Source organism: Megascapheus bottae, chromosome X (assembly GCF_031878675.1).
Source record: "Megascapheus bottae isolate mThoBot1 chromosome X, mThoBot2.hap1, whole genome shotgun sequence".
Classification (NCBI taxonomy): domain Eukaryota; kingdom Metazoa; phylum Chordata; class Mammalia; order Rodentia; family Geomyidae; genus Megascapheus; species Megascapheus bottae.
In genome coordinates this window covers 33,529,454-33,601,542 of record NC_143547.1, presented here as the reverse complement: position 1 = coordinate 33,601,542, position 72,089 = coordinate 33,529,454, and the positions used below count along the sequence as shown (strand labels likewise).

Genomic DNA, 72,089 nt, shown 5'->3' with positions numbered 1-72,089 from the left:
CTAGGCTAGATCTCAGTTCTTCTATTTTTCTCTGAATTCTCACAGAGACAACAGCCTGACTTGCCTCATTTTAGAGATTCAGAAGACAAAGAACCTGAGACTGAGAGAAGTTAATTATCTTGTCTAGTTTATTCATCAGTTCAGCAGCAGATGCAGGACTGAGACTGAGATCTGGCTCCAGAGCTCCCACGGACGGCGCCAGCTCCAAATAGGCTGAATGTCACCCTGTCCCAATGGACTCCAGTGCAGCCTCCTTTGTTCTCACACAGGAGGGTCTCTTGTGCTCTTAAACAAGGCCTCAGAATAATAAGTCCAGACACTGAAGTGTGGGTGAGTTCTTTTCCCAAGATTGGCAAGATTGCAGTCAAATCCAAGTAAAGGACTAACCATTGCATGTATTGTGTGCAGAGATTTAATGAGAGAACCTTACTATATACTGGGACTTAGGGAGTTACTGGGTATAGATATGACTTTGATTATGTTCAACATAATCAAAGCCTGAGGCCCAGTGGAACATTTTGCTGACCACTCAGACCCAAGAGCAATGTAGACATTCTGATCCTGCAGTCTGCAATGTGGCACAGACCAAGGACTACTGTGACCCTAGGTTCTTGTGCCCAGCGCACAGGAGATGTTTCCAAGTTTTGTCTCTTTGAGTGCTCATGGAACTCAAGATAAGCTGCACTTATCCTTGAAGAAACGAAAACACAATGATAAGAGATTCAATAAGGCCATAAGCTGGAAAGACACTAAGCTGAGATTAAAAAAACAACAGCAAAAAAAAAAAAAAACAACCAGACCCTGCTCTTCCTTGCTCCTCAGCACAATTGTCCCAGGTAGATTCACCTGTCTGAAACACAGCTCTAAATTTCATCTCTTTACCTCTTTACTTCCTGTTGCTTGTACTTCCCTCCCCTTCCTTACTTTCCTCACATTAGTAGGGTCCAGATCTCCATCTTCAGGGACACTTTTTTCATATATTTTTTATTGTAATTAATAACAGGGTTACATTATATTCACCAGATAGAAGATGCATTAATTCACAAACATTGATACCCTTTCTCATATCGTGGTCCCCATTTCCCTCCCCACACCCCTGACATTCATCTTATTTCTCCCCTTCCCTATCCTATTTCAAATAATGAAATAAGCATATATACAACATATCAGATAACAAGGTAACAAACTGTAAAAATATGAGATAACCAAGGGACAGCCAAAGAAATGAGAGATAACATAGAACATTAAGGACAACAATCACTCATTATATGACTTTTGTTTCTATATCCTGGAGGTCATTTCATTTACTGCCATACTATATGGCCTTAGGTTTCTAGGTTTTGCTCTATTGTAAGTCTCTGCTAGGAGAGCCCAAGGTTTCTACTGATTATAACAAATGAGGGAAACCATTGAGCCTATGTTCCTTTGAGTCTGGCTTACTTTACTTACTATGATTTTTTCTAAGTCTTTCCATTTCCTTACAAATGGGGCGATGTCGTTCTTTCTGACAGCAGCATAGAAATTCATTGTTTATAAGCATCACATCTTGTTGATCCACTCATCCACTGAGGGGCATCTGGGTTGGTTCCATATCTTTGCTATGGTAAATAGTGCTGCAATGAACATCGTTGTGCTAGTGTCTTTAGTATGTCTTTGTTTCTGGACGATTGGTAAATGCCAAGTAGTACAATTGCTGGGTCATAGGGGAGCTCTATGTTTAGTCTTTTGAGGAACCACATACTGCTTTCCATAGTAGTTGAATGTGTTTGCACTTTCAGGGACACTTCTTAACTAGGCTTGGCACACTCAAAATTTTGCTGTCCCTAAAAAGAACTTTTCACATGCTATTCCTTCCCTGAAGGTCCGACTCATTTCCCCTTCCTCTAGGAGATTCCTGGGATGAACTTTTCACCCAGAGGTATTTTCTCCTCCCCTCTCCAGTGGTGACCCTAAGGGCATGGACTGGCACATATCAGCAGAAGACCCTGGATTCTCAATGGATTAAATGTGATCAGGGCAAATGAGTATTTGTGGCAGGGTAGAGTTTACAGTACATTATGTTCCTCACCTCTCTGAGAGGAGGTGAGTGCAGTGGTGGAGTATGCTGTGGACAAGGCTGCACTCAGGCATAGGAGATACAGCTGTACAGTTCTCCCCACAACCCTGTGACTTTTATGGCAGCAAGAGAGCAGGAGGTCTAGCAGACAAGTGGGTCTAGCAGTGCTCAAGGTCACACAAATGTCATGAGGCAGAGGTGGGAGGAGCTAGTGTCATCTCAGTTCTGCTCCATCTGAAATGCTGAACCTGGATCTGGAACTGGGAGGACCCCCAAATCTTCTCAAACTTGAGAAACCTGAGCCTTCCTAACAGCACTGGAGAGTTTGTGTTGTCTTTGTGCCTACAAATGGTATTCCTGGTTGAGGCTCAAACTCAGCCATCCTAATCGGGCATTGCCCACGCACCTGCAGGCAGTCACACAGTAGTTTTAACCTTCTAACAGTAACCACACCTCAGGTCCTGTCACTGCCAGCACTCAAGCGTTTAAACTCATTGCAGGTCAAACTGATCATGCATATAAATCCCCAGAAGACGGCACTCCTTATTTGAAAACTAGACCATGAGCCCTAGCCTGCACTTTTACTCTAAAAGGCCAAAAGAAAAAAAAAACCTGGAAAAGTGAGTAAAGGAAAGAGGAGAAACCTGAGGCACAATGACTATGTGCATATGATCATACAACATGATATTCGTCAAAATTAACTAGAGGAAATGGAGGAACAAATGGACAATGCAGCAGTGGTACTCACTGGACACTATGCTGAAAATGAACTGTATAACCTATGATTTGGAAAGGGGGGAAACTAAGAGAGAGGAAGGTATAGGGTGATGCTGTCTAAAAAGAATTGTACTCATTATCATACTTATTTTTGTTGTTCAAATATTTGAATGTACAATCTGAACAATCTGAAAGTGCTAGAGGTAAACGGATAAAATGCTGTAAGATACGGGCATAAGTGACAAATTTTTGAATATGTGAAAATAACTAAGAAAATCATAGCAAGCACAAAATCAAAAAGCTTTTGCACAGTGAAGGAAACAATTACAGAATGGCGAGGCACCTGACAGAATATGAGGAAATCTGTTCAACAAGGGCTTATCATCTGGCATGTATAAATATATGAAAACATAAACATCAAAAGAAAAAAATAATCAATAAAGGGGCAAATTGAATAGATAACTTAAAAGGAGTATAAATTGCCAACATGAAAAAAATTTTAAATGCAAACCAAAATTGCGATCTGATTCCCTCTTACACAGAATGATTATCTTTTTATAAATTTAGTATTCTAATGTATAGAAGGGTTACAGTTTTAATTGCCAGATAGTAGGTGCATTACTTCTCACACATTGATACCCTTCTCATGTTTTTGTCCCCATTTCCCTCCCTCTACCCCTTCCCAATCATCTTGTTTTCCTCCCTTCCCTTTTCTACTTCAAATAAACAAATAAATGTATTTACAATATACTAGGTAACAAAGTCAGACAGTAACAATGTGAATTTAACCAAAGGGCACCAAAGAGAAGACAAATAACATAGTACATTAAGAACAGTAGTCACACAAGATAAGCTCTTGTTTTCATATCCTGGACATCCTTTCATTTAGCCTTATCCTATATGGCCTCATGTATCTAGATTTGGCACTATAGTAATCCTCTGCTAGGAGAGTCCTAGATGCATACTAATTATGAAAATGGGGCAAACCATTGAGCCTATGTTCCTTTGGATCTGGCTTACTTCACTTAATATGATATTTTCCAAGATTTTCCATTTCCTTACAAATTCATTACCGTACTCATGTAACTGTAACCCTTCTGTGTCTTACCTTTATAATAACTATAAAATACTTTTTAAAAGACCAATTAACAGTAAAGTAGAGCAATAAGGAGAACTGAGAACCTATTGTATAACTTAAAGCTAATATTAAAGTAGTGACTAAAAAATAAAATTTAGGGAGACGCCGGTGGCTCATGCCTGTGATCCTAGCTACTCAGGAGGATGAAATCTGAGGATCATGGTTCAAAGCCAGCTCAGGCACAAAAGTCTGTGAGACACTTATCTCCGTGTAAACACCAGAAAACCAAAGTGGTATAGTGAGAGCTTTGAGCTGAAGAGCTTAAAGAGCACCCAGGCTCAGAGTTTGTGACCTAAGACCAACAACAAAACAATAAATAAATATGATACAATAAGCCAAAATGACACTTGATGAGAGCAAAAACAATCTAGAGCCTAGGAAGGCAGACCTGTATCATTTGCTTTCTGCATCGGAAATCTAGGTTTCTCATTTCCTGTCTCATTCATTCCTCATTCAGTCTTGCACTGACTATCCCCACCATTGCCTTATTCATTCACTTATTTCAATCTTCATTCTCTTTTTCACTCAATACACTCCAATTCATTCACACGGGGGTCCAAAATTCACCCTTCTTTCTTTTCTCCATTTATTCTCTCATTCATTTGAAGGAAGCACCCAGACCAAGAATAATTTTTATAAAGCATCTGCAAGGCCACAACACACAGGGGTCCCCACTTGGGGCATGACCAAGGTCTCTCCTAATTCTTTCTTCAGGATCACCATCAGAAGATGCAAACACCAGGCAAAGGCGAGAACACAGGGAGCACAGGCTGCCAGCCCTGCAGTTCCACAGTCCAGGGAGCTGGGCTCCCCGAAACACTGCCAGGCAGAATACCTCCCATCATCAAGGGAAATTCTAGAAACAGGTGACATTCCTGTACTGCCCTAATCCATTACCACACACACCCAGTACAAAGACCACACGCTCTAACTAACACAGACTCTGCCCCACAGCCACACACAGACTCTCTGACTCCCACACTTACACACAAAATGCACAATCTCATATACACCTAACACACTCAGACACATACACACATGTACAATTCTCACACAGATACAGGAAAAAACACAAAACACACTCAAAGAATTACACTTGTTCAACATAAAGCCACAGAGATACATCACACATACACACACAATCACATACACTCTCAAATACAAAAGAGAGCACAATAAAGACATAGACATCTAAAAAGGAAATATATATATATATATATGAACAGCCACATGACACATTGACAAACATATTCATATTCACAAACATATTCATATTCACAATCACATATATATACAACATTCACTCAACACAAACAGAATATCCAGGCTCATCCATGCACACATAATGACAACACACCAACACATCAGCATCCCTTCACACAACCAAACAAATGCAGCGCCTGCATCCTGGTCTGCAGAGAAGGATTTGTGATCCCACAGAGTAACTGACTCCAGGTATTTCCAACAATTTTCCTGAGGCCTGGAAACTTCTGCCTTGTGCCTCCTCCCCATGTCAGCCCTGATGGTGGACAACGAGAGTGTGCCACCCTAAGTCCTCATCGGCTCAGGACTATTGTCAGCAGTTTCCTACATCACATCTCCCATAACAAGTTCTAGGTTTTTGGCTTTGGGGGGGGCATCCTCCCTGGTCTGGCTTGGGTGTACCCACTTTCTTCTGTCAAGAACAAGATCAAATTAGCAGCAAGACAGTAGAGTAGACAGGACAGTTGCCTGAGGCTGGAGTGAGGCTCTCCTCACACAGACTGGAACCCGGCACCTGACCACCAGAGCAGGCACACTCACCCACCTGGGGCATTTGATTCTCCCTCCTCTCCCATTTTCTTCAGAGCAACCAAGCCACACCACAGCTCCTCCAGTTGAGGAGGAATGACTGCCGTTGACCCCAGTGACATGACACACAGCTTGCTCTGGCCTGGTCAGCTGGGAATGCACACATCTGAACCTCACTTTATCTCTGTCACAAAGCATTCTGTGCACTGGGTCAGCAACTCCTCCAGGATTGCAAACAATAACCAGTGCCAACTTCTTGGTGATTAGTTGCTGTTACAAAACAGGTAATTCAGTGTAATCTTTCTACAGGAGAATCTGAGGCACTGAAAAGTGAAGAGATTCACTGAGGTAAATATCCACTTTAGGGATTTAGATACGGATTCTCTAACACCAAATCACCAGGTAAAAGGCTGTCCACTTCAGGCTGCAGTCAACCTCTTGCCATTCTACTACAAGCTTCCCTGGCAGAAGAATGCAATGTCATGTATTTGCTTTCAGTGGTTCATATAAATTACTGCCAAGTGAGATTGTTCTTGAATCTCCATCAGTGTATTTGAACATCTTTCAGGCCAGTACCTGAGATCCCCAGGTAATCAGCACACCCGGAGGAAGTAACAGCCCCTTTCCTGATGTTAGCCAGGGAATGTAATCCCCATACCTTTCATGGGACCATGGGCTGTGAAGTCACATTCACATGCAATTTGACCACACCTCCCCCTTCTTCTGAGACCAGGATCTAAACTTCTTACCTGACCTCTAGCTCACTGGCTGGCTCTCTATCAACTGAGTCTCTTCCAGCCCTTTTCACTGTTATTGCTTGAACACTTACTATGCCAAGAACATACTCCAGCCAGGAAAAAGCCAAGTCTGCACATGCTGGGCTTGTGCTCATGGTGATTAGGGAATGTACAATCATAATAGTATATGTACATTTGTGAAGTTGAAACTAGATAACGTGAGGGATTGTAGAGTTGAAATGGGCTGGGGAAAATGATAGAAGGGATCATACTCATGAATGGGTAATAGAATTGAAATCACCTTTTTAAAAACATTTAAAACTAATGAGATATGCATTTGAAAATAAGAGAGTTAATAGCACCTTCACTCTCCCCACCGCTCTGTCTCATGTTGCAGAATGTGTCCCAGAAACTGAGTGAAGAAGTGCAGTAGGAAATGGGTACCCAAACAGTCTCCACAACTGTGTAAGTCCATGGGGTGGTCTGAGTTTGCTCTCTCCATCACATTACTAGGATCCTTCTGTACCCATCCACCACTTCTCAGGAGAGAATCATTAGGGATTCCACTCCTCCTCCACTGCCCCACTTACCTGAGGCCCCTAGCCTTCATTCAAACAATGAACAAAGTTTCATGTAATTACATTGTTAATTCTTCCCTAAGGAGCTGGATTCTGGAAATGCTCAACTTCTGCCTCAGTCACAAAGTCACTGACATTATATATAAAACTGATATATGTCTTTCAGATGAGAGCTTCAATCCACAGCTCATTGTATCTCTGGACCTATGAAAGAGTGAGTGAATAAGTGACTGAATGAGCAGTGAGAGAATGAGTGACTTAGTGAATGGATGAATGAATGAGATCTATAGAAAACATTAGAATCTAGACTCTTATATAGGACATCTGAAGTTGGGTTTCATATAGAACTCAGGGAATACTACCAGAGAAAATAAATTATGCTATCTTGATGGGAAAGACTATCACAGAGCAGGAGCTGATTGCTACTTCATAATTCCTGTGGATAGGAGGATGACATATTGTTGTGGAAGTAGGCCCTAAGAGACTTGCTTTCCTGTAGACAGAGAACAAAGTCAGGTAGTCCTCTGTTAGGTCTGCCCTGAAGAAGAGCCCCGCCCCTCATCCTCTTCACATGTTGACAACCAGTAATCAACTGACTATTAATCACCTAACTGTGAGTCAGCAAAGGATCTCAGGCTCTGAGATCACTTCATCTGCTCAGGTCTTCCTGATCCACCTTAGTCACAACTCAGTGATAGGTTGTCTAGGCTGTAAGATCACTTGGGATCTGGTCCTGTCTCCCAACATTCTCTATATAATCCGGTTCAACCTGAGTTCCCCTCTCTTCCTTTTTTTCCCTTTCTCCTCTCCCTCTGTTTCCACGGATCTCAGTCCTGTGGGGACCAGTTTCCTCTTTTCCCCCAATAAATTCCTTTCTGCCTGAACCATATGAATTTTTTCCTTTCCTTTTCATCAAACCTGACAGTCCCACCTATAAAAGTCCACCTCATGAAGTCAGAATGCAAACATTCATTAAACACAACACTCAAAGTTGTTATAAACAACAAAATTATAAGAGCAACCATCCTAGATTTCCAGGTATAGCTTTTCTGGAAGAGAGTCACACATGGTCTTTTCCGTGTTACATATAGACTGAGCTATAGTTACATTCACACATACTGTACACCAAATGTTCAGGGTAAAAGACACTGTTGTCAACCCAGACTACAACTTGGTTTTATTCATGAATTTGGACATATGGCTTTGTGTACATGGTTCTGTCCCAGAACAAAATGGATTCCAATATCTGCATCAAGCAATTCCCCTTCCGCAGCCTCCTGAAGGGACTGGAATTATTGGCAGTGATCTTGCAACTCAGCATGGACCTTTAACCACACTCAAATGAAGACTTTCTCTATGCCCGGGTTTCAGTGTGCTCAGCTCCAAGTCACTTACTGTGGGGGCTCCTAGCTGATGGCTTACAAGCCTAGGTTGCTCTCTGTTCTTCCGTGACCCTGTACTGTCAGGCAAGTACACCCCTGGGAACCCCTGGTGACCCTGTGCCTTCAGGCATGTACACCAGTGGGATCACCCAGTGAGGTGGGCAGTCTGGATCCTGAGGGAACTTCTGCTGAAACACTGAAAACTCCTGGAAAGGGCGGGTGTCTCAGGACACCATTGGCTGACAGTTGCAATAGGAAGGCTTATTTGCTGCTGGCTGCCATTTGATGATGTGCTATAAGTGACCACAGGGTTTTTTTTTTTTTTGTGTGTGTGTGTGTGTGTGTGTGTGTGTGTGTGTGTGTGTGTGTGTGTGTGTGCCAGTCTAGGGGCTCGAACTCAGAGTCTGAGAACTGTCCTTGGGCTTTTTCCTCAAAGCTAGCACTCTGCCACTTGAGCCACAGCACCACTTCTAGCTTGTTTTTTCTATGTATGTGGTACTGAGGAATCGAACCCGGGTCTTTGTGTATGCTAGGCAAGCACTCTACCACTATGTCAAACTCCTGGCCCCTTGACCACATTTTTTAATAAAGTTAGATCTGCACCTTGAGTCTGGTCTCCCAAGTCTTTGTTCTTGGAATTATTTGTGGGCTCCATTGCCACTTCACCCCCCATCCCAAATGTCCAAAAAGGATGCCAACGATGACAACTTACGATCTTCTCAAACTTTATATGGTGCTGTGGCTCAAGTGGTAGAGCGCTAGCCTTGAGAAAGTCCAAGGACAGTGCCTATGCCCTGAGTTCAAGCCCTGGACTGGCAAAAATAAATAAAATGTGACAAAATCCTCAACTCCTATAATAAAGTGACTAGTCTTGTTCATATGTCTTTATTGAGATCTTAGCAGCAACAGAATGAGGAGGAAAACAGAGGGGGGTGAAGAAATTAATGATTCTATGTATATCCTACAAAATTAGGAAAGAAAGGGGTATTTTTGGAGGGATGAGTGAGAATATTGCTGTGGGGGATATTAATCACAATGAATCATAATTCAATGAATCACTGCATTCATATGTTCAAGATGCTCTGTTTTTGCCAGTCCTGGGGCTTAACCTCAGGGCCTGAGCACTGTCTTTGGGCTTTCTCAAGGCTAGAGCTCTTCCACTTGAGCAACAGCACCACTTCCAGCTTTTCCTGTGTATCTGGTACCGTGGAATCAAACCTAGGTCTTTGTGCATGCTAGGCAAGTACTCTACCACTAGGCCAAACTGTCCACCCTGTCTAAGATATTCTTAATAGGGGATCCAATAACCCAAATGCATAGTGTATAGAACCATATACACTGAAGTGGATGAACACGAATTCCAACATAGGGAAAGGAGAAGTTCTCATTTTCTTTCTTTCTTTCTTTCTTTCTTTCTTTCTTTCTTTCTTTCTTTCTTTCTTTCTTTCTTTCGTTTTTCTCTTAGTTTTTTGTATCTTGTGTCCTGTATAGTAGATTTATTCATTGTGTGAAAGGGAAAGTGAATCACAGAAATAGCAGATCAAAGGATGAACCAATGCTACATTGATACTCACTTGACTTTATGTTGCATGTGAACCTTACAACTTGGGAGGCCAGAATATTGAGGCTTTAGTAGGAGAAAACGAGGGATGGAATAACAATGAACAAAACCAAATGTATTTACTGCCCTAACTGTGTAACTTTAACCCCCATGCTTATCACCTTTTCAACAGAAGTAAAATAAATAATAAGAAGAGTTGAGCACGTAAAGGTGTTCTCCTAGGAGACGTGATGAAGGGTGTACACAATTGCACATATGCTAACCTACCTGGTGACAACAGGTCATTTCTCCTTCCAAAAAACTTTTTCATAAAATCTGTGCTCCAAGACAACAACTCTAGTTTTGTGGGAAGAACCTAAATCAGATTTTGTCTGATTGATATAGTAGGAAATCTCTTCAGATGGGCAATAGTCACTCAGTCTTGTAATCAAAGCTACAAAGGAGGGTGAGATCTGTGTATCACATTTCCAAGCTAGCTTTGGTAACTATATCCATTAGATTTTCATCAACAATTAACCACCAGAAAAACACAAGTAGCACTGTGGCTCAAAGTGACAGTGCACTACTATTTAGTGAAAAACTTCTCTGACAAATTTCAGCCCTGAGTTTCAGCCCCATGCCCAGCCCCCCCCAAAAAAAAGCAGAGAAAGAGAGGAAGAAAGTAAATAGAAAGAGACAAAAAAAGGAAAGAAGGGAGAAAGGAAGGAAGGAAGGAAGGAAAGAAGGGAGGGAGTCGGGGAGAGAGTGGGGAGGGACATCCCAAGCAAGCAGGTGAAGGGCAGTGTCTATTCCCGGATTTATCCTTCCTCAGATCTGAATGAGGGCCTGTCAGTGCCCAGCATGCATCAAGGTCAGTCCTTCTGCCTGCTTGGTGGCAGGGTGCTTCCCCTTTCCTTCCTCTGGGGCAAAGCTTTGCATTGCTCCTTGTCTCCTTGGGACCCAGCACAGATGTGTAGACAAACCAACCAATGGACTTACTGAGTCACTGGAGAAAACAGAGCCACTCCAGCCACACATAGTGGGAAATGACCCAGGGGCTCCTGTGCTGCACACTCAGTCCAGGGCACCGCCCAATGCACATTTTGGATGCCCCACAGATTCTCAGGTTTACATAATTGACTCCTGCTTGTGCACTGACAGGTGTGGCAGATATGGAGAGTGTCCACCCCAGGGCCACTGACCAGCCAGTACCGATGTGACCCTCAGAGACTGGGAAGACCTAAAAACTGGAACCAGCTCTCCTCTGGCAGTCTTCAAGTTCCCCAACCAGCCCCAAACCTAAGCTTTCTGCAGTGCTATTGTCTCACAGGCCAATGTGGACCCTTCCACTAACTCACTTCTCACCACTGAAGTGCCAATTATTCACATGGAATCTCCATCCCACACTGTCCCCTTCCCCAGTGCAGTGTCACAGAACCCAGGATGCCTGTGGGACATACCTGATCGACCAGGAACAGCTGTACCTACAGGATGGCCCGAGGTCCTGGACTTCCTGGACCTGGATCCACGACGCTCAGGAGCAGCCCTCCTAAGCAGCTTGCTGGCAGCCAGTACCCGACAGACCGTACCAGAAAGCCTGAACCGTGCAGTCTATCAGCCGGTCCACAACTGCCTGGGTAGCCACAGAATTCCATCCCTCTCCCATTGGACAGCGTTGTAAACACCCGATGGTCTCTTCCACGTGGCCTCAAGACACTGTTCCTGGATTGGCTGGTCCATGTGGCCCAGGCGCTTGCTCATTGGCTGGTCTTATAAACATGGTTTGGGCATCCTCGTGGCCTGGTTATCTATAGTTCCCTGGGGAACTGGAAGGCGTGGGGTCACGTGCTCCAGGTTGCTAGGCTGGCCTCGTTCTCCTGCTACGGCCCAGCCCCAAAGCCTAGCGACACCACTGTGGGTCGTAAGTGGCCCAGGCCGGGAGGGCACCTCCATGAATGCTCTGTGTGGTACCCAGAAAGATGACCCGCCAACGCGGTCTGGATAGACCACACTACCTGCTGGTTGGCTCATGAAGCAATGGCTTCATGCTAATAATATTCCTGTCTTCTTCATATTTTAAAATCAAGCCCTTGGGCTAGAAAGCCTCTACTGGGCAATGATGGTTAACACAGGGGGAGCCTGCTTAGCCTGTTGGCGGTCAGTCTCGGCAGGTAGACTCTTACTGAGCTGAGTTGTAAAGGGGCTTGCATGCATCTGACCCCATAAACACTGAAATGGGGTGGAAATCAGGCAACACAATAGTTATTAATAAAGGGAGGATGCAGATAAAAGAAATGGGGAAAAACAAGATGATTGTGAGTGGGTGGGGAGGGAAATGGGGACAAAAGCATGAGAAGAGTTATCAATCTGTGAGAAGTTATGCACCTACTACCTGATGAATGTAACTGTAACACCTCTATACATTGCCTTGATTATAAAAAAAATGTAATAAAGGATTAAAAAACCAATAATGCTCAAAAATCTCCAGAATCTGCCACTCTTTATTTGTCCTCCTTACCTTGGTAAAAACCATGTTCTCTGCTAACTCTTTTCTCATGATCACTGTCAAAAGATATTGACAAATGTCCATTAAAGTAGACACATGAGCTCCCATCCTGAGTTAAATAGGTTTTGTTAGTAAAGCATATTTCTCTAAATGTGTCATGCATAGTGCTGCGCTTACCTAGCTCTGGTACCTGATGCACAGAACTAAAGCAACCTGAAATTACTGGAACACAGCTAGGGATTAGCTGAACAAATATGACTATTGTCCCTGCCCCTGTGCCCAGAGAACCCTTCCTCACCCTGGTGTGGGCCAAACCCTAGTCCAGCTTAGCTTTATAGTTGGACACAGCTGAGGCAGAGACTGTAATACAAGACAGCCTCAGCACCTCAGTGACTTCTCAGAGTTCCCAGGCTTTGTGTCCCTTCCAAAATGTGGATTTAAAAAGCCTGGAAATGTGGGTCAAGGAAGACAGTGCTGTCTGAGGCCTTGAAATAGACTGCCAGTTACTACCTGGAGCAAAGTTTGCTTTTCCTATTGAAAAGACTCAGAGATTCAGCCCAAGGGATGGAGAGGCTGATATGATAGGAGGAGCACACTTGGGGATAACACAGCCCAGAGTTTCCAGCTCAGACAGCCACAGTGACTGAACAATGGCAACCCAAGGAAATACAATTCAATTTCCTTCCTCCCTTCTGGGCCTTCTCTTCTGTGCTGCCTCCTTCCCTTTACTCATGAAAGTCTGGGGTCTAGATAGTGACCACAGTGTGGGCCAGAAAGAAGCAGTTTACTAAAATCTGTGAAGAATATCTGAATTCCTTGTCACCTGCTCATTCAGACGGTTGAGAGACTGTGCAGAATCACCTGAATCCACAGGTAATTCTTCCCAATTGAACTCGGAAGCCTGTATTGCATTTTCTGTTCATTACAACCAGTTTCAACAGATTTTTCAATGTTGCAACCCACGATTGGACTTTGGCTGGCCAAGTTCTCTAGCTTGTCAATTTAGGAGCAATACTGGAAGCAACAGTCTCTAATGAAAACTGCACAGGGCAAAATCACTTCTAAAGACAGGACAGCTTTTCATTTGGAAAGAGATAATGTAGACATAATGGCTCATGACTTTAATCCCATGACAAGACTCTATGAAGAAGTAAAATCAATACACGAACAAATAGTTTAAAATAAAGAGAAGAATCTCAGAAAAAGTAGAAAATCATTTCTGGCAGTTTGTGGCTTCTCCATCTCACCATTTTAGGTCACTGTAAGGACAGGAATGGACTATTTTGAGACAGTGTCTCCTATAGAATCAGAAATGAATCAATACATCTCAGAGGCCTACAGCTCTACAGGCCACTCTTACTTAGGGGAAATTACTTAAGAACCTGAGTATTTAGTGTCCCTTTCTTATAAATACCATGCGATTTCTCAATCAGGCTGTCTTGTGCACCCCAAGTTAGCACTACAGTGTTTTCCCAATGCTGACTGTAGAGATGAATCTTTACACTGATGGGAAGATTTCTAGGATCCTCAAGGGTGTATCAATACCAAAATATCCTGCTCCTCTCTGGCTTTCAGAACACAGTCTCAGTACCTGGAAACAGTAGGAACCAAGGAAGGCAGAGCTCAAGGCAAATTCCAGGTCTTCTCCAGGAAATGGGTATGTGGACAAGAAGACGAAGAGTGACCCTGTCAGTCCAGGACCACCGCATGATTTCTACACACAGCAGGAAGATCAGGAGCAAAATAGAATAAGTGGTATAAGGGCAATGGAATACTAAGACTGACACGTGGCACTATACCCACATCCTGTCATAGGAGCACATCCTCTCATAGGTTCAGTTGTCTTCACATCCATATGCAGCCATATTTTCATATGCACAACTATCACCATGATTGTGCACACAACCCTATGTGCATTCATTCATACACCTCCATGTGACCTAAACTCTAACATGCACAACCTCTCCATGCATATATATATATATATATATATATATATATATATATATACACATGTTTCCACACGCACACAAACTCTACCCACACACAATTTTACCAGTGTAAATCCTACATATAATCTATCATGGATACTCCACAATGTTTCCTAAAGTTATGGTTCCCTGTTCATCACTTGCAGTGACCAAGAAAATTTTTGAAAACTACGTGGAGGGAGCCTGCTGCCCAAACACCATGACCAGGTCCCAGGGCTGTGTGCTTTGTGGCAGGAGTATGACACAATCAAATGTATCTGCCTCCCATGGGAGGTCTCTGCCTTCGCAGGGACATAAACAGAGAAAGCCCTAAAGTTGTAGCCCTGCTGTGTACTCTCAGTGATTCACCCACTCAGTTGACCATGTCAGAGGACTGATGTCTTCAGTGCTTGGACTTCGCCCAGGGATCCTTCCTTCAGCCCATGCTGCTGTCACATGTATTACCAAAGCCCTCTGTGTCCACCTCTCTCCCAAACTACTGCTAGGGGTATTACTGCAAAACTATCCTGTTAAACTCTTGTGTTTCCCATCTTCCTCAGGCACACAAGGCCCTTCACATCACTCTCTGGTCTAAATACCCTGAAAATCTGATCTGTACTTTTTGTGACCTTTCAAGATCACTCCAGCCTTACACTTCCTGTGGCTCCCTAGGCCTACACCTTTTGTCTATACTCTCACTTCAAATGACACTGCCCTTCTCTGTCCACAAAACCTTGCTCATGCTTAACGGTTCCCTGCAGATTCCCCTGGAGTCCTCAAAGCTTCTTTTCACCAATGTTGACCTGGTCCAATGCTATAGCTATAGACTCAAATTACTATACTGTCCCATGTCCAGGCCCTCCAAAGGGAGCAAGGGTGATTTCACACCCCACACTCAATGCATGTCAACACAACGTGTCTACTGAGAAAATTTAGCAGCTCTCCTTCTCTGTGGAGAAAAGGACTAGAAGAAGTCTTTGCAAGAATAGATAGAGACAAGGATAAGCATTTGTCTTGGAGGCAGGACATGTGGATTTATATTTCTACCCTGAGAATCTAAGGATCCAATGGTGTCAACTATTCAGTATAAACTAGGGTAGCCTGATGCTGTAGATGAAGCCTTAGTGTTGCATTCACCCACTCTGTCTCCTTCCAAGTGTGACTTACTCCCACCTTCCTGTTCACCACTGGCACAGCTTTATCAATTGTGATGAAGTCTCAAGATGTTTCAGCCCAGACTTGCCTCAAAATGCCATCTTTTAATCCCAGATTCCTTAATAGGTAGGATTAGAAACTTGAGTTACAGTGCCTGGCCAATGTTCAATACATATTACAGTGGCACAAGTGGACTGACATAGCCAGGTTTCCCCACAGGAATTCTACAAGTCCTGGAGGTTAGGAGTTAATTATCCCAATTCACTGATAAAAAACTGACCATTGTGAAAGTTCTGGGGAATCAAGGGAAAATGCTTCCAATCGGCCACCAAGTTGAGGGATGTGCTATGAAAACAGACAGTGAACAGGTGGGTGTTAGGGGAACTCCAGAGACCCAGGGAAAAAGAGATACTGGAGCTTCTCCCTAAACACACTACTCAGATTCTCTGTTCCTATGACTTAATTTCTCACAGAACTAACCAATATATACAAGATGAACCCTGGACTTCAAAGTAGCAATGCAGAACTCCTCTGCTGTGAGTGTTTATTATCTTCTTGATGTCTGTCCTCATGAAGGGAGTTCTGTAAATCCAGGTCAGTCCTGTCACTATGGCAGGTGGGATGGGTTTCTTGAGTATTAGATTGTGGGGAGTGGTATGTTCTGTGTTTTTTAGGGAAATATTCCTTTTAATAGTTTCATCTCAGAATTTGTGGGCTGGATGTATTCTTTAAGCTTTAAGGATCAAACCATGTGAAATATCTTAATCTGTGACACCCCTTTCTATTGCTAGTTTGTTGTGTTCTTGGCTATTGATGGCTTAATCTCCAATATATAACTGGAACCTTTAAGTTATCCACATATAATTCAAAGCCTCCTTGTTTCAAAATTCGAAATGGGTTGAGCAACCCTTACATTTTGTGAAATGAAGACATCAATGAGAGCATTAAACATGTAACAGAATCAAGAAAATCCAACACGCAAGAATTCCTTCATTTCAAGAACTCTTCTGGACTCGGGAGAAAGCAGGAAATGAATTCCATGTTCACAACCCCCTTATTACTATATCAGTTGCAAAAGATGGGGAGAAATCCCACCTGCTTGGTATGGCCTTGATTACCCAGAACCTCTGAAATGGATTCAAGGATGAGCTCAAGCCTCACACCATCCAATCCAAGCTGACAGACTAAATTTCAGTTTTAGATCCTGTGATGGAAGGGAGTCTGTGGGAACAATGATGATGGACTCAAGTCCATCCTAAGTGGGCATATAGATCAATCTGTTATGTCCAAGACAAATCAGATTAGAACTCAGTAATAGAGGCCATCATAGGAATTCTTAAATGGAGTCTTTGCTGTCCCACCCAGAGAACACACACATACCCATAGAGGAAAGAGACTGTCTCCACAGCCTTGTGGAAGCAATCCCAATATTTACCTCTCACACCTAACCTGGTTCTGCTGACAGCCTCGGTCCTCTATGAACATTTTTTAGTTGATATTTGACTTTAGATGTCTCAATCGTGCACAGCCACTTCCTATCCAGCCCAATAGAACTACACAACACTGCATTTAGACAGCTTAATTGTACCAAGCTCAGTGTTTTTTGTCTTTCATGTCTCTCCAGGGGACTATGCTCCTCATTAAATTGGAGTATGCAAAACAGGAGGAATCTTGGGAACAAATGGATTTTCTTTGGTTCATATTTGCCATAGACATGTCTTTTTCATCCTACATTTTGGACCTCAATGCAAGTCAGGGCACCAAAGCTTTGTCAGATGCTTTTAGATTATAAAATAAAGACTGGCTGACACCTCAAGGATGTCAGCCTTCAAGGTACAGAAATATGGGCGAGGGCAGAAATGTGAGTACTCAGCCAACAGTGATATTCCTATTTGATCACAACCCTGAATGACTCCAAAGGGGATTCACTTTTCCTTTAATATAAGAGCTAGGAAGGGAAAAACACAAACAACTTACCCTTGTCTAAATAATTTATTGAGGTCCTAACACAGTCTCTGGATGGAAGGTCCCTGCACATCTTCTTCCTGGTGAGGTTTGCACACCTGGGAGTTGTGATCTCATCTATAACTTTCTCTGAGGATGGTTTGCTGCTGTGACGATGAAGGCAGTGGTATTCACAATATGTGTCCCCAGACAAGTGCATCAGGACACTCTGGGCGCTGGATTAAATGCAGGTTACCAGATCGTGTCTTAACTGCTGCACATAGATCACAGAGTGGAGCCCTAGGATTTATTTTTTCCGCCCCCCCCCCGCCCCGGACAAACTTTTTTCATATATTTCTTATTGTAATTAATAGAAGGGTTACATTATATTTGCCAGATAGAAGGTGCATTCATTCACATACATTGATACCCTTTCTCATGTCTGGGTCCCCATTTCCCTACCCCCCAATATTGGATATATTTGTATTTGGTTATTTGAAATTGGATAGAGAAGGGGGGAAAACCCAGGATTTATTTTTACGGAGTGGTATGAACATTTGAACTCAAAGTCTCATAAATGCTAGGGGTTTATCATCTACCAAATAGACCATATTGTAGCCTGATCTGTCTCTGATGGAGACAGATCCTTTTGAGATTTATTTTACTTTCTGTCCCTTCTATTTTGCTGGTTCTTGGCCAGCACCTGACCATAGTGCTTTGTCTACTTTCTTCAAAGCTAGAACTCTACCAGTTAGCCAGATTTACTTCTGGCTCTTTCTGAGTAGTTTGTTCAAGATAGGACTTTTACAGTGCTGGGAGTTTGGCATGGTGGTAAAGTGCTAGAGTGCCTGCCTAGCGTGCACAAAGACCCAGGTTCGATTCCTTGGTACCACATGCATAGAAAATGCCAGGAGTGGTGCAAAAAACAGAATCTTATTGCTAGGCACCAGTGGCTCAGGTCTGTAATCCTAGCGATTCACGATGCTGAGATCTGAGCATCACAGTTCAAGGTCATTCCAGGCAGAAAGTTCCTGTGCAATTATTACCTACAATTAACCACACAAAAACCAGAGGTGCAGCTGTGCCTCAAAATGGTACAATGCTAGCCTTGAGTAAAAAGATCCCATGCCCTGATGTCTAGTCACAAGACAGAACTACCACCACCACCACTACCACCCACACATTCACTCTCCCATACATTCCCCTTCTTTTTTTAACCAGTCCTGGGCCTTGAACTCAGGGCCTGGGCACTGTCCTTGAACACTTTTTGCTCAAGGCTATCGCTCTGTCACTTGAGCCACAGCACCATTTCTGCCTCTTTCTATGTATGTGGTACCAAGGAATTGAGTCTAGCACTTTGTGCATGGTAGGCAACCACTGTATTACTAGGCTACACTCCCAGCCCCTACGCTCCCTTTCTTTACCCAATAAATCTCACAATTTTGTCTTCCTGATTAGGCTGCCTTGTAACCTTGCTCCTCAGGTCTCAGTATACTGAGCTGCTGGGACTACAGTTACCTGCCTTCATTGCCTGTCTCCTTTTCCTTTTGAAACAGGTCACTCCTTTGCCCAGGCTGGGGTGAGGGTCAATAAATGACTTGTTATTTCTATGAAAGATTATGTCTGATAACTACTACCTACCAAGCCATGGCAATAAGGAATCCAGGAAGATCTCTATGACTCTGAGGTACCAAACCTATCCTGGACTTTTGAGCCCATCTCCAGGGCAAAGAACCTGAAGGTCACCAAATACCAGGCAGGCCAAATGAAGATGATAGTCAAAGACAGTGTAAGTGTTGGAGAATTGAGAATTCAGAATCACATATCAAGAACTGGAAAAGACTGAAAAGTCCTTCTTTGAGGGAGGTGAGAAGCTCATAGCTCTAGTTTACAGCAATCATATCACAGATGAGAAAACCAAGGCTCAGAAAGGAAAATAAACTTACACAGTGACAAGGAACTTTTCCTGCTGGAGATTTTTTGCCTGTATTGAGGCTTAAACTCAGTGCTTGTGTACTATCCTTGAGCTTTCTCAAAGGTAGTGCCCTACCTCTTGAGCCACAGCACCACTTCTGATGCTGTGTATGTGGTACCTAGGAATAGAACCCAGGACTTAGTGCAGGCTAGGCAAGCACTCTATTACTAGACCATGCTCTAAGCCTTGTGCAGGAGTTTTTGAGCATGATATTTTCCCAAATCATCTTAATAATTGTTGTGCACTAGGCTAGACTTTGGTTTTTCATTTTTCCCTGAATTCTCACAGAGACAACGGCCTGACTTGCCTAATTTTAGAGATTCAGAAGAAAAAGAACCTGAGACCAGGAGAGGTTAAGCATCTTGTCCAGTTTACTCATCAGGTGAGCAGCAGATGCAGGCCTGAGACAGAGATCTGGCTCCAGAGCTCCCATGGAAGGAGCCAGCTCCAAATAGGCCGAATGTCACTCTGTCCAGATGGGCTCCAGTGCTGCCTCCTTTGCTCTCACAGGAGGCTCTCGTGCTCCTAAACAAGGCCTCTGAAGAATAAGTCCAGATACTGAGGGGTGAGTGGGTTCTTTTCCTGTATCAGCAAGATTGGAGTCAAATCCAAGTAAATGACTGGTGTATTTTATGGAGAGATTTAATGCCAGTACATCATGTGCCTCCACTGTAATCAGCTTCCTCCATCACTCCTGTGGTGACAATTTCTAGTTGATTCGCTTTTGGGGGCATCTTCCCTGGTCTTGCCTAGGGATGCCCAATTTCCTCTGCCAAGGACATGATGACATTAACAGCGACAGTGGAGTGGAGTAGTCAGGACACTTGCCTCAGGCTAGAGGTGGAGCCTCCCCTCACACACGCTGAAACCCTGCACCTGCCCAGCAGAGCAGGCACACTGACTCACCTGGGCATTTGATTTTTCCCTCCCCTCCCATCTTCTTCAGAGCAACCAAGCCACACCACAGCTCCTCCAGCTGAGGAGAAATGAGTGCCGTTGACCCCAGAGACATGACACACAGCTTGCTCTGGCCTGTTCAGCTGGAAATGCACACATCTTAAAGTCACACCAGGACCAAGTCTGTCCACTTCAGGTTGTAGTCAGAAGTTGCAGATCTCCTGTCTCCTCCCTTGCCATCCTGGTACTTGTGTCCAGGTGCAGGTAGACACATTAATGATCATGTATTTATTTTCAATGACTCTAGTCTTTATGTCAAATGAGATTGTGCTTAAATCTGCATTTGTATTTTTGAACATCTCTCAGCAGGCATGTCTTCTGATTAGTTTCCAGTCACTCTGCAGTGATCAAGACCCTGGTTCTCACTTCAGCTAACAGGTTAGGGCATAGGGGGTCCCACAGGAAAAGGAGGGGTTCCCAACACAAAGGATCCCAGCATATAGCTGAGACACCAACAACTTTCTCCACAACACTAGGTCTCACCAAGCCTAATTTCATCCACTAAAAAAAATAAATCTGTAGATTACAATTGTAATCCTAACTACTCAGGAGGCTGAGATCTGAAGATTGTGGTTGAAACACTGCCTAGGCTGAAATATCCCTGAGATTTTATCTCCATGTAAGGAGCAAAAAGCCACAAGTGATTATCTAGCTCAACTAGAAAACCCCTGTCTTAAAGGGGAAAAAAAACTAATAGAATATACTGACCCTGAGTTCAAACCTAAGTTAAAAACAATATCAGAAGAAAAGACAGAAAAGGAGAGCAAAAGTTTGGAAAGTGAAAAATATATATACAAAAGACAAGAAAAGAACAAAGGAAAGCTGGGTGTTGGTGGCTCATGCCTGTAATCCTAGCTACAAAAGACACCAAGATCTGAGGATCATAGTTCAAAGCCAGAGCAGGCACAAAAGTGTGTAGGAATCTTATAACCAATTAACCACCAGAAAACTGGAAGTGGCACTGTGGCTCAAGTGGTAGAGTTCTAGCCTTGAGCTGAAGAACTCCAAAACAATGCCCAGGCCCAGAGTTTAAGCCCCATGACTGACAAAAAAGAGGAAGAGAGAGAGAGAGAGAGAGAGAGAGAGAGAGAGAGAGAGAGAGAGAGAGAGAGAGAGAGAGAGAGAGAGAGAGAGAGAGAGAGAGAGAGAGAGAGAGAGAGAGAGAGAGAGAGAGAGAGAGAGAGAGAGAGAGAGAGAGAGAGAGAGAGAAGGAGAGGTTAAATAGGGGGTGGGAGATATGAGAATGTAAGTCAGGGGAAGGGAGTACAGGGGAGAAGGCAAGGAGAAGAGGAGAACAGTGGTGAGGGGAAACTAGCTTTCTCACAATTCATCAATTAATCTGAGCCAAACATCCCTAGACTTACTGCTAATACCCTCACCAACCTTAGCAAAGAACTTTGTGGACCATGGGTTCCACCATATTAGGGATTCCGGTGGCATTTTCTTCCCCTGAACAGGAACCCCAGCCCCAGTGGCTCAGGTGAAACAATTCCAGAATAGCAGCATCCTGGGCCCAGGTCATCTGAGGCAGTTGGCTCAGGTCATAATGTGCAAGACACTGAGGATCCTGGTGATCCAGCAAAAGCTTGGAAGATCAGTGGAACTTGAATCACTGAACTGTGAGATGAACCAGCTAAAAAGGGGCACTGAAGGCCAGAAAATAAGGGGACTGGGTGGGCCCTAGGTATGAATAAGCTCTGGAATAGGTGGGATAGGTTTGTACTTAGACACAACCCTGGCCTACCTCTGAGGAGTAACAAGCTTGTCTCAGTCTCCTGATGCAGAGTCTCCCAGGCAGGGTCTGCTAGGAAAATTTCAGCTGATGTTGACACCCAAGATCTTCAGGAAGAGAACCAGGTATAAGGGTACTGTAGAAGAGGCCTTTGCATAAGTGATGGACTGAACCAAGCCTGTGTGTGTGTGTGTGTGTGTGTGTGTGTGTGTGTGTGTGTGTGTGTGTGTGTGTGTGTGTGTGTGTATGCACATCAGCCTAGGAGTTTATCTGTGTGTGATAAATGGAGAGAGAGAGAGAGAGAGAGAGAGAGAGAGAGAGAGAGAGAGAGAGAGAGAGAGAGAGAGAGAACAAGTTTTCTCCCACATGTTCAAGATGTTCAAGAGAGTAGAGGTAGAGAGAGGACAGATGGAAACAGATGTCAGAACATCAGGTTCTGGCAAGTGGGAGGTTGCTGACCCACATTATGGGGTAAGTGGCACCGCAGCGTCTTCTTGGATGGGGATTGTCAATGCTGTGTTGAGTGCGTATGGGAAGGACAACTCAATGACAAACAATTTAATAAGACTCTGAGATAGAGATATAAACCATCAGAAGGAAAACTCCAGCAAAAGGACCTCACTGGAATCTGAACCTGTTGTCACATCCTTGCTCAGTGAAGTTAGGGCAGTCAGTGGTCAGATTATCCTCTTAGTATTTCACATCATGGACAAGAGCCAGTACTGAGACTTGAACTCAGTACTTCATGTCTTTGCTTAGCTTTGTGTGCCAAAAGCCACTGCTCCAACACTTGAGCTACACTACTTCAGGATTTTTGCTGTTAGGTATTGCTCTAGTATTCATCATCTAAGCCTGGCTTGGATCAACAAGGCTCATTTTTTGTTGTTGTTTTTTTATTGGTCAGTTGTGAGGATTGATAGGCATGGGCACTGTGCCTAATGAGCCTAATAAGCCATGCATCCAAACCCCTCTCGGTGATAATTCTCGAGTACTTACTATGTCAGACACCCACTCCAGCAGGGAAAATGCATGTCTCTATATCCTGGATTGACGCTCATGGTGCTTAGGGAAAGTACAGTCGTGAAAACCCATGTATATTTGTGAAAATGAAACTAGGTTACATTGGGGAGGGGTTGAATTGAACTAGACGGGGCAGGGCGATGATGGAAGGTTTGATTCTCATAAATCAGCAAGAGTATGAAATCCCTTGTTACGACCATCTAAGATAATAAGAAATAAGTTTGAAAATAGGACAAGTTAATAGTGTCTTCACTCTCTACCACCACTTCCTCTCCTTTTCCAGAATATCACTGAAGCTGATTTAGGAAGATTGGTAGGTGGACAGTTAGACAAACACTGCTCACATTTGTGAGGAATCCATTGTGCAGACACACCATATTCTCCATGGCAGGCTGGTAGGCCCCATTCTGAACACATTCAACACAAGGAGGCAAGTGTCCTCTGAAGAAATGTTCCCCACCAACCTCAGAAGGGGAGGCAGGGAACTAGGGAGAAAGGGAGAGATGAGAGTTTCTCCATTGTTTGAGATTGGGGGCAGAGATGGAGTGACTCCTTTATCTCTGACTTCTTGTGAAATCCAGTTTTTGTGATGAGAAAACCCACTGTCATATTGGAGTTTTCAGTTGAATAGAGATATGGGCATAGCCAGTTAGGGAGATGTCAGAGGAAGACAGGAGAACAGGGAAGTCCCTGATCCATTTCATAAAGACACAGAGCTCATGCAAACTGAGACTGCTGTGTCTTGCCAGATACAGGAGCATCAGATGCAGTGACTCACTATGCTATTTCTGAAGTATTTTTCTTATCAGGGTCTTAATCCACCTTCCCCTTAAGCCTTGTATTGTTCCTTCTGCATTTGACACCTGAGGAAATGGAAGCTCAAAGGAGAGGAAGGTAGTGGTCCCAGATCACAGGACAGATGAGAGGCAAACAAAAGATTCTAAGCTGTTCCTGCTGCCTTGAAGCCTTGGCCCACAAGTTCCCCCTCACAGGAGTACTTCACCCCCACCAGATGACAAGGTATAATAGAAGATAACTGATATACAAATTCACAACATGAAGTAAGAATGTAAACATTTATTAAACACACCACTAAAGTTTGTTACAAACATCAAAATGCTAACAGCAACCTTCATAGTTACCCAGGTTTGATTTTTCTGGAGAAGAGTTCATATATTTTGTTTTGTGTGCAGCACCTAAGTTGAGCATATGCCCCATAGTGTACAGCAAATATTCAGGGTCAAAGACACTTTGGTTTTATTGAGAATCTAGACTATAAGTTTATAAATTGCCCTAGAATTCCCACCAGCTAGACAGGTCTCCCAATTTCATGAAAATAGCCATATTCCTACAACACTGCCACATACACTGACAATCTCTTGAAACAAGTGAAAATTCTTTTCACATAGCGTTTTTGAAATAAATGAGTTTTCTCATTTTTCTGTAAAAACCACCATTCGCAATAATTTCCTATCAGAAGGGCTTCACTTCACATACTTTTAGAGTGTCTGTCCACTCGTATCTGTCCAGGGGCTCCACTGAGTGATATGGAGTGCGTGATGTCCAGGGTAAATTCTGCAGACACTGACCCTGTACGGTACTCCCAGTCACACTAAGGGTTCTTCATTTCTGATGACAGATTAGACTACATTTCTGTTGTGCAAACTAGTTTGTCACTGCCCCTACTAAAGTCAATACAGAAGTCTTGCCTGATTTTACACAGACAAAAGCCCATTTGCAGGCATTCAGTGTGCCTAACAAGGCACCAGGTGGATGGGCTCCTCAGCAGGCAGTTGGGGCTTCCAGCGGCTGGGCAGCCCCTGAGATCTGGAAGAATCAAAGTGTTACTTATAGGGACAGATGACACTATGGAGGGGACCAAGTCTGCTGTCAGGGAAGTTGAGGGCGTGTGTGTGTGTGTGTGTGTGTGTGTGTGTGTGTGTGTGTGTGTGTATGTATGGGGGGTTTCAAATAAAACTATGAGAAATCAAGCAGTGGGCTTGTTTTGGCTTTCCAACCACTGCTTCATTTGCTTCCTGTAGACATGGAAACCTGCTGTTTCACTCGGCCAGTCTCACATCATCCAAGGGCAGTGTAAAAAAAAATCTCTGAAACACAGTATGGTTCTTATGTTCCTATTTTGATGCCTCCCAGAAAATATATAATCAGGTTTGTGTTAAACCCCTATCTGAAAATGTATGAAGGATTCTTAAAATGATCTGAAACTATTCAGGCCCCAGATTCCAACTGAGTTCAACTCTGCCTTCCCTGTAACTAGGATTACAGACATGAGCTATGTTCTACGAAACAGTCCTTTAGGGAACATAAATTTCTTCTTGGTCTCCTATTTCAACACATAGTTAATCCCATCAGCCACAGCAAAATGGATGTTGAATGCAGACAGCATCTTCAGATGAGGTGCATCAAAGCACAGACAGATCCAGGATCTCATTGCTCTGAGCTCTGTAGGTCACAGAACAGGAACCTGAGGGACTCAACTTTCCGACGCAAGTAAGCTCACAGAAGGAGCCAAGAGATCAGGAGAAGAGAAAGACACACAATAAGCACATCGTATCACCCGGAGCTCCAGTCAATGTGTGAAACTGGGTGAATAGTGTGTTTATGCAATTCAGATGCACACAATCTGCCCATGGTGCGGCATGCTCAATTTACATGGGCTTTCAGAGCCATATCCAGATTCCAAAGAAGGACAGCATTGGTTTAGAAAAGAACTTGTGTTCAAAAGTTAGAATCCCCAGGTGTTAGTTCTCACTTCCTGGGGAAGCATAGAGGAGGGGAGGGGGCAGCCTGCCAGGGTTACAGGGTCCATTCATCATGTTGTGGAGCGGAGGGCCAGATCATCTTTTGTCTCTCAGGGCTGTCACAGGATGCAGCAACCCTCGTCAATGTAGGCTGCTCTGTACTGTTAGTGACCTGGTCCTCCCCTGTCGCTGGCCACTATATCATGTATTCCTGGATGCTGGGCCACACAGAGCCCAGAGGGTGAACTCCTGCCGCCTCCTCCACACTGCTCACTATTCCCCCCAACCCTACTGCATGTGCATCATTACTGTGCATAGCCACCTTCTCCCTTCCCCTCCCTGTCACTTTGCAGCTACTGCCCAAACTCAGCCTAGAGAGTATTCAGAAGAGCCATCTGGAACTACTCTAGCTTGGGATGTATTTACTACTCTATTTCTTCTGGTTCCCATCAGCACAGACACTTAAAAAATGGTTAAGTGTAGGGCCAGGAGTGTGGCCTAGTTGGTTAAAGTGCTTTCCTAGCATGCATGAAAACCCGGGTTCGATTCCTCGGCACCACATACATAGAAAAAAGCCAGAAATGGTGCTGAGGCTCAAGTGATAGAGCTCTAGCCTTGAGAAAGTCCAAGGTCAGTGCTCAGGCCCTGAGCTCAAGCCCAGGACTGGCAAAAAAAATGGTTAAGTGGGCTGGGAGTTTGGCCTAGTGGTAGAGTGCTTGCCTAGCATACACAAAGACCCGGGTTTGATTCCTTGGCACCACATACACAGAAAAAATGCTAGAAGTGGTGCTGTGGCTCAAGGCTAGAGCTCTAGCCTTGAGAAAATTCCAAGGACAGTGCTTAGGCCCTGAGTTCAAGCCCCACAACTGGCAAAAAAGTGGTTAAATATCACATTTGACATTTTAAAAGATGCAATCAGATCTGAATTGTCTTCCATGTTGAAGGAGAAAATAAACAATTCATAACACCAAACCACTATGTTTGGACACACATTATTTGTCAGAAGTCCAGTGTTGTCTGTGGTAGGTCATTAATTTGCATTGCAAGCAATGGGTCATTTATTGCCTCTTACAAATACCAGAGCTTCACAGACTCAGCCTCAACATAAAAGCATTATTTCTTAGTTGCTCACGTTACTTGATGTGTTTCTAAGTCTGTATACAATCCCAAAATTATTGATCAATTGACTACCATGCTCAAAGTCCCCACCTTCCAAAACCTGATATTCTAACAAGGAGTTGCAAATTGTGCAATGATCATAGTCCAAGCAGAGTGAATTAGCATGATTTGCGAGGCAGAAGGCCCCCAGCAGGAAATGGCAGAGGTCCGCAGATCAGACAAGCTGAGTGTGGAAGCCCTGCTCTCCCCATCTTCTCCAGTGCTCTCAGTAATCCTCGGAGAACCCCAATGAGAGCAGTCACCGGTGAGAGGCCATTGAGGACTTCATCCTGCTAGCAAAACACTGGAGAAGAAGTGCTGAGGGAACACAACCTGTCAGGCAAGCCTGCAGATGAGACTCTAGTCCCAGCTCTCATCTTGGTTGCAGACTGAAGGGAGACTCAGGGCCAGCTAGGCCACATGCATTTCTGATCTGCAGAAACTTTGAATTCATAAAGGCTTGCTATTTACGTATAGTAGGTATGGGGCAGCTTCTTATGTAATAGATAACTAAGATAACAATATTTTTCAAATATTATTTCGAATTTGTCCTAAATTGGAGGAAAACTGCCTTTTGTTTTTTTAAATTGTAATCAGTAACAGAATTATTAGTAGTCATTAATTTTATAAAGTAATGGAGGATTGTGATATTTCTATTTTACATACAATATATTACTTCCTATTTAAGATAGTCAACTAAATCCAAATTTTACGTACTTTTGACTAGTAAGCTAATTCTGGAAAAATGTACAAATTTGATGAATATCTCATTTTTTTTAAATGAAAAGCTTGGCATCTACAAGGCCAAATATCACTTTCCATTTTCTGTCCTGTTTATAACAGACCCCTAATACAGTCTCCTTGCATTTTAAATTTGTACATTTTAATTATTAGGGTGGCTTATTTTTGTAATCTAACCTATTCAGGAGGCTGAGATCTCTGTATTGCACTTCCAAGCCAGCATGGGCAGGAAAGTCCATTAGACTTTTGTATCCAACTAACCATCAGAATATAAAAAATACAATTGTTTATGCTTGTAATCCCACCTACTCAAGAGGTTGAGATCTGAGGATCATGGTTCAAAGCCAGCCTGGCACTAAGGTTCATGAGACTTTTATCTCCAATTAACCACTAGAAAAATAGAAGTGAAGCTGAGGCTCAAGGAGTAGGGCAGTAGCCTTGAGCTGAAGAGCTCAGGGACAGTGCCGAGCCTCAGAGATCAAGTTCCACAACCACCACCACCACCAACAACAACAACAAAAGAAAATACAATTGTGGTTGAAAGTGACAGTATGCTAACCTTTAGTGAAAATTTCAATATAAAATCTCAGACCCGGAGTTCCAGCCCCATATCCAATCGTAATAAATGAAAGAAAGAAAAGAAAAGGACACTGAAGCCACTAGAAGTAGAGAAGCATCTACCCTTGGCACTATCCTTCCTCAGGGTCAGTCCTGCCTGTCTAGTGGCAGGGTGCTTCCCCTCTCCTTCCTCTGGAGCAAAGCTTTGCATTGCTACTTGTCTCCTTGAGACCCAGTGCAGATATATAGACAAACCAGCCAAAGGACCTATTAGGAAAAGCAGGCACTCCTGCCACATGCAGTGGGAAGGACCCATGAGGATTGTTCTGCTAACTCAATGTAGGGCACGACCCACTGCATATCATGGAATCCCATGGAACATTTCAGGGTTTCTGAGTAACTACTGTTTAAGCTCTGCCTCATCTAGAAGACATGAAGAGTGCCCACCCCAGGACCACTGCCCACTCAGTGCCCACTTGACCCTCAAAGAACCTGAGGAGCTTGTGATTGGAACCAGCCCTTCTTTGCCAGCCTTCAGGGACCCCAACCAGCCCTAATCCTAAGCAGTGTGCAGTGGTGCTATCTCTTATGGCAATGTGGACTTTTCTATTCACCCACTGCTGACCACCAAAGTGCAATTTAGCCAAGTGACTCCACATGCACTTGTTTCCCCCTTCCCCAGTGTAGTGTTAGAGGACCCAGGATACATCTGGGATGTACCTGATCGACTAGGAACAGCTGTACCTACAGGATGGCCCGAGGTCCTGGACTTCCTGGACCTGGATCCACGACGCTCAGGAGCAGCCCTCCTAAGCAGCTTGCTGGCAGCCAGTACCCGACAGCCGGTACCAGAAAGCCTGAACCATACAGTCATGTCCACAACTGCCTGGGTAACCACAGAATTCCAGCCTGGGCATTCCTTTCTGATTGGACAGATTTGTACACAAACAGCTGTCACTTCCATGTGACCTCGAGATGCTGTGCAGGGATTGGCTGGTCCAGGTGGTCCAGGCACTTGCTCATTGGCTATTCTTGGAAACATAGTGAGGCCATCCTCGTGGCCTGGCTATATATATGAGGCGTGGAGCCGCGTGCTCCAGGTAAATTAGCCAGCCCTGTTCTCATGCTGTGGTGCAGCTCCAAAGCCTGTCTGTGCCATTTGAGGTAAAAGATGGCCCAAGTTGGAATGGCCCCTTACAGACTGGCTAGAAATGTACACAGGGTGATCATATGCTACTGCTAAGCCCATGGATAAAGGATGCCTCACTGATATTCCCGGACAGAATCTTATTTCAAATCCATGCTCCTTGGCCTGGAAACATTATATTGGGTAATACTTGTTTACACAGGGGGAGGGTGCTTAGATTGTTGGCTGTCTGTGTCTTGGCAACTAGGCTCTCATTGAGCTGAGTTGTAAAGGGGCCTAGCTGCATTTGACCCCATGAACCCTCCAAATCTCCTTGCAAGGCAAACACTTGAAAGAATCCAATTGTAATCAGGCAACACAGTTGTCATAAGTAAAGAGAAGATGCCGATGAAACTGATAATGCCCAAAAATCCCCAGAAGAAGACACTCCTAATTTTCCACATTAGACAATGAGACCTTGACTGTAAAAGAACAACAGTAAAAAATCCCAGAAATGAGAATCAAGGAAAGAGGAGAAATCTGAGTAATAGAAGACACAATATTTATGTGCATTTGATAATAAAAAATGATATTGGGCTGGGAGTTTGGCATAGTGGTAGAATGTTTTCCTAGAGTGCATGAAGACTTGGGTTTGATTCCTTGGTACCACATGCATAGAAAAAAAAAACAGAAATGGTGCAACAGCAAACGTGGTAGAGCTCTAGCCTCGAGAAAGCCCAAGGACAATGCTGAGCCCTGATTTCAAGGCCCAGGCACTGGAAAAAATGATATCTATCAAAATAAACATGTGTAAATAAAAACAAGAGGCTTGTTCCTTTTTGCTGATTTTGATTTCTTTCCTTTTTCTCTGTTCCCTCCGAGGTCATTGTGAGTGTAATTGGAAGTGCACAAATGGAGGGACAAATTGAAACAAATGGAGCATTGGTACTCATTGGACACTGTGCTGAAAATCAAGTGAACCATCTGTGGTTTGAAATGGGAGGGAAAAAGAGTGAGAGAATAAGGACCAAGAAACACAACAAATCAGAGAAAGGCTGGATAAGTGGGACTGCATTAAACTGCAGAGCTTCTGTATGGCAAAGGACATAGCTAGCAAATTAACTAGAAACCCTACAAAATGGGAGAAGATCTTCACTAACCATACAATGGACAAAGGTCTCATATCTAAAATATATCAACAGCTCAAAAAATTGAACCACTCCAAAACTAATCTCCAAAGAAACAACCAATCCATTAAAAGATGGGCCAAAGACTTAAAGAGAGTCTTCTCAGAAGAAGAAATAACAATGGCCTACAGACACATGAAGAAATGCTCAACATCTCTGGTCATAAAAGAAAGGCAAATCAAAACAACTCTAAGATTTCACCTCACTCCAGTTAGAATGGCCAGGATGAAGAAAACTAATAACAACAGATGCTGGAGGGGATGTGGCCAGGAGGGATCACTACTACACTGTTGGTGGGAGTGCAAACTTGTTGAACCACTATTGAAAGCAGTGTGGCAGTTCCTCAAAAGACTAAACATAGAACTCCCCTATGACCCAGCAATTCCACTACTTGGCATTTACCCAATAGTCCAGAAACAAGAACAGACTAAATCCACTAGCACAAAGATGTTCATTGCAACACTATTTACCATAGCAAAGATATGGAACCAACCAAATGTCCCTCAGTTGATGAGTGCATCAACAAGATGTGATACTTATACACAATGGAATTCTATGCTGCAGTCAGAAAGAATGATATTGCCCCATTTGTAAGGAAATGTAAAGACTTAGAAAAAATCATATTAAGTGAAGTAAGCCAGACTCAAAGGAACTTAGGCTCAATGGTTTCCCTCATTTGTCATAATCAGTAGAAACCTTGGGCTCTCCTAGCAGAGATTCACAATAGAACAAAATCTAGATACATAAGGCCATATAGTATGACGCTAAATGTAAGGACCTCCAGGATATAAAAACAAAAGCCATATAATGAGTGATTGTTGTCCTTAATGTACTATGTTATCTCTCATCTCTTTTGCTGTCCCTTGGTTATCTCATATTGTTAAAATATTTCACCTTGTTATCTGATATATTTTATATATGTTTAATTGGTTATTTGAAAGAGGATAGGGAAGGTGGGAAATCAAGATGAGCAGGGGAAGGGGGGAGGGAAATGGGGATCATGACATGAGAAAGTGTATCAATATTTGTGAAGTAATGTACGTTCTATCTGGTGAATATAATGTAACCCTTCTATTAATTACAATAAAAATATATGAAAAAAAGAGTGAGAGAACACAGAAAGGGGTGACATTCTTCCAAAGTAATTGTACTCTTATTTGACTAATGTAACTGTAAGCCCTCTATACATTACATTTAAAATAACTATGGAATATATTTTTAAAATACTTAGAAATAAGAAAGGAGAAGAAGCTGAATAATGGGACCCCCTTTCTACAACTAATGTTATTATAAACATACCATAATAAATAAAATAAAATAAGGCAAAGGACTTAAATTGAGATAAACAAATTCCAATAGGAAGTAATAAAACAATACACTACTCTGCCTCCTGCATATAAAATGAGTTTACTAATTCCCTGTCTTGTTCATTCCTCATTCACTCTTTTACTGAATCTCCTCAACTCCCTTATTCACTTACCCATTTCATTCTTCATTCTCTTGTTCAATCAACACACTCCCGTTCATTCACTTTGGAGTCAAATATTCACCTTTCCTTCCTCCCTCCCTCCCTCCCTCCCTCCCTCCCTCCCTCCCTCCCTCCCTCCCTCCCTCTCTTCCTTCCTTCCTTCCTTCCTTCCTTCCTTCCTTCCTTCCTTCCTTCCTTCTTTCTTTCCTTCCTTCTTTCTTCACTTTTTTCATTCATTTTAAGTAAGCATACAGCCCAGGGAAAATGTATGTAAAGCATCAATAAGGCCACAATACACATGCGTCCCTTCTTACCTGGGGAGTGACCATGGTCTCTCTTAACTCTGTTAGTGACCAATGTCAAATCATACTTAAAAATCTCCTTTAAGGTAAGCAAACGAGCACTCATCTTGAGATAAATATGTTTCTTAAGGAGCAAAAATCCAGGGGCATATGTGTGCCTCAAACTGTGAACCATCAAGCTTGATGGAAAATCTAAGGGACCCAAAGTTAAGCCCAAATTAGAGAACAACATCAAAGAAAAGGAAAGGAGAGCAATGATGTGCAAAGCAAAAAGAAAAACAAAAGTAAGTAGGAAGGGAGAGGAGGGTAAGAGAAGTAAAAGGAAGGAAAGGGAGGAGACAGGAGTGCACAGTAAAGTGGAGTGGGGGAGTGGACAAAAAGTGGGGAGTCCAGAGGAAATGAAGGGAGAGCAGGGTGGACAAAATAAGAGAAGAAAAAAGAAGGGGAGAGGAGAGGAAAAGAGAAGAGATGAGAGTGGGAGGGGAGGGGCAGGAAGGTGGGAGGGGAGGGGAGGACCTTGCCAAGAATCTAGCAGGTGAGCTGTGCTTCCCCTTGCTTAATGCCACTCCCTTCACCTACCTTTGTAAACATGTATCTGGACAGTGGGTTCTTCTACATTAAAGATTTCATTAGCAGTGCGTTCCCCTGAAATCTAAACCTGCAGATGAGTAGAATCCCAAGCTCCAGTGACTCAGCTCAACCAATTGCAGACCATCTGGGCCCTGGAGCCAGGAAATTGGAGGCAGTTGGTGCACAGCATAATGCGCAGGCTAATGAGGCTCCTGGTGGCTAAGCCAGAGCATGGAAAAGCAGTGAAATCTGCATACTTGGATTGTGTCTGGCAGACTAAAAAGGGGCATTCCAGGTCAGAAATAAGGATACTGTGTGGGCCTAGGAGTGCTGGAAGAGGTAAGGGAGGTAGTTGTGGCTGGCACATAACTGGCATAGCACTAAGTACAAGTGCCCCGGCTGAGTCTCCTGTTATAGAGTAACCAAGGCAGAGATTACTAGGAAAAGCCGTGCTAATGCTGACACCCATTATCTTCAAGGAGAGAACAAGTGCAAGGACACTGAAGAAGAGGTCTTTGCACAGGTGATGGACTGAATCAAGCCTGATTCGTGCCCTTTAGAGTTTTGTGTGTGTGTGTGTGTGTGTGTGTGTGTGTGTGTGTGTGTGTGTGAGAGAGAGAGAGAGAGAGAGAGAGAGAGACAGAGACAGAGACAGAGACAGAGACAGAGACCGAGACAGACAGAGAGACAGAGAGACAGAAAGAGAGAGAGAGAGAGACAGACAGATAGACAGACAGACAGACAGACAGAGACAGAGATGGACTGAGTTATATGTTTTTTCCCAAATGTCCAAACACAGGTTGGAAGGGGACAGGGGACAGATGGGGACAAATGGCAAAGACATCAGGTTCTACCAAATTGGGGAGCCCTGACTCACACAAAGACATAACAAGTATAACAGAATACTCTGGGATGTGGATGGCACATGCTGTCTGGGTACATATGGAAAGTGCTGCTTGGTGCCCATCATCTGGCAAGACCTTGTTTATACAACAGAGCAAAGACCCTCAGAGGAGAGTCCTGCTTGATCCTGAATTCCTCAATTCCCCCCTCTGTGAATCCCCTTAGGGTCTCACAGTGTCCTGGGGCTTAAAATCAGGGTCTGGGCATTGTCCTTGGGTTTTCTAAAGGCTAGACCTCTACCACTTGAGCCACAGCACTACTTTTGACTTATTCTATGTATGTGGTACCAAGGATTCAAACCTGAGACTACATGCATGCTAGGCAACATTCTACCACTAGGCCACTAGGATTTTTGATGTTAGGTAGAGATAAGATTCTCTGTAACTTTTCAACCAAGCCTTGCTTGGAACCATAATCCTGTTAACTCAACTTCTAGACTTGTTAGATTTCCAGGCCTGAGACACTGGAGCTTGGCTGTATTTTCTCTTTCATAGGATGGGCTTGAACTTGCTTCCCTGCAGTTGCTAGACAAGTGTGGTTCCACTGCAGCCTCAGCCCCAGCCCAAGCTTAAGATATAGATCTCAGTGTCCCCCTCCACTGACCCAGTCCTCCAGCCTGTTGGATACAATTATTAAATCCCAATGCCATGACTTATTGCCTGGCTTATTTTCTATGGAATGGGCACCCAGTGCTTTTCTTTTTTTTTCAGGCTTAATGGGTTTAATAAGTTTACCTCTTCAGTTCCTATTTGCAGCACCCATAATCCTTTGAAATACCAGTCCAAACTGGCAGTGGCCAACAGTAAATTTCCATTCTCCAGAGGAAAGTTCAGTTTCTCTGAGCATTCTGTGTTGCAGTGGCACTTGTCCAGATTGGTACCTCCCCATAGTTGGGGAACTTTAAATGTACCAATGAAAAAAAAAAGCTTTTTCCCCTTCAAGGGGAAGAAAGAAAGGAATTCCTCAAAACAGCTAATCTGGCTATGAGGTCTTTCCTTCTCTCCCATCTCTTCAGGCTCTTTTATTTTTTTCTTTCTCTTTTTTTGCAGTAGAGCAAGAGAGACCAAAACCTAACCTGAGTTACAAGAAACAAGACAGTGATGGCTATAAAGGAAGTATCCAGGAGCAACTGAGACGCTTCTACATCTCCCACATCCAATGTATGTGCTTCACAGAAAAACAAAAATAACAAATCCACAAAATACAACAGATAGAATTACAAAACGCATTCATCCAAGGGTGCTAGAAGACCAGAAGGAGAGGTGGGAGGGTAAATGGCACAGACAGGAAAATGAAGTAGTCAAATCATCCAGGCACGGGGGCTGGCAAATGCTAGAAAATAGCTGTGGTCCTTTCAGACTCACATGGTGGTAAAAATCCACATACTAATGTCTGCCTTATGTGCACCAGAGACAAAAATTCAAACTCCACAAACAGAAGAGACTATGCAGAGGGCCCTTGGCAGAGTGGGTCCTGCCTTCCCTGGCAGGGGGAGGAGAACAGAGAGAGAGCTGCCACAGCTTTCACCCAATCCCACCCATCCCTTCTGAACAGCAGGCGACTCAGTAGCCTGCAGCAGCCTTCAATTTGGCAGGAGATGGATGTGGTGAAGGAAACTTCTCTGCAGAGGTTGAGCTGCTCAGGGCAGATTGCAGGTAGACTGTCTTGTGGAAGAGTCTGTTGCTTAAGAAGACCACCAAAGAGAAGAGGCGCAACTGGAAAAGGTATGCTTTTCCAGGAGTCTTTGCTTCATTGGCGCTGATAATGAATAAAAGAAAGAGGATAGAGAAGAGGCAGCCACTAATAATGTATGAGGACTGCATTGCTGTGAGGAAAGCCAAGGGCAAACCAAATCCAAAGTAGTAAGGCCAGTTTCGTTCTATGTTTGACAATCGCTGATGCATTTCAATTCCTTTATTGAACCAACGATATTCAAAGCAGTACAGTGAGTAGAGAAGGGACATATGCAGCAGACTAACCAGCTGACCAACAAGATGGATGGGAAAGAGACTCACAAACATCCCCTGGATAAGGAAGAGAGTCTGCAGCAAAAGGTTGAAGAGCATATCAGCTATGATTTTGCTGACACTAGGGAATGGATGAGGCTTCCTCCCTGATACCTCTAATGCCAGGTCAGCTATATCTTGAAACCAAATGGCATTCACAACTTTGCTAAGCACAAACAGCGGGAGCACCCAAAGAGCACTGAAGATCGATGTAAGGAAGAACTCCAGCCATGACCAAACATCTCCATGTAGTGATGGATCACCAATAATTCGGGCTGTTACTGACTGAAGCACGGGGATAAAGACTCGATAAAACAAGAGAAGACTGAACCAGGACACTCCGCCATTCCAAGCGCAACACTGGAAAATTCTACTAACAATGCGTGGCTCACTCTCTTGCTTCCGCTCTATGCTCTGGGCTCTCCTCTGGGCCAGGACACTACTTGCCCTTCTTCGCCGCTGTTCCTCTCTCTTTTGCTGGATTCGAGCATCTAGCTTTGAGATGGTACAAATGCCCCAGATGGAGTCTTTGATTCCCCTGCCAAGGTCCTGGAGAAAGGTTTTGACACTGTCAGCCATCTCCTCACCACCCAGACTATCAGCTACACAGACAGAGAAGAACCTCAAAATCTCTCATCATGAAGGACTCCTGCAGCCCTGCTGCCGCGGATCCGGCCCTGGCGTTCGTCCACCTCGGGGATCCTGCTAGGCTCCCCTCCGCGCCCGACCGGCCGCCCGCTCTGCTGGCACTCCCAGGCCCGGGGCCGCTGAGCCCTCACTGACCCAGTGCTTTTCTTTTGTTCATTTAAGACAATGATCTGAACTTGTTACCTGTCACTTTTGCTCACTAGCTGGCTCTCTACCAACTGAATCTCGCCTCTAGCCCCTTTCAATATTATTTCCTGAACACTTACTATTCCAGAAATAGTAATTCCACTTAGCATTCCACTCCATCAGGGAAAAGCCATTTCTGCACATGTTGGAATTTTATGCTTATAATTATTAGGGAATGTACAGTCATAATACTCAATGTACATTTATGAAATTGAAACTAGATAACTTAAAGGATAGTGGAGTTGAAATACATGGGCTACCAACAGTGATGGAAGGGATGATACTCATGAATGGGCAATAGAAATGAAATCACCTTTTCATGACCATGTTAACATAAGAATGATATAATTGAAAACCGGGCAGTTTAATTGCACCTTCACTCTCCCCCACTGCTTTGTCTCATGTTGCAGAGTGTGTCCCAGAACCTGAGTGAAGAAGTGCGGTAGGTAGTGGATACCGAAACAGTCTCCACAACTGTGTAAGTCCATCGGGTGGTCTGACTTTGCTCTCTCCCCCACATCGCTAGACCCCTTCTGAACCCATCCACCACTTCTCAGGAGAAATCATGAGTGATTCCTCTCCTCCTCCACTGCCCCACCTACCTGAGGCCCCTAGCCTTCATTCAAACAATGAACAAAGTCTCATGTAATTACATTGTTAATTCTTCCCTAATGAGCTGGAGTCTGGAAATGGTCAACTTGTACGAGTCATAAAGTTTCTGTCACTGGATATGAAACTGAAGTATATCTTTCAGATGAGAGCTTCAATCCACATCTCAGTGCATTCCTGGGAGTGTGTGTGTGTGTGAATGAGAGAGTGAATGAGTGAGTGAGTGACTTAGTGGGAAATGCTGTCAGGGAGATGATTCCTATTTCATAATTCCCGTGGACAGGAAGATGACATATTGTTGTATAAGTAGGCCTTGGGAAACTTTCTCTTCTGTAGGCATTGGACAAGCAGGTAGTTCTCACCTAGTGATTCTACAATTTGTAATGCTCATCTATAAAAGACCACCACATGAAGTCAGAATGCAAAAATGTATTAAACACCTCAGAATGCAAACATATATTAAACAGAACACTCAAAGTTTGTTATAAACATCCAAATGAGAAGAGCAGCCATCCTAGTTGTCCAGGTATGGATTTTCTGGAGGAGAGTTCACACATGGTCTTTTGCATGCTGCACATATATTGAGCTATAGTTACATTCACACATTCACACGTACTGTACACCAAATGTTCAGGATGAAAGACACTTTGGTTCTATTCTCAACCCAGACTGCAACTTGGTGTTTTACACAAGCACCCACCAGGCAGACAGGTAGCAATACGTCCTGAAAATGCCAATCTTCTTCCAACAATTCCAAATGAATCCCACAAAAATTAATTTTCACATTTAAAAATAATCTAGCTTTGTATTTTTGCCTTTCAAGAACTCCCTTTTCAAGATCCTGTTGAATCACATGGGCTTCACTTCAAATACATTTAAAATGTATTCAATTGTGACTGGCCAGGTGTGCAACTGAATGGATAGGAGTTGTTTGTGAAGACCATGGTCCAATCTGCAGTTGCACCCTAAGAGAGCAGTCTGCACTTAGGAGAAATCAGAGTTTGTTTCTGTTATGAAAATCATTCAGGTCCTGCATCTAGTGATGTCATGAGAGAACTCTTGCATGACTTGAGATTGAAAAGCCCATTGGAAGTCATTCAATGCCCCTAATGATGCACAAGGTGGATGGGCTCCTCAGCAGGTAGTTGGGGCTCCCATGTGTTCCTTGTGGGGACAGATGACACTATGAAGGAGACTTAGTCTATCAAGAAGGTTGAGCTCCTGTGGCGATGAGGGCCATCAGCAACTTGTTTAGTCCTTGAAGGAGGGCAGTCTCAGAGGTAAAAGTTCAGAGTCAGAGGGCCCATGATCCTGCCCAGCACTGACAATATGGTCCGTACAGGCTGCTAATTCCCCCTTGCTTTGGTAATACCCCAGGCAGGTGACACAACAAATCTATGTTTAGATGGACTTCACCAGTGGGCACGTGAAGATGGACTGCAAGGTTATCAAAGAAAATGTCTCTGCCATGGCTTTCAACTTTCAAGACTCTTTCCCCAAAATATAGACAGGAATGACACTAGAGATCCAACTATTTAGATTCACTTGTCTCTGGAAGACTGAAAAGTGCAATGGATGTTTCTGCAAAACTATACATGAAGTATCACAATTCCTGCTCTTTAATCACTGGAAATAGGTTGCAATACATGACATGAATAGTTAATGAATAATTTGAGAACCAAAAGTGCCATCTGAACAGAATGGCAGGCACAGAATAATTTGACCAAATGGAAGAGTTCATGTTCCCAAAGTTTCAAATTTACTGAACATCTGTGCATGCAAACAAGGGTGTAAATAATCATGAACATATATGACTATGAAAGGAGAGGTCCCTCCTCTCATATATACATGCTGTAGGTATCTTAAAGGACCAGTTTGAGGTCTCCTCCTCCTCCTCCTCCTCCTCCTCCTCCTCCTCCTCCTCCTCCTCCTCCTCCACCTCCTTATCCTTTTCCTTACTCTCCATCTTTTCCACCTCCTATTACTCTTCCTCTTCACCTACCTTCCCCTCCTCCATCTTCTCCTTCCTCTCCTCCCCCTGCACTTCTTATCCTTCTCCTTACTCACCATCTTTTCCACCTCCTATTACTCTTCCTCTTCACCTACCTTCCCCTCCTCCATCTTCTCCTTCCTCTCCTCCCCCTGCTCTTCCATCTCCAACTTCTCCTCCTGCTACTTCTCTTCCTTCTCCTCCTTCTCCATCTTCTCCTTCTCATGCTTTTCCACCTCCCCATTCTCCATTTTCAATGTCTCCTCCTTGTCATTCTCATCCTTCTTCTCAATCTTCTCCATGTTTGTCTCCTCCTGATGCTGCTGCTTCTCCTCAACCACCTGTTTCTCTTTCTCTGCCATCTCTTCCTCCTCTACATTCTCCTTCTCCTTCAATTCTTTCTTTTCTCCTTTCTCATTCTTGTTCTCCTCCTCTGCCTCCTCTTTCTCCTCCTCATTCTCCTCCTCATCCCCCTCCACATCCTGCTTCTCCTCCTTTACTTTCTCTTCTTCCTCGTTTTCCCCCCTTTGCTCAGACTTCTCTTCATCTCCTTCTACATGTGTATCCTCCTCCCATTCTTTCCCTTCCTTTTTCTTGTCCTTTTCTTTCTCCTCATTCTTATCCATTTCCTCGTTTTCTTCCATCTCTTCCTTTATAGATACCTTCAACTCCTCCTCCTTTTCCTCTTCCCCATTTTCCTCCTCCAAATTCTCCTCTTCCTGCTCTTCCAGTTCCTTCTCCTCTTCTTCTTCCTGCTTCTCTTCCATTTCTTGCCTGTCCTCCTCTCCCTCCTCTGTTTTATTTGCTCCCTCCCTCTCAGCCTTCTCTTCTTCCTTCTCTACCTTAATCTCCTCCTCTAATTTTTTCTCTTTCTTTTTATCATTCTTCTTTCCCCTCTTCTCGTCTTTCTCTTTTCCCTCCCCCTGCTTCTGCTCCAGCTTTCCCTCCATTTCTTGGTTCTCCTCTCCTTTCTCCTCTTCCTCCTCCACATTCTCATCTTTCTCTGTCTGCTCATTCTCCTCCTCCCGCTCTAAATTTTTCTTGTTCTTCCCCTTCCCCTCCTTCTTCTTCTTCTCCTCCTCTTTCTGCTCCCTTTCCTCCATCTCAGATTCTCCATTTAGACATTCTGGCAAATTAGGATTCCCTTCAGTAGAGCAAATGGGAGTCTTCACATTCGGGTTGGTTGTCCCATCAGAATTCCCCACGTCAGTGTAATTTATGACTGGAAAATCAACAAGTAGCTCAGCATTTTCCATCGCCCGTCTAACTGGGAAACGACCACTGGTTGCGAAGTAGTCCAAAAAGGAACCATTGAAATATTTCCACACAATTTCTTCTTCATAGTGTGAAATGAGTGACAAACACCAGGCCATACCAAGTTTGTAACGTTGACTGGCTCTCTGCACAAGTTTGTCTTTTGATCTACACTCCATGTGCTTTAAGTTGCAAAGAGGGACCTGAATGCCACTTCCTTCAGGGCGCAAATTGGGCTCAATCAAGAGCACCCTGGCTGTGTTAGTGGTTTGGTCCACACTCTTCACCACAGCTGGCCAAAATGGATAACCTTTGGGTTTAAACCACACCAACATTTCTTTTTCAATGTGAACTGCCTTCCTCCCAGGAGACACATTTTTGGTTCGTGTTTCTTTTCTTCTTTCAGCTTCCTTCTTGTTAACAATGTTCTTAGTCTTATTGGAAGTCTTAGGAACTCTGCATTTCTTTGCTTCTGTCTTGAAACTTGCTTCCTGGCGCTTCCTTTTTTGGTTTGCAGTAGAGAGACCATCTGAAGGCAATGTGTTTGGGGATGCAGAGGATGTTCCTTCCCTTGACAAGCCTGCATGCAAGGCACTCTTGGCAGAATCCTCCATGCCCTTTTGTGTGGTAGTTACACTGTGGGCTTCAGAAACTTTGATCTGTGCACTGGAATCCTGCGACTTCTGTCTCATATCTTTGAGCCTGTTGAGGACCACAACTGGTCGCACAAATAGACCTGGAAATTGATCTTTAGCATATGGGCTATTCCAAAACATGAGGTGATTAGAGGACTCAGGTGTTGCAGCTCCTGAGTTTTCCTCACATTCTTTTTTAACAGCCCCATCATCTGTTGGTATTTGGGCACTTACAGTGGAGTTATTTGACACCTTTGCTTGCATTTCATCTGAAGAAGCAGTTTCTGTGTGTGCCATGGATTCCTTATCATTGTCTGCATGCTTGGATGGTAAGCATGCTCTCTTCCCAAGACTTGATTCAGAACTCTCCTTTCGTTTCTGCTGTTTTTTGTCAGTGCAAGGGCCAGGGCCAGGCTGAGCCCTTGGTCCCTCTGGCTCTGACTGTGGAAACTCCACAGGAGTTCCTTGCCCTGCTAGTTTTCTGGAAGACAGAATCTCCAGTGCTACTTTAAGTGCTTCTGTGTGGGCACTAGCCTGGCCTGGTGGGCCAGAGTCCTTGCACAGAGCATCTCCTGGAAGCTCATTGGCTCTCAAGCACAATCCTGCTGAGGATGCAATGGCTTCAATCCCAGCTTCTGTGAGGGGCATTACATCAGTGCTTCTCACTTGCACTGTTTCCTCTACAGAGAGGATTTGCACATGTAAGAGCAATTCCTCTGCCCCGTCACTGTTTGTTTGAGTCCCTGCTCTGGACAACACCTTTGCAGGCCACAAGTCCCCATTCCAGTGACAAAGGACATAGTCCTCACTATCCATTATGCCTAGAGTTGGGAGCTGATTCAGAGTAGCTGAGTTCCCACTCTTCTTTATGTGTTCCTCATGCAGCCTTCTTGAGCCTCTTTACCCTGAGGTCCATACAAGGCTGCAGGCTTGCACGAGCTCTCCTACCTGAGGATCCTAGAATTGCTGAACCAGGGGTCTCAGTGAGGTTGCACCAGAGCCCTGCAAGATGGAAAAAAGGACAGTAATGAGTCAAAAAAAATGACTTCCCTTGGTGAAAGAGGGAAATCCCACCTTCAGTGAGTTTAACAATAAAGAATAGAAGAAAATATAAAACTCTGTCCTGCACCAAGAAGATTGATGGCAAATGCTTGGGGAAAATTCAGAAGACACCTGAGCAGGTCCCATTGCTGTTCCAATGTCTTATACCAACTCTAAGTACTGTCAGGTCCCATTTCTTTAATGCAAATTGGTGCCCTTGCGCCTCATTGGCCCTTCTACTCTTCAGGAATGTCAGGTTTCATTCTCTTTTCCTGGTGTGGTAGTGCTACCCGTCCCATCCCAGGATGCTTTTGGCAATCTCATGCATACACATGCTAGCCCTCATTCATATGTCAAATTCTAGTTTAACACTGGAAATCTAAGTTTGGTGAAGGATACTCTCAGAGTTACTGTCTATGAACTCTACTCAAGATGTCTGTAGGCACTGGACCCTGGATATCATCTGAAGCCACATGGTGATTTCAATCTGTTGCTTCCGAACAACAGGAGTGCTATTGTTCTTATTTTTGTTGTTTATGGTATTGGTGGTTGTGGGACTAGAACCCAGGGCTTGGGTAGTCTCACTGAGCTCTTTGGCTCAAGGTTAATACTCTACCATTTTGAATCACAACCCCACTTCTAATTTTGTGGTAGTTACTTGGGAATAAAAGTCTAACAGACTTTCTAGACTGGTTTGGATTTGGACCATGATCCTCAGGCCTCAGCCTTCCGATTAGCTAAGATTAGGTGTGATTTACCGGCAACCTTGACATCTATTGTTGTTAAAAGAATGAGGAGCAAGGAACAGTCTGACCTTAAACCTCTAAATGGTGTGGTTGCCATGAATGCTGAGTAAATAAGAAACTCTTACCTTGGTCTCATAGCACAAAAAAGATCAAGTTTTGAACTGACTGTCTGGATTCTAACTCTATATGTGCTGGTTTACTGATTCTTTGCCTTTCTCTGTGATTCTTCAGTACACAGTACTCAAGGGACCCTGGAGCAAGTGCTCTGGATGCCCAGGAACTGGATCTTTTAATAGTAGCTCTGGAAAATATAAAGAAGATAGGAAATGAAGTCAATTATGTGATGATTGGGAGATCACTCTACCTTCCTAAACCCTTCAGTACATTTTGAAACAGAAGTAAAAAAACTAATCTCATCCACAATTTAGTTACCCTACTTAGTTTCTTCCATCTGTTTTGCCCCAGCATATTTTCCCCTTAAGCTGTATCTTGGAGGGCACTCTCCTCTATTTCAGAACTGTGGGGCCCACCTCTACCATGACAGCATGTGGTTGGGACACAAAGATTTCTGATAAACCTTTAACACATGGGATTATATACATGGTTATTTCCCAGGACAAAATGGATTTCAACATCTGGGTCAAGTAATTCTACATCCCCAGCCTCCTAAGGGTATGAAATTACTCACAGACAACAATAAACTGAGGAACAACCTTGGCTATAGACAAATTAAGACTGATCTACACCTCTATTTCAGTATTCACCTCTCCAAATCAGTTACAATAATCCCATTTCCCTCCATCCCATTTCCCTCTTTAATGGTGTCTCCAGAATGAGGTGTTAAGGGACTTAAAGAGAAAATCCACTTCCAAAAATATCCTTGACCACTGTGTCCTCTGCTAGTCACAAGTAGGTGTGGAGGTGAAGTATTTATTCTAGGACCACTGGGATTCAAGTCTGCCCTAGAACCATGGGAAAGGAAATTGAAAAAATGATGCAGGACTTTTGCAGACACTGGTGGCTCCCTCCTATAATTCTAGACAATCAAGAAGCTGAGAACTGAGGATCACAGTTCAAAGACAGCCCAGGCTGTTATAGCCAATAAAATACTCAGAAGAAGCTGGAAGTGGTATCATGGCTCAAGTAATAGAGATCATGCCTTAAGCACAAAAGAGGCTCATGGAAAACACCCAGGCCCTGAGACCCAAGACATTTTTAAAAAATAGAGAGGCACACATCTACTGAAGGGGTGTTTTTTTATTATTGAATTTTAAGGTATACTGCACAATGATATCATGTAACTCTGGATTGCAAATAAGTTTATCCTAGTCCTCAGAGGTCAAACTATTGGCAGCATTATCACTCTCCAATGGCTGTCACATATAATGTCATGAATAATGTAGAATTCTTGTCAAATGATCATTGTTGAGATCAAAATTAAAGCAATGAGTAATTTTATTTCATTGGTCCTCAGACCTGTTCATGTGCAAGTACCAAACTGTTTTTATAATTATGGCTTTATAATACAGATTAAAGTGTGGTATTGTTATTCCCCAGCACTGTTTTTCCTGCTAAGAATTGTTTTTGCTATTCAGGTTATTCCATTATTCCATATACATTTTTAGATTGTTTCTTCTATTTCATTAAAGAAAGATATTGGGATATTGATGGATATTGCCTTGAATTTGTAGATAGCTTTTGAGAGTATTACATTTTTCACAATCTTAATCCTTCTAATCCAGGAGCATGGAAGGTTTTTCCACTTCCTTAAATCTGCTTTAATTTTCTTTTTTCATGTTTTTAAAGTTTTCACCACAGGGGTCCTTCATCTCTTTGGTTAATTGCTACTTATTTTATTTTTTTGAGGCTACTATAAAAGGAGTTGTTTTTCTGATTTCAGCCTTGCTCTTCTCATTATTGGCGTACTAATGATTTTTGTGGGATAAAGGACATAAAATCATTAGATAGAAGAAAGGCTGCTTATTCAACAAATGACACTGGCAGAATTGGCTACACATGTGTAGAAAACTGAACTTAGATCCTTATATAGTTCCCTGCATCAGAATCAACTCCAAATGGATAAAAGATCTCTAGCAGATAACCTGAAAATATTATAGGAAGGAATATGGGATACACTAAGGATCCTTGGCAGAGGTTGAAACTTCTTAAAGATCCAGAAATGCAAAAAAAATCAAAGAAAGAATGAATAAATGGGATTTTATTAAACTACAGATCTTCTGTGAGGCAAAGGATATAGCTAGCAAGATAAATAGAAAGCCCACTGATTGAGAGAAGATATTCACTAGCTATACAACAGATAAGGGCCTCATAACAAAAACATACCTAGAACTAAAAAACTAAACCCACTAATGACAAATCCTCAAAGAAATAACCACCTCATCAATAAGTGAACCAAAGAATTAAAAAGAGACTTCTCTGGAGAGAAAATAAGAATAGCCAATAGACAAATGAAGAAATATTCAACATCTTTGGCCATAATATAAATGCAAATCAAATCTACATTGATATTCTACATTACCCCAGTCAGAATGGTCATTACCAAGAAAACAAATAATAAGAGATGGCAGGGATGAGTCCAAAAGGGAATGCTACAATACTGTTAGTAGGAATGTAAACTAGTTAAACCACTCTGGAAAGCAGTACGCAGCTTCCTCAAAAGACTAAACATAGAGTTCCCCTATGATCAGACAATCCCACTCCTGGTCATTTACCCAAATGATTACAAATAAGGCCACATAAAGTTACTAGCACAACTATTCTCATTGCCACATTATTTACCATAGTTAATATATGGAACAAACCCAGATGCCTCTCAATAAATCAATGGATCAAGAGAATGTGTTAAATATACACAATAGAATTCTATGTTCCATCAGAAAGAATAGTATTGCCATATTTGTAAGGAACTGGAAAGTCTTGGGGGAAAAATCATACTAAGTGAAGTAAGCCATACCCAAAGAAACATAGGCTCCATAGGCTCCAAAGAAACATAGGTTTCCTTAATTTGTATTAATCAGCATATGTCTATGATAGTCCTAGAAAAGGATCATGATAACTCAATAGCTATGTACATATGACCATATGAAATGATTCTAATAAAATGAATTCCAAAAAAGCAATAAGCAGCATTTTCTGGAAACATGTATCATCTTAATTTAATATTCATGAGGTCCCAGCAAGATTAATACAATTCATTTCTTCTGGGAATACAATTCATTTCTGGAGTATCTCATTATCCCAGATGTAGCTTGACTATTCTTAAAACATACAATAAAAGTCTCAACCCATGTATTGAAGTGACTGCTGTTGTTCATGTGTCATTATTAAGACCTTAGCAGCAACAGAATGAGGAAAGAAAGGAAGGGCAAGAATGAAATCAATAATTCAATGTATATCCTACAAACTTAGGAAAAGCAAGGGAAGAAAGGGTGTTTTGGAAGGAATGAGTGACAGTGTTAGTACCCTTGGCAGTGATCATGATACACTGTACTCATATACTACTTCATTAAATTGTACTTCTACTGTACACTATTTAAAGATAATATAATAATAAAAAGAGTTGAGCCGCTACATATGTTCCCACAGAAAATAACACAAACCATGCAAACAGTGCAAAGGTTCTGATCTGCCTGGCACTGCTTGGTCTTTTTCTTTCCAAAACAAAACTTTCATAAATTCAGTGCCCCCAGATTTTACTGTAGGTTGGTGGGGATAGCCTAAGTCAAATATTGCCCTACTTATTACATTAACAAAGGACTTCTTAGCTGTATCTCTATGGCTCAAGCCTGTAATCCAAGTTACTCATGTTGCTTAGATCTGTGGATTGAAGTATGAAGCCAGCCCAGGCAAGAAAGTCCTTTAGAATTTTATATCCAACTAACTTCCAGATAACTGGAAGCAGCAATGTGGCTCAAAGCGGAAGCATGATACCCTTTATTGAGAAAGTTAAGGGACAAAGCTCAGGTGCTGATTTCAATCCCTATGTCCAACCAAAAAGACAGAAAGAAAGAAAGAAAGAAAGAAAGAAAGAAAGAAAGAAAGAAAGAAAGAAAGAAAGAAAGGGGCTTCCCAAGCAAGAAGTAGTAGGGCAGCATCTATCCTTGGGTTTTTACTTCCTCAGATCTGAATGAGGTCCTCTCCTATCCAGCATGCATTAAGGTCAGACCTTCTGCCTACCTAGTGGCAGGGTGCTTTTCCTCTCCCTCCACTGGGACAAAGCTTTGCATTGCTCCTTGTCTCCTCAGGACCCAGAGCAGATGTACAGACACACAACAAATGGACCTTCTGTGTTACTGGGAAAAACAGAGCCACTCCAGCCACACACAGTGAGAAATGACCAATGGGCTCAGTCCAAGGCACCACCCACTGCACACTGTGGATGCCCCACAGCTTCTCAGGTTTAATTGTGTTTCTTGCCTGTGTGGTTACCCATGTGGAAGTCATAGAGAGTACCCACCTCAAAGCCACTTCCCACTCAGTGCCCATTTGACCCTCAGAGACTGTAAGGACCTCCTGACTGGAACTAGTCCTCCTTAGGCAATCCCAACCTTAAGTGATGTAAGTGCTATTCTCTCACAGGCCAACTTGTATCTATCCATTAACTAACTTCAGATCACTAACCTGCCAATTAGCCACACTGACCCTCTATTCCTACACTGTCCCCTGCATCAATGCATTGTCAGAAAACCTATGACACATCTAGGACCCATCTGGGCGAACAGGAACACCTATACATAAGAGGTAACCAGAGGTACTTGACATCCTGGATCCAGGAAACTCAGTAGCAGACCTCTTAAGCATTTTTTTGGCCACCAGTACCAGGCAGCCTTTACCAGGAAGCCAGTACCCTGGAATGCTATCAGCCAATCCACAATAAACTGGGATATTTACAGAATTCCAGCATGGGAGCTCTTCTCCAATTGAACAGCTTTGTACACATACATGGTTGGCTCTTCTACATGCTTAGAAACATTGTATAGGGATTGGCTGGTCCATGGGGCCCAAGCACTTGCTCTTTGGAGAGTGTTATAATCATAATGAGGCCAACCTCATGGCCTTTCTGTATATACTACACTGGGTTCTGGAAGGTTCCGGGCTGTGTGTTCAATACTGATTTCCCAGTCGTGTTTGCATGCTGAGTCCAGCTTTATAGGCTGGCTATACCATTGTGGGTAATATATGGCATGAGCTGAGACAGCACTTAGCTGATTGTCTGGTGTTATACACAGGAGGATGACCAACCAACATGGTCTGGCTACCATCAGACCCATTGAGCAAGGGATTCTCACGGACACTCCTGGATTATTTGCTTTTCAAAGCAAAACTTCTTGTCCTAGAAATACTATACTGGATAATACTGGCTAACCCAGGGAGAAGGATGCTTAGAATATTGGCTGTCTGTGTTGACAACTTGACTCTCATTGAGCTCAATTATATAGAGGCTTGGATGCATTTGACCTGATGAATTCTCAAAACTTTATCACAAAGGAAGTACGTGAAAGAATCAAATAAAAATAAGGTAACACAGGAGCTATAAGTAAAGGACATGCAGATAAGACTGTTAATGCTCACCCCCCCTAGAAGAGTACATTCCTTATTTGTGAAACTAGACAATCAGACTGGACTGTATTTCTTGTCCACAAAGCCAAAACTAAAAAAAATTATATAAAAAGAGTCAAAGAAAGAGGATAAACCTGTGTAATAGAAGGCACAATGACTATGTGCACCTGATCATAGGATGTAAAAATCAATAAATCAATGAAGGGAATGGTCTAGTTACCTTGTTCTTTCAAGAAATAAGAAAAAGAACAAAATGAATTTGAAGAAATGAAAACAACCAGCCTGTTCCTTTAGGCTGTTTTTGTTTTCTTTTCCTTTTCATGTTTTTTTTTTAGTGTAATGGGACACAACAGAAATACAGGGACAAATGGTGAACAAATGCACCAATGATACTCATTGGAAACTATGTTAAAATGAACTATAAACCTATGAGTGGGAAAGACAAGAAAAAACTGGGAGAGAGCAAGGGTACCAATGACATTTTCCAAAAACAGTACTCATATATACATATATATATATATATATATATAATTAACATGAGAGAGACGGAAGATGGTGCCGAGACAATAGGGAAGCTGCCTAGCTCTCTCTCACAAAAAGAGAGAACCAGGGAGTCCCACGAGCCAACTACCTTAAGAAATCCACAACAACAAACTCAAAAAGCAACAGAGAAGGACTCAAACCGGAAAAGAAATCCAGATAAAGCTCACATCCAACTTTCTCAAAGAATTCAGAACGCGAGGACCCCTCCCCCACCCCTTGCCACCGGCTCTGAGCCGCCAGCTGCGGAGGGCACCAGGCCGGCCAGCCCCGACCCGCAGAAACCAGCATAGGACCAGGCCAGCAATCTGCAGATGCAGAGGAACCCAGACACGGAACCAGAACAGCAAGCAGCAGAACCCAGACACGGAACACAGGTGGCAGAGGAGGCCCGAGGGGAGTGAAAGACTCCCCACCACCGTGGAACACCCACAGACTGAACGCAGAGGCGTGAGTAATACAGCGCATCCCCAAACCCATTGGGAAAGCAGAGGTGGTGCCAAGCAATAGAACTTAACTCAGACCCCTCCACCCCGCCTGAGAAATACTGGCAGCAGCAGGAGGGCAAGGAAATTAGAATCATGTCCTTTCCCTCAACAGCCCCCCCCCCAGGCCACTGACTGGAGACTGACAAGCGGGCAGTGCTAAGACCCAGCACCCCACCAAGGGAGGCGGGACTGTCCCAACTCACACCTGCCCAACAGGCTCAACTCCCAGCCCTCTGACTGGAGACTGATAGGCGGGCTACACTAAGACTCAGCACCCCACCAGGGGAGGCAGAGCTGTCCCAGCTCCCACCCACCCAACAGGTTCCTCTCCCAGGCCACTGGATCTGGAGAGTGGACGGCGCTGCTTTACAACAGCAGGTGGGGTGTGTGGGAAAATAGGAGCCAGCATCTGTCCCCCTCCAATCTTGAGCAGGGCATCCTCCAGCTGGGAATCTTGAGCAAGACAGCATCAAGGGCCCCCCCACTGTCACAGACTCTCTGACAAAGCAGTGGAAACACAGCAGGGATCTGAAGGGCCGACCAGCAGCCAAGCTCCCCTTCTGAGAATCAGAAAGGCAAGGCTCCGCCCTTGGAGACCACTTCCTCAGCTGGGCCCCGCCCCTGGGAACAGAGCAGTATCCTGCTGGTCCTGCTGAGAGCCCCTTGAAACTCTCAAACCCCAGACCCTTGGCTGGGGGCCGACCCTGGAAGCAGCACAGGAAAACATCTGCCCAGTGCACTCAGGCTGAAGCTCGCAGATCCATCCCATGGCCCACTGTGAGGCCACTAGTTGGGCTGAGAGCTAGTCGGGTAGCAACACATTAGTTTTATTCTAATACTTTCCAAACTTTGTACTCAAGTACGCTACCTACTTACCAACTTAGGTCAGTTATCCTTATACTATACCTTTTCTTCATTACTACAATAATCTTACACTCCTACGTTAATCCTCTTGTACCAACCCTGAACTCTCTCAATCTATTTTTCTACCTCTGGTCCTCAGTTTGTTTTTAAACCCTTATAATGCATGGACCTACACTTGATGGCTGTTGAGCAATATCTAGGTGTTTAATTATTCTCTAGGCTCACAGGGACTTAAAGACAACAGGGATTGGATTGAGAGGCTTATTGTTTTGGGTATAAATAGCTTATCAGTGGTTGTATAAGACTGGTCTGCAAGTGCACAAAAAGAAAGAGTGATAACACCAATCAAAAACTGTGAACATCTAGAGTCTGCCAGCTACAGAGGTCTAGGTTGATTATATCTGAAAAACTATCATTGTGTTTAGTATTAATCTTGCTCCCATTTTCAAATGGGCAGAAGAAGAAACTCAAGAAAAATGTCAAATCAAGGAATAACATCCCCCAACCAATATAAATAGACAATGGAACAGTCACTGGCAAACCTAGAGGAGAGTCTTCCAAGTGCTATACAAATGCAATTGATAAACATCATTAATGAAAAATGTGAAAATATGAAGAAAGAGATAAGGGAGGAAGCCATAGCTAAACAAGAGGAAACGATAAACAAGGTGATAAGTGAAAAAAAGAATCCATAAAGGAGGCCATAATAAAGGTTTTTCAAAGAAAGATGGATGAATTCATAGAATCCACAAATAAAAAGGTGACCAAACTCCAGCAAATGTCCAAAGAAAATAAAGCTACTGAGCTAACCACTCAAATGGAAATCAAGGAGCTAAAGAAATCCATACATGATCTCAAAGAAGAGAAGCAAGGCATCAAAAATGAGCATTTAGAAGCAAGGGACATGAAAAATAAAGTAGATAGCTTTGATAGTAGGTTAGACAATGCAGAGGAGAGAATTTCTGGGGCTGAAGATAATTTAGTTTTTATAGAGAAAGAACTGAAAATGAGTCAATCCAAATCTAGGAAATATGAGAGAGCGCTTCAGGAGGTCCAAGATACAATTAGGAAGCCTAATTTAAGGCTAATTGGTATTGAGGAGTCTGTGGAGAAAGAGGTCAATGGTATTGGAAATATACTTCAGGGAATCATTTCAGAGAATTTCCCAAAATATCCAGAAGGGCAGGCCCATCCAGATACAAGAAGCTTTTAGAACCCCAAACAGACCTGACCAGAAAAGAACATCCCACCACCACATCGTAATCAGAACTGGATCAATAGAAACCAAAAAAAGGATCCTAAAGGCAGCCAGGGAAAAGGGTTCAGTAACCTATAAAGGAAAACCAATCAGAATAACCCCAGATTTCTCAGCAGAGACCATGCAAGCAAGAAGTGACTGGAAGCATATATGTCATGCCCTTAAGTCAAATAACTACCAACCAAGAATACTGTACCCAGCTAAGCTCTCATTCATAACTGAGGGAACAATAAAAACAATCCTTTCCAGGGAAAAGCTTCAACAATATGTAGCAACAAAACCAACACTACAGAGAATTCTCAAAAATGTTCTATACATAGAAAACCAAAATAAATGCAATATACGGAAAGAAATGGCACCTAAATAGCATACCATCTAAGGACCACAAGAACTGTCAAGACACAGGCCCTAATAAAAGCTATTACAAATGGTAGGAAGTAATAAATATCTCTCAATCCTAACTCTCAATATCAATGGACTTAACTCTCCAATTAAACAGCATAGTCTGTCTAATTGGATCAAAAAGCAAGATCCATTGTTCTGCTGTCTTCAAGAGACACATCTTACCCAAAAAAAACAATCATCTTTTGAAAGTGAGAGGTTTGAATAAACTCTATCAAGCTAACGGCAACCATAAACAGGCTGGAGTTGCCATCCTCAGAGCAGATAAAATAGATTTCAAACTAAAATTAGTAAGAAAAGACAAAGAAGTTACTACATACTACTAAAGGGATCTTTCCTGCAGGAAGACATAACGAACCTAAATATTTAAACTCCCAATCCCGGAGCTCCGAACTTCATCAAGCAAACATTACTTACATTGAAACCATACATAGATCGAAACACAGTGATTGTTGGTGACTCTAACACACCACTCTCACCTATGGACAGATCAACAAGGCAAAAACTCAACAGAGAAACCTTAGAACTGAACAACTATATAGACCAACTAGATCTAACAGACATCTCTAGAATATTCCACCCAGCAACAACACAATATACGTTTTTCTCAGCAGCACATGGAACATTTTCCAAAATAGACCACGTCTTAGGCCATAAAACAAACCTGGACAGATTCAGAAACACTGAAATTATTCCATGCACACTCTCAGACCACAAAGGCATCAAATTGGAACTGAACACACATCTCCACCAACGAAAACCCTGTAACTCATGGAGACTGAACAACACAGTGTTGAATCACCAATGGGTCATCGAAGAGATCAGAACAGAAATCCAACAGTTTATGAAACTTAACAATAAGGAACACACAAAATACCAACTACTTTGGGACACAGCAAAGGCAGTACTCAGAGGAAAATTTATAGTGCTGAGTGCCTACAACAACAAATTGGAAAAATCGCAAACCAAGAAGTTAATGTCTCACCTTAAGCTCCTGGAAAAAGAGCAACAAAGCAACCCTAATCCCAGTAGAAGAAAGCAAATTATTAAAATCAAAGCAGAATTAAATGATTTGGAATCCAAAAAAACTATAGTAAGAATCAACAAAAAAAGGAGTTGGTTCTTTGAAAGAATTAACAAAATTGAAAAACCCTTAGCAAATCTTACCAAAAAAAGAAGAGAGCATACCGAAATAAACAAAATCGCAGACGAAAATGGTAATATCGCGACAGAAATTACTAAGATCCAGAATATCATGAGGAATACTTCTCAAACCTTTATGCCAACAAATTTGAGAATCTAGAAAAAATGGATGAATTCCTAGCCAATATTAACATACCCACCCTGAACCAAGAAGAACTAACCCAACTCAACAGGCCTATTTCAAGCTCTGAAATAGAAATGGCAATAAGAGAACTTCTACCTAAAAAAGCCCAGGGCCAGATGGAATCACAGCTGAATTCTATAAGGTCTTCAAAGCAGAGCTCACACCAATACTCCTCAAGCTCTTCAACAAAATTGAAAATGAAGGTTCTTTACCAAACTCATTCTATGAAGCCAGTATAACCCTCATCCCAAAACCAGACAGAGATTCATCAAAGAAAGAGAACTATAGACCTATTTCTTTGATGAACATTGATGCAAAACTTCTCAAAAAAATACTGGCCAAACGTCTACAACAACTCATCAAAAAAATTATACAATATGATCAAACAGGATTCATCACAGGGAGGCAAAGCTGGTTCAACATATGCAAATCAATTAATATAATTCAACACATCAACAGGAGCAAGGACAAAAATCACATGATTGTCTCAATAGATGCGGAAAAGGCATTTGACAAGCTCCAACACCCCTTTATGTTAAAAGCTCTGGAGAAACTAAGAATCCATGGAACATTCCTCAAGATAATAAGGGCTATGTATGCCAAACCCACTGGTAGTATTACACCTAATGGTGAAAATCTAAAGCCATTCCCTCTAAAATCAGGAATGAGACAAGGATGACCACTCTCTCCACTCCTCTTTAACATAGTATTAGAATTCCTAGCCAGTGCAATAAGGCAAGAAGCAAGCATAAAGGGGATCCAAGTAGGGAAAGAGGAAGTAAAACTATCCCTCTTTGCAGATGACATGATTCTGTATTTAAAAAATCCTATAGACTCTACTCCCAAGCTCCTTGAGCTGATTCAAAACTTTGGAAGGGTAGCAGGCTATAAAATTAACCCTCAAAAATCAACAGCCTTCCTTTATGCCAACAGTGAGAGGAACGAGGCAATAATCAGGAAAGCAACTCCTTTCACAATAGCCTCAAAGAAAATAAAGTACCTAGGAATTAGCTTAACCAAGAATGTAAAGGACCTTTTTGATGAAAACTTGAAAACCCTAAAAAAGGAAATTAAAGCAGAACTGAGGAAATGGAAAACCCTCCCATGCTCCTGGATTGGAAGAATCAATATTGTGAAAATGACAATCTTGCCAAGAGCTATCTACAAATTCAACGCAATACCCATCAACATCCCAATGGCAATCTTTAAAGAAATAGATGAGGCAATTCAAAATTTCATATGGAATAATAAAAGACCTTGTATAGCAAAAGCACTTCTTAGCAGAAAGAACAGCGCTGGAGGAATTTCAGTTCCAAACTTTAGACTCCATTAAAGGGCTATAATTATCAAAACAGCTTGGTACTGGCACAAGAACAGGCCTGAAGACCAATGGAATAGAACTGAGGACCCAGATATTAAACCACAGACCTATGGCCACCTAATCTTTGACAAGGGAGCCAAAAAAATAGAATGGAAGAAAGACAGCCTCTTCAACAAGTGGTGCTGGCAGAACTGGTTAAGCACCTGCAGAAAAGTAAAGTTGGATCCTTCTTTGTCACCTCGCACTAGAATTAACTCCAAATGGATCAAAGACCTGGAGGTAAAAGCTGACACACTGAAAACTTTCCAGGAAGGAATAGGAGATACACTAGGCCTCCTTGGCACAGATTGAAACTTTCTTAATAAGGACCAAGAGTCACAACAAATCAGAAAATGGTGGATAAGTGGGACTGCATTAAACTGGGGAGTTGTTGTATGGCAAAGGACATAGCTAGTTAATTAATTAGGAAGCCTACAGAGTGGGAGAAGATCTTCACCAACCAAACAACACACAAAGGCGTCATATCTAAAATATATCAACAACTCAAAAAATTGAATCACTCCAAAACTAATCTCCAAAGTAACGACCATCCCATTAAAAAATGGGCCGAAGACTTAAAGAGAGTCTTCTCTGAAGAAGAAACAAAAATGGCCTATAGACACATGAAGAAATGCTCAACATCTCTGGTCATAAAAGAAATGCAAATCAAAACAACTCTCAAGATTCCACCTCACTCCAGTTAGAATGGCCAGGATCAGGAAAATGAATAATAACAGATGCTGGAGGGGATGTGGCCAGGAGGGATCCCTACTACACTGTTGGTGGGAGTGCAACCTCATTCAACCACTATGGAAAGCAGTGTGGCAGTGCCTCAAAAGGCTAAACATAGAACTCCCCTATGACCCAGCAATACCACTACTTGGCATTTACCCAACCATCCAGAACCAAGGGCATACTAAATCCACTAACACAACAATGTTCATTGCAGCACTATTCACCATTGCAAAGATATGGAACCAGCCTAGATGTCCCTCAGTTGATGAGTGGATCAACAAGTTGTGGTATTTGTACACAATGGAATTCTATGCTACTGTCAGAAAAATCGACATCGGCCCATTTGTTAGGAAATGGAAAGACTTAGAAAAAATCATATTAAGTGAACTAAGCTAGACTCAAAGGAACTTAGGCTCAAAGGTTTCCCTCATTTGTCATAGTCAGTAGAAACCTTGGGCTCTACTAGCAGAGATCTGCAATAGAGCAAAACCATGATACATAAGGCCATATAGTATGAAGCTAATTGAAAGGACCTCCAGGATACTGAAACAAAAGCCATATAATGAATGATTGTTGTCCTTAATGTACTATGTTATCTCTCATCTACTTTGCTGTCCCTTGGGTATCTCATATTGTTACAGTATCTCACTTTGTTATCTGAGCTATTGGATTTATTTGTATTTGGTTATTTGAAATTGGATAGGGAAGGGGGGAAAACCAAGATGGGTGGGGGGGTGGGGGGGAAGGGTAATGAGTACCAAGACATGTGAAAGGGTATCAATGTATGTGAATTAATGCACCTCCTATCTGGCAAATACCATGTAACCCTTTTATTAATTACAATTAAAAATAAATAAAATAAATAAAACATGGGCCAAAGACTTAAAGAGAATCTTCTCTGAAGAAGAAACAAAAATGGCCTATAGACACATGAAGAAATGCTCCAACATCTCTGGTCATAAAATAAATGCAAATCAAAACAACTCTAAGATTCCACCTCACTCTAGTTAGAATGGCCAGGATCAGGAAAACGAGTAACAACAGATGCTGCATGGGATGTGGCCAGGAGGGATCCCTACTACACTGTTGGTAGGAGTGTAAACTCGTTCAACCACTATGGAAAGCAGTGTGGCAGTGCCTCAAAAGGCTAAACATAGAACTCCCCTATGACCCAGCAATTCCACTACTTGGCATTTACCCAACCATCCAGAAACAAGGGCATACTAAATCCACTACCACAACAATGTTCATTGCAGCATTATTCACCATAGGAAAAATATGGAACCAACCTAGATGTCCCTCAGTTGATGAGTGGATCAATAAGTTTTGTCAGAAAAAACGACATCGCCCCATTTGTTAGGAAATGGAAAGTCTTAGAAAAAATCATATTAAGTGAAGTAAGCCAGACTTAAAGGAAATTGGGCTCAATGGTTCCCCTCATTTTAATAATCAGTAGAAACCTTTTGCTCTACTACGGAAGGGGGGAAAACCAAGACGTGGGGGGGGAGTTGGAGGGGAGGGTAATGGGGACCAAGACATATTAAAGGGTATCAATATATGTGAATTAATGCACCTTCTATCTGGCAAATATCATGTAACCCTTTTATTAATTACAATAAAAAAATTAAGATGAAGCAGTGATTTAAGCTAAGGGAATGAGACACAAATCCAAGGAAGGAGTTGCATCCTCCTGCTCCTGCATAAAAAATGAGTTCATTCATTATCTCATTCCTTCCTCATTCAGTCTTTGATTGTCCCCTACATTCCCTCTTTCAACCAATTATTTCTTCATTCATCATCATTCATTCCTCACACTCCAATTCATTCACTTGTGGGTCTCTCATTTACTGTGCCATCATCTGTTCATTCATTCATTCATTCATTCATTCATTTGAAGCATGCAGTTAGCCCCGGGTCTATCTTTATAAAGCATCTGTAAGGCCATACCATACATCTTTCCCTACATGGTCTCGCCTAACTATTTGCTTATGACCACTCTCAAAGGATACAACATCTATTCATGTTGAAATCACCAGAAAAAATAGGAATAAGATGTACATTCCTTAAAATAATTAAAGCCATATATGAGAAACCCATAGCCAGTATTATACTAAATGGAGAAAGACTGGAACCATTTACCTTAAAATCAGGAAATAGACAGGGATGCCCACTCTCTCCACTTCTCTTCAATATAGTGCTGGAACCCTTAGCCAGAGCAATGAGGCAAGAGAAGGTCATCAAAGGGATCCACATAGGGAAAGAAGAGATTAAACTATCCCTATTAGCAGATGACATGATCCTCTACCTGAGTGACCCAATAAGCTCCACTCCCAAACTCCTAGAATTAATAAACCACTTTAGCAAAGAGGCAGGATAGAAAATTAACCTGCAAAAGTCAGTACCCTTCTTGTATGCCAACAATATGCAAATGGAAGGCCAAATCAAGAAAATGATCCCATTGGCAAAATCCCCCAAAAGAATAAAATACTTAGGAATTAACTTAACCAAAGATGTAAAGTAATTATTTAATGAAAACTATAAAAGCCTAATGAAAGAAATTAAATAGGACACCAGGAAATGGAAAGACATCCTATGCTCATGAGTAGGGAGAACCAATATAGTCAAAATGGCCATAATGCCAAAATTGATATACAAATTCAATGTAATCCCCCTCAAAATGCCAAAGACATTCTTTAGTAAAATAGAAGATACAATCCAAAGCTTCATATGGAACAAGAAAAGACCTAGAATAGCCAAAACAATTCTAGGCAAAAAGAGCAATGCAGGAGGTATTATAATACCAGACTTCAAACTCTACTATAGAGCCATAATAACAAAAACAGCATGATATTGGCACAAAAAATAGACCAGAATATCAATGGAACAGAATAGAAGATTCAGAAATAGAACCACATACCTATAGTCAACTTGTATTTGACAAAGGAGCCAAAGATATACAGTGGAACAAACACAGCCTATTCAATTACTGGTGCCTGCAAAACTGGACAGCCACATGCAGACAACCAAAAATTGACTCTAGCCTTTCACCATGCACAAGTATTAACTCAAAATGGATCAAATACCTCAATGTCAGACCTGAAACCTTGAAAATGCTACACGGTAAAGTTGGAGAGACACTGGAACTCAGGCACAGGCAAAAAAATTCCTGAACAGAATCCCATGGTCACAACAGATTGCAGAGAGACTCGATAAATGGGACTACCTAAAAAAAAATTTTCTGCACAGATAAAACCATAGTCGCAAAAATAGACAGCCAACCAACTGAGAAAAGATATTTACCAACAATACATCTGACAAATGCTTAACATCTAGTATCTACAGGAAACTCAAGAAACTAATCCCCCCAAACCCAACAAACCAATTACTAAATGGGCAAGGGAACTAAACAGAGACTTATCAAAAGAAGAGGTTAAAATGGCGGAAAAGCATATGAGAAAATGTTCATCACCCATGGTCATAAACGAAATGCTAATAAAAACAACTTTATGATACCACCTTACCCCAACAAGAATGGCCAAGTTTTTGAACTCAATGACAGATACTAGTGGGATGGTGGAGAAAAAGGAACCCTACTGCATTGCTGGTGGGATTGTAAAGTAGTTCAGCCACTCTGGAAAGCAGTGTGGAGGTTTCTTAAAGAACTGAAAATTGATCTTCCCTATGATCCCGCCATACCACTCCTGGGAATCTATCCTGAACACCATAACCCAAGATATGATAAGGACACCTGCTCAGCTATGTTCATCTCTGCACTATTCACAATAGCCCAGCGATGGAATCGATCCAGATGCCCTGCTGCAGATGAATGAATACAGAAAATGTGATATATATATATAATAGAATTCTACATATCCAACATACAAGATAAAATAATGGTATTTGCAGGGAAGTGGATGCATCTAGAGCGAATTATGTTGAGTGAGACAAGTCAAGATTAAAGGAACAAAAGGTGCATGGTATCCTTAATATATGGCTATTAGATCCATACAGTACAAGAGCAAGGACTCTATTTGTGTACCCAAGGCTATGGACAAGGTATTGGAAATATAAACACAACTATATAGATACAAAAAGTCTATGACTCTATGGACATAATGTTTTATTACATAGATTATTATGTATCTATGACATACAAACCCTCAGCCTAATTTTAATTATGTTCTAAAATCTAAGTGCCAGTGATTGTATATAGATATTCCCTTCTTGAGTACTTATTTGTTAAATACGTCATTTGAAATATGATGTAATAATGTTAATAAATTCTTTAATAAAAAATCCCTAGGCATAAATCTAAAAAGAGATACTGAAAAATCTCCTTTAAGGTAAACAAATGAGCACTCATGCTGTGATAAATATGATGTTCAGGAATAGAAATTTTCTATTAACACATTATGCATAGAACTGTTCTTAGATGGACAGAGTGAAGGGCAATCTGAAGTTTCTGGAATGTGGCTAGGGCTTTCCCACAATGATGTCAACATTGCCCCTGTACAGTTCCCAGGGAACCCTTCTTCACCTCTATATGGCCTCCACCCTAGCCCAGCCTGCCTGATTGGACAGAGTTGAGTCAGAGACTGTGATCCAATGCAGCACCCAAATGACTGCCTCCTCTCCCACAACATAGATTCAGCAGGCAATCACTTGGATGGAATTGTGGGCCAAGTAAGACTACTGGCTTGGGCCTTGACATACACTGCTAGGTTCTACTGGGGAAAAGTTTGTTTTAAAGAACCAGCACAAAGCTGGGCACCGTGGCTCATGCCTGTAATCCTAGCAACTCAGGAGGCTGAGTTCTGAGGATCAAGGTTCAAAGGCAGTCCATGCACAAACAGACCCGAGACTCTTATCTCCAATTAACCTCTAGAAAGCGGGAAGCAGGGCTTAGCCTTGAGCTGAAGAGCTCAGGGACAGGGCCCAGGCCCAGAGGTCAAGCCCCATGACCCACAAAAAAAAAGAAAGAAAATCAGCAGAAGGGATTCAGAGCCTGCTATGCCAGGAAGGGGGCATAGTGTGTCTAGCTTAGAGTGACACAGTTACTGGTCAAAGGTCATGCAGCTAGGAAACACAGTTCCATTTCCTTTTTCCCTTTCCTCCTTCCCTTTGAGAGTCTGGGGCCTGGACAGAGACCACAGGGTGGGCCAGACAGAAATATTTTACTAGAGTCTGTGAAGAACACCAGCCTTCCACATCTCCCACTCATCCCAGACAAAGCTGAGAGAAAATACAAGCTCTGGCCCCCAGGTTTGTCTTCCCAACTGATCTCTTAGGCCTTTAATCATAAACAACCTACTTTTCCACAGTTTTGTGATATTTCATCTAGCAATTTGACATTGCCTAGACAGTCTCTCTAGCTTGCCAATCTACTAGCAATACTCTGAACAACAGAATATGATGAAAATTACAGAGGGGAAAATCAGCTCAGAAGGCAGTATTTGGGGTGTTTCCGGGAATTTGTATGTATGTTTGAACGTAAGTATGTATGAGTCTTGAAGCTTGAAATCCAAGGGCTTGGGCCCTGGACCCTAAATGTTGATGCTCAATCTAGTACTCTACCATTTTGAGCCACAGTACTCACAGTACAATTTACAGTGTGTATGTGTGTGCTTTTGTTTGTTTGTTTTGATTTATTTCAGGTTTTTTTTTTTGCTAAGTGTCTCATGGGCTTTCCTGCACAAACTTCATTTGACTCATGATCATCAGATCTCAGCCACCTGAGTAGCTAGAATCGAGGCATGAGCCAACATCATCACCTGGCTCTATTTATAATTTACAAAGTGGCAATTTGGGCAAGAAGATTCATGACTTAATTCTAGCTTTTGAGAGGCAGATGCAAAGGGCTGTGAGTTTGAGTCCAGCTTGGAATACATGTGGAGACCGTCTCAACAAAATCAAATTCATAAATAAGTAAATACTTAACAATAAATAGAGGCAACTCTCCAAAGCTCTCTAGGAAGTACTTCTGGCCGTTCCTGGCCTCCAAAGTCACCATTCTCAAGTGACTTTGGGGAAAGAAGAGTACAAGTGAGAGTCAGTGTCTCTTACAGAATCAGGGATGGATCAATGTACCTCATAGGCTTACAACTCCAAAAGCCTCTGTTTCTGAGGATAAATTACTTATGACCATACATTATCATGGGATCCCTTACTTGTGAAATATTATGTGATTTCACAATCTGTCTTTTGAATCCTGAACTAGAGCTACCACCATCTTCCAAATGGAGGTTCCAGATATTCATCTGTCTACTGATGAGTGGAATTCCAGGATCCCCAAGGACCTATCTATGCCAAGAAATCCCAAGAAAGGGCCCAACTCCTCTCTTGCTTTCTGAACACAGCCCCTCTCTAATGGGAGACTCTATGATTCCAGCAATATAGAGCGTAAGGCGGATCTACATCCTTCTCCAGAAAATACGCATATTAGCAAGAGGACACAGAATGACCTCTGCAGCCCAGGACAATTGCATGAGCTCCACACACAGCAAGAAGAGCAAAAGGGCAACAGAGAGAATAAGTGGTAGAACTGCCACACACTGCCATGAATGACACATGGCACCATATACCCATCCCCTAACAGGAACACATCCTCACATGTGCACACATGCCCTCATACTCACATGCATATCTATTCTTATATGTACATTCCCAAAAATGCATATCTGCCATCGAAAATGTGCACACATTTATATATGCATACTTGCACATGCCCTATATGTCCACATATAATCTCATATGCAGAAAACTTCATACTTACAAATATTATCACATGTATATACATTTCTGCCAACATAAATTCTCCCATGTAACATCATGCAAGTCCATATACAATCTCATATACATACACCCTCTCTGTACATATACAAGCTCACAGGAACATACATCCTCTTGTAAAGTCAGTGTCTCATGCATAGGCCCTCATGTACACTTTCTTGTTAAACTCCTCTGTGCTTCCCATCTTCCTCAGGCACAAAAAGCCATTAACGTTACCCTCTGTTCTTCACACTTCAAAATTCTTCAGTCTCACAATCTGCAGCAGCAACAGCCAGCACCTGAACACCATCCCAGCCTCTGCTTCCCATCAACAAGAGGGAAAAAAAACAAAGACCTGTGTAAAAACAAAGAAGACCAACATAACAACTATTTACAAATACAAAACAACCTAAGAAAGAAACAAAATCTCAACTTGGGGGCAAAAGTGGAATCTTCTGCGGGAGAAGGAACCAGGAATCAATAGTCAACTCAACAGTGGAAAAGGGTTGGGTGATGGGGTGAGAAGTCTTCAAAATTGTTCAGATTACTTATTGGCTCATAGGACTTCTGGATAAACTACAGATAACCATGCAGCAGGCAGCTCATTTAGTGTAGTGGGTAGATTTTGAGTGCTTTGGGGGCTCGTGGAGGATACTCATAGAGAGCCACAGCTAAGGTGGGGAAGGGGTGATATCTGCTTTCTATATTTCCTCTCTGAAGAGGCTTAATTCAAGGCATGATAGTCAGTAAGCAAAGTTTACCTAAAACTAGCAGTGCTAGATTGTCCCCAGGCCATAAACCTCATGGGAGGAAGAAGAGCTCAGTGCAGAACATGTAATAAAGAGGGAGAATTGGTGGATGGAGGGTAGGATCTCAATAATTTCTTTAAAGCACCTGATCTCCTCCACAGTGTGGAACCCAGATGCACTGCTCACAAGAATGGGGCCAGGGATTATTTGAAATAGGATAGAAAAAGCGGGGAAAACAAGATGAGGGGTGGGAGTAGGGGGAGGGAAATGGGGACCAAAATATGAGAAAGGGTATCAATGTTTGTGAAGTAATGCAACTTCTATCTGGTGAATACAATGTAACCATTCTATTAATTACAATAAAATTATATGGAAAAAAGAATGGGGTCAGGGAATGTGGCCCAGATTGGAGATTCAGTACTGCTCATGTGGCCTGGCCCAAGTGGATATCAAAGCCAGGCATTATTGCAGAGAAGGTGACCTGATGCAGAGATCTGGGCCTGCATATGTAGTATAACAGCAGACATAATGGCATGGCCAAGATAAGCTGATCTGATTCATGCAACCTGTCAGGCCTGGTTGAGAAGATCTGGGTCTGCCTGTGTAGTACTGTGGCTGACATCACAGTAAGACCCAGATGCCTTGCTGTAAAGACTAGGGCCTTTATGACTACTTACTGACACACATACATCCTTCATATATATTTATATATATTTTTAATTTCTTGCATCATTATTTTTGCTTGAAAATATGCATTAATAGCTGGGCATGGTGGCTCATGCCTGTCATCCTAGCTACCAAAGAAGCTGAGATCTGAGGATTGCAGTTCAAAGCCAGGCTAAGCACAAAAGTCCCTTATGATTCTAATTTCCAGTTAACCAAAGTGGTAGAGCTCTAGCCTTGAGTTGAAGAACTCAGGGATAGTGCCCAGGCCAAGAGTTCAAGTCCCATGACCTACCCCAAAAAAGAAAACACAAAAAAAGAAAAAAGAAAGAAAGGGAGAAAGGATAAAAGATAGGAAGGAGGCTAGGAGTTTGGCCTAGTGGTAGAGTGCTTGCCTAGCATGCACGAAGACCCGGGTTCGATTCCTTGGTACCAGCAAAAAGCTGGCAGTGGTGCTGAGCTCAAGTGGTAGAGCTCTAGCCTTGAGAAAGTCCAAGGACAGGGCTCAGGCCCTGAGCTAAAGTCCAGGACTGGCAAAAATAAAAAATAAAGATGGGAAGGAAGGAAGGAAGGAAGGAAGGAAGGAAGGAAGGAAGGAAGGAAGGAAGGAAGGAAGGAAGGAAGGAAGAGAAGTGGTGGCAAACACAGGTATAATATTCAATGTCCATATATGAAATAGAATGAGGAAACAATGAAATGATGGGCTTGCTGGAAAGATAAAATATGATGGAAGGAGTGATTCTGATCATGATGTGTTGCACAGAAAAATGAATATGTTAAATTGAAATCCATTAGGAACAAGGCCATTTCTGTTTAAGATGGCTTCTTTATATGTCTGAGAACGACTGTCTGTTCAATAGCTGGTGATACTCAGCCTGAGCGGCTGCTAGGAGTTGAAGGATCTTTTAGGATCTGGGGCCAACAGAAGGAAGTCACATCATTGAGGGTGTGCCCTTAAGGGGGATATTGGAACCTACTCCTGACTCTGTTTCTTGACTACCATTAAGTGAGCAGCTTCTTCTGCCACATTCTTTCAACATGATGAGCTGCCTTTCCACAAAACCCAAAGCCACAGTCCAAGCCACCAATGATTGAGACCTTCAAACTGTGAGAGTCAAAAAAAGTCTTTCTTACATACAAGATAAATCAAAAACAGGAACAAAGAATAAAACATAAAAACAATCAAAAAACAAACCAAAAACAAAAAAGCAAAAATGTAATTACCTCTTGTTTTTCATTTCTCTGAATTCATTTCAATAAACATCATTTAATATGATTACATGTACACAGCTATTGAGCCTTTGTGATGCTCTCTTAATATCCTCCTTGATATCACTGTGTGAATGTCTAAAGTCCTGTATAATTTTTGTTTTTCAGTTATGGAGCTTGAAACTGGCCTGGGTGCCTCCCTAACCCTTGAGCCACAATGCCACTTCCAGTTTTCTGGTGGTTAATTGGAGATAGGAGTCATACAGACTTTAGTGCCCGGGCTGGCTTTGAACTGTGATCATCAGATCTCAGCCTCTTGAGTAGTTAGGATTACAGGCATGAGCCATTGCATCCAGCAGTCCTGTATAATTTTACTGTGTCCAAGTACATTTTGAAATTTATGTATCTTTGTCTTGTATGTACGATAAACTTACGGACAAGGGGAAAGTAAGGGAGAGCAGTGAAATGTTGGGGCAAAGGGTGAAGAAATGCAGCACTGATACACACTAAACATTATGTTGAAAATGAAATATAAAACTTATGGAGAATAGGGAGGGAAAAATATGAGAAAAACAAGAGAAAAAGTGACGTGACAATGTTCAAAAAGAAATGTGCTCATTAGATGGTGTGTTTAACTGTAAACCTCCTGTAAACCTTTAAAATAACAACTGAGGGCTGGGAATTTGGTCTAGTGGTAAGAGTGCTTGCCTAGCATGCACGAAGACCCGGATTCGATTCCTCGGTACCACATACACAGAAAAAAGCTGAAAGTGGTGCTGTGGTTCAAATGGTAGAGTTCTAGACTTGAGAAAGCCCAAGAGCAGTGCTCAGGCCCTGAGTTCAGTCCTCATAACTGGTAAAAATTTAAATTAACAATTGATAAAAGACTTTCTTGTTTATAAGTAGATTATTTGAGGTACCTTGTCTCATGAACAGGAAGTAGCAATATATACACATTGCTTATATATCAGAAGAGATTATTCTTCAGTGTGTTGCTGCCTTATTGGCTCATGACATGGTATTCTGAATCTGATGTATTCAACATGATAAATAAGTTTAACTTTTTACTCATTAAAACCAGGATGAGTTGTGAAAATTAAGTCCAATAACTAATGTTCAGAAAATCAAATGTCCTGTTGTATATATTCAAATAGTAAACACCCAAATAAAATATATTCCAACAAAGACAATTTGTTATTTGGTCTTGTAAACATGTCCATGTGACAAATTTGATTGTCAAATGTACAGGTGCATGACTGGCCAAGTTACATGTTAGCTGTACATCTTCTTATTCTCCTATTACACTGTTAGTATAAACACTGAACCAGCATGTTAAAATTGTTTTATGTCACAGACATGAAAATATCCATATACTTGCACTATACTATTACATATGTGAAACATTATACCTAACCAAAGATCATCTAACCAATTCACTATTAATTCATATTTAGGGCATTTTGTATTTTTCCATATATAATATTTGATTTGGGCATTTTAGCATATCAGTATATCTTTTCTGTAAAATTATTTATAAACTATGATAATTTTGCAGTATAAATGACATTAAACTAACGATCTAACCATTTTCCTATTCGTTTATTAGAACTTTTTTTCATGTAAAGTATTAAATCATTTTAAAAATAATCAGTGTGTAGGAATAAATAAAAGGATTACACATTTTGGAGATCTTTCATATACTGATGACAAGAAACTGAACCAGAGTCTATACATACAAATTCATACTTCCACCAAAAGAAAGGAAAATATCATATATAAATTCTTCTCAGCAGGACAATTATCTGAATATCTGTTTAAAATTCCTCTCTATAGGCATCCTGTAATAAAGTCCTATGAAGTAAAATTGTCCCCAAGGCTAAGAATCCTAATAAACAAGAACTGTCTTTGAAAGTATTTCTTCAGGTTTGTTTAATTTCACATTGTTTTGAATATGTGATTTCTATTCTATAAAATATCGCATTAAGAGGATACCTCTTGAGCCACAGGCCCACTTCTGGCTTTTTCTGTGTAAGTGGTACTGAGGAATAGCACCCAGGGCTTCGAGCATGCTAGACAAACATTCTACCAGTAGGCCACAATCCTACCCTACCTGATTGTTTTTTTTTTTAATTTAGGAGTGTGCATATTACTTCCTATCAGTTTCTACAAGTATCTCATTATAGAAAATTATGCCCATGCCTAATAAATGAGAATCTGCATTAACAAGATCCATACTTTATAAATTACATTCATTTTGAACAATGGAGTACTTTTAATATACTTTGTAAGTATCACTTTTTTGCCAATCCTGGTGCTTGAACTGAGGGCCTGAGCACTGTCCTTGGGCTTTTCAAGGCTAGTGATCTGCCACTTGAGCCACAGTACCACTTCTGGATTTTTCTATGTATGTGGTACCAGGGAATCAAACCTGGGTCGTCCTGCATGCTAAGGCAAGCACTCTACCACTAGGCCAAACCCCCTGTCCCAGCATTAAAAATTTTAATTGATACTTTGTCCTCATATTTTCTGAATGAACAGGTTAGATTTGTAAATAAAAGCCCGGAAAACATTCCTTGGCATGAATGTTAAATTTTGGTCACTAAGATGTAATGTAATTTATGAAGCTTAAAACATATTTTCTAAAATAAATTTATGATATTGCTAGAGAAAAAGTTTCATAGTGTGCTGATATTTAGATATACAATAAATGGGAAGAAGTGTTAATTTCTTACTGTGAGTATGTGCTCTGTGTGTGACTGTGTGTACGAGTGTATGAGTGCCTGTGTGTGCGTGTGCTTTTGAGAAGGGCTGAGCACTTTTGAGACCAGCTGAGCCCTAATCTCTTCTGGCAGCAGTCTATAAGCTAATCGTGTTAATGAAGAATAACTGAATAATTTAAGATATATTAGCAGAAGAGGGGAGAGGAGGAAATATCTAATGTGAGAACAAAAATTATGATTTCTACATCGGATGACAATAGCTTTAAAAGAAACAAAGTTGATGTTAGTTTTAGTCTTTGAAAAGGCAAAATCTTGCTTCAATATTGTGTGATCACATTATTGAAAAGAACGAGCATAATATATACACAAGTTGACTATAGGATGGTATATTTAGTGGCAAAATCCGATGGTTTAAATCTTCTGAATGAATAATGAACTGTTTGAGGAAATGAATGCTAGGGAGTTAAAACAAATTCTGTGGGATGTGTAATAGGAGGGAGGGACAGGAAGGAATGGAGGAAGGAAGATCAAATGCAACATTGCATTCAATACACATTGTGTAAAATTTGAACTTGGTAACTTGAGGATAAGGATGGGATGCATTGTACTCATAACTTGACTTCTGAAATTGGGCTTTCTGTGTACAACTACTTAATAAAAACATATGATTTTTAAAAGAACAAATATAATGAACCGTCTCTAGTGGAGAAAATATCCATGTGTCAGATACTTAATTTAAGGAAAATTAATGAGCTTTCAAAAGTATTTTAATGAAGCATAGGTTTACAGTGACATATTTATTTTAAAGCAAAAACCTTCTAGGAAATCTGAGAAATTTATTTCCTTCTAGTCACCTTCTCTATACAGACCATGAATCACCTAGGTTGGTTGATATTCAATTTCATTATTATGGCTCTGCCATTCTGGATAATGTTGAAGGCTGCACAGAACTGATCCAATCCTAGTTCTAAATACATTTCATTAGTTTCCTCCAAGTCACCTTCCACTTCAAATTTGGTGACAAAACACTCCTAAAGGAAGAAAACGGGTATTTTTTGGCCTATTTAGTGACCATATCTGGGACTTCTGGGAACTCTTACTCAACCTGGTGCAGCTCATAACAGGAGTAAATCTTATCTTCAGTGTGAGCAACAGTGAATTTCAACTTATCTGCTCGGATGTGGAGGATGCAGGTTTTAATGCCATCAGCTGCCATGTTAATGACTTCTACAGCAAAGGGTAAAAGAAGGAGCAAGTGGCACAAGAAGTATCCTAGAGATCATCTTTCCTTGCAGAACTTGAAGTTCCTCAAGGTGTCACTTAGCACCCCATGGAAAACGAATGAGAAACCTTCCGAGGGGCCTGGAGTTTGGCCTAATGGTGGAGTGTTTGTCTAGCATGCACGAAGACCTGGGATGATTCCTCGGCACCACATACACAGAAAAGCCCAAAAGTGTTGCTGAGGCTCCAGTGGCAGAGCTCTAGCTTTGAGAAAACCTAAGGACAGTGCTCAGGCCCTGAGCCCAAGCCCAGGACTGGCAACAAAGAAACAAACAATAAAACCACCAAAAACCCTTGGAGGCCTGCGGTACATGACAATAACGCCTATTTAGAAAAGCGAGGCTCAGGACTTCCCGAGACCCAGAAACCACCCATTCCCCGCGAATGTACGGACTTTCAGATCCACAGCAAAACACCCGAAGCCTGGTTCACCAGAGAAGACTCGGCGCAGTCTGGCCCGAGGGAACCACGGCTGAGTAGAAGAGGTAAAATGACAGGAATCGAGTTCTAGAACCATCCTTGGCTGCGCTCTCAGGGACCCTCCAAACCTCGTCCCTCTTCAGGTCCTCCCTCCTTCTCCATTGCCTTCCCAGCTCACCCTTAAAACGAAACAGGGAAACTTGGTCAAAAATCTCAGCCTCAAACTTCAGGGATGCCCCTCCGAAGAGTCCCGAAGCCGTGGCTTCGGTCAAAGAAGACCAAGAGGCCGTTAGGGGAAAGTCCCTCCCCTTTCCCCTGCTACCGGGGAAAGATGACTGACAGCAAGAAAAGTACTTCCGCTGGGGGTTGACAGCTCACTCTTGTAACCCTGGTAACTGATAAGCCAGCCCAGGCAGGAAAAATCCCTGAGAATCTTATCTCCAATGAATTACCAAAGAAGCAGAAATTGGAGCTGTGGCTCAAATGATAGGAACACAAATGCTCAGGGACAGTTCCCAGGTCCTGAATTCAAGCACCAGGAACAGCAACTAAAACAAAAATAAAACTACTCTTTACTGGACGTTTCTTAATTTTATCCAATACACATTTAAAAAAAAACGTTTTAAATGACTTAACATGAAGAATTAGATTATATATTTTAAATTATCTCAAATAATGGAGGAATTTTGTGAAATGAATATAAAACAAAGATTGGCAATTGTGAATAGCACTGAAAAAATAGAGCCTTGCAAATGCTTCTGTGGTAACTGATTACATTCCACGGGATGTGTGCATTATTTCTTCATTGTGTGAAAGAGCTATTTTTTAATTTAGCGACATCTTTATATTTCTTTTAATTTATGATGCAATACATTCAATTCCCACCTATAGTTTATAGTGTTTACATTTTCATGACAGCTCAGCGATCATTTCTTATACTTTGTGCTCATATTCAGGGATTATACTTTGTATTTTGATGGCCACATTCTAGAAAATTCTTTATGCAGTTGAGAAGTATATATACTCTTCTTTTGTTCAGCCAAATGTCATCCTTTGATCCAATTTCTTTTTTTCATGCTATAATCCATATATTCATATTCATAAACTGGAGCCCACTTGCCTTGATTGCTTGCCAACAATTCACTACTTTAGCTACTCCTGCAAACTTGATTTTTGTGTATGTGTATTTTTGGAGGTGGATTCTCATTAACTTCATTTTTTTTTTTAACCTAAGCTGACTTGAAACCTTGAGTCTCCATAACTTGACCTCCTGAAAAGCTACGATTATACATGTGAAGCACTCTTTTCTGGCCATTATATTATCTTCCTCATGGGTTAACAAATTTATTTTTATGAAATGTTCCCCTTTATCACTACTATTTTTCTAATTTATTCCAACTATAATAGAAATATGAATTTCCTGGTTGTCTTATGATATTTATATTTGCTGGATGGAAGAGTTTTCCCAAATCTTTCTTTCTTAGCTTCCATTCTTTCTTTCTTTTTTTCTTCTTTCCTTCTCTATGTCTTTCCTTCTCTCCCTCCTTCCCTTTCATTGAGCATCCCTCCCTCCCCATTACCTTCTCTCTCTCTTCTTTTCCTCTCTCTTATTTCCTTCCTTCCCTTCCTTTTTGTAACACAGTTTTGCTATAAACCACATTAGCATTGAATTAGGGATCTGCATGCTGAGATAAAAGGTATGTTCTACCATGCCTAGATAGGCTTTTATTCTATTATTTCCTGAAGATATTGGCTTTTGCCCTGGCCAAACAACTGTCTTCCTTCTTCCCTCTTCCTCCTTCTCCTCCTCCTCTGTCGGGATATTTAGTCCTTGGTCCCTCCCAACCAGCAGGAGGGATAGGAGAACATGCCTTGACCAGGATGAGCCAAAGGAGAGGGCCAACTGACCGCCCCCACCCAGCCCTTCTTGGCTTGAGGACAATCAGATGTTGGGGGCAGAGTAACGCCATGTCTAATAACTTTATGCTGAGGATGTAGTAGGGATAAAACACGTTGATCTCTTTGTCCTGTCCATCTTGTATACTGATAGTCTCCCTCACCCAATATAAGGAGGAGGGATTTAGGGAATAAAGAGAGAGAGAGGTATTCCTGCCTTGATGAAGCTGCATGGCGTCTCTGTTCTTGCTCCTGGGTAAGAAGGCTGGGTGCGGGAGGACATTGGGCCCCTTCCTCTGGTGGCTTGGCCTGGTCGGGGTGTGTTTTTCCCATCCCCCTACTAGTAGAGGGGGACCGGGGACGAAGGACCCCGACAATCAGACACATCAGGGTGACCCATCAAGGCAAGAAGTCCATTCAGCTAACATAGGATGCAGGAGCCTATCAGCACAAAGGTGGGCAAGGCAGGGGATGTACTCTCATTGAGGAAGTACATTCAGCTAACATAGGAATCATGTGCTGTCTGAGAGGGCAGAAGGGTTCAATCCCAGAGGTGGCCTTACTTTCACAAACCACAGCCACGCCTTCCAACTGGGCACCATCTCAGCCAGGTGCCGTCCCAAGACCAGGGAATGAGCACTGGGCCACGAGTTAGGCCTCATTTTACAACATAGGTTTCCATTTCCCTGATGTGACCTGCCCCACACTCCTCCTCCTCCTTTTTTCTTCTTCATCTTTGTC

The 72,089-nt window shown here is 42.2% G+C and overlaps 2 protein-coding genes across 3 annotated transcripts; both read right to left on the bottom strand.

Annotated features, from left to right (window-relative positions):
- Positions 1-34,992: 34,992 nt before the first annotated feature.
- LOC150040791 (etoposide-induced protein 2.4 homolog) lies at positions 34,993-36,642 on the bottom strand. Of its 2 annotated transcripts, XM_090326313.1 has the most exons (2): positions 35,888-36,620; positions 35,569-35,775 (listed from the first exon to the last, which is right to left on the bottom strand). In XM_090326313.1, the coding sequence occupies exons 1-2, from the start codon at positions 36,556-36,558 to the stop codon at positions 35,658-35,660; spliced, it is 789 nt and encodes a 262-aa protein (XP_090182439.1). In that variant the 5' UTR covers positions 36,559-36,620; the 3' UTR covers positions 35,569-35,657. The 2 variants fall into 2 exon arrangements, with proteins under 2 accessions (XP_090182438.1, XP_090182439.1); XM_090326312.1 differs by having other exon boundaries at positions 34,993-36,642.
- Positions 36,643-39,494: 2,852 nt separating this feature from the next.
- On the bottom strand, positions 39,495-69,688 carry LOC150040790 (PWWP domain-containing DNA repair factor 3B-like). Its single transcript, XM_090325853.1, has 4 exons — positions 69,631-69,688; positions 62,648-62,765; positions 43,214-43,389; positions 39,495-42,303 (listed from the first exon to the last, which is right to left on the bottom strand). Exon 4 carries the CDS (start codon positions 42,115-42,117, stop codon positions 39,595-39,597), a length of 2,523 nt encoding a protein of 840 aa, XP_090181979.1. The 5' UTR covers positions 42,118-42,303; positions 43,214-43,389; positions 62,648-62,765; positions 69,631-69,688; the 3' UTR covers positions 39,495-39,594.
- Between the last annotated feature and the right edge of the window lie 2,401 nt (positions 69,689-72,089).

What these genes read in the sequence shown, in the direction of transcription:
- LOC150040791 (XM_090326312.1), bottom strand. Translation starts at nt 36,558, where the DNA reads ATGGCTGACAGTGTCAAAACCTTTCTCCAGGACCTTGGCAGGGGAATC.
- LOC150040790 (XM_090325853.1), bottom strand. Translation starts at nt 42,117, where the DNA reads ATGGATAGTGAGGACTATGTCCTTTGTCACTGGAATGGGGACTTGTGG.